Source organism: Bidens hawaiensis, unplaced genomic scaffold (genome assembly GCF_021521415.1).
Source record: "Bidens hawaiensis isolate Kalapana, Puna unplaced genomic scaffold, B.hawaiensis_p1.1 tig00007409_1, whole genome shotgun sequence".
NCBI classification, from domain to species: domain Eukaryota; kingdom Viridiplantae; phylum Streptophyta; class Magnoliopsida; order Asterales; family Asteraceae; genus Bidens; species Bidens hawaiensis.
In genome coordinates, this window is record NW_027491513.1 from 1,002,124 (window position 1) to 1,074,212 (window position 72,089).

At 37.1% G+C, this 72,089-nt stretch overlaps 1 protein-coding gene and 2 pseudogenes across 2 annotated transcripts; 1 reads left to right on the forward strand and 2 right to left on the reverse strand.

Annotated features, from left to right (window-relative positions):
* Window positions 1-482: 482 nt before the first annotated feature.
* On the reverse strand, window positions 483-2,011 carry LOC143635080 (bet1-like SNARE 1-2; annotated as a pseudogene). The gene is made up of 6 exons (XR_013153990.1): window positions 1,998-2,011; window positions 1,617-1,765; window positions 932-988; window positions 793-852; window positions 639-724; window positions 483-553 (listed from the first exon to the last, which is right to left on the reverse strand). The product of XR_013153990.1 is annotated as a bet1-like SNARE 1-2 (transcript).
* Window positions 2,012-8,693: 6,682 nt separating this feature from the next.
* LOC143635081 (electron transfer flavoprotein subunit beta, mitochondrial) lies at window positions 8,694-10,908 on the forward strand. Its single transcript, XM_077102979.1, has 5 exons — window positions 8,694-8,770; window positions 8,850-9,134; window positions 9,616-9,696; window positions 10,433-10,527; window positions 10,607-10,908. The coding sequence occupies exons 1-5, from the start codon at window positions 8,702-8,704 to the stop codon at window positions 10,830-10,832; spliced, it is 756 nt and encodes a 251-aa protein (XP_076959094.1). The 5' UTR covers window positions 8,694-8,701; the 3' UTR covers window positions 10,833-10,908.
* Window positions 10,909-41,775: 30,867 nt separating this feature from the next.
* Window positions 41,776-55,011, reverse strand: LOC143635077 (aspartate--tRNA ligase 2, cytoplasmic-like; annotated as a pseudogene).
* Between the last annotated feature and the right edge of the window lie 17,078 nt (window positions 55,012-72,089).

A 72,089-nucleotide genomic window follows, 5' to 3' on the forward strand; every position in this document is an offset into this window, starting at 1 on the left:
TATAAAAATAACCCAATATAATTATTTAAGAGAACCTTATTTACATTTATTTCCCAACACTTCTATAACTTGATTTATTTTGGGTATTTTTAATATTTATTTTATTGAATCAGCTAAAAACAACAAATTTAGTGTTTTTTTAAGCATAACAAATAGTTACAAACGTGCAAAATAATTAAAGGTTTAAGTAGTATTAAGTTATTGTCATTATTATAATGAAAGAAAGTTTATAAATAAAAAAAATGGAAGTTATCCAAATTTGTATAACCTTAATAATATATATATATATATATATATATATATGTTATTGTCATTATTATAATGAAAGAAAGTTTATAAATAAAAAAAATGGAAGTTATCCAAATTTGTATAACCTTAATAATATATATATATATATATATATATATATATATATATATATATATTGGTAAAGACAAGTAACAGCAGTTTAAGAATTCAAAAGGTGAACATCAAGCATAATAAACAAGTATCTCTCTTTGATGATCATTAGGTTTTGCTAATTAAAAATCATACCACTGCTGGCAACAGAAACCTGGAAGAAACAAAAGTGGAATTATCACTTGCAAGTTTTATAAAAAAAAACTTTGGAAATAACATACATTAAAACAAATTGTTACCTGAACAAGTAGTATATGATGAAGAATGGCAGGATCAAATACATCACAAGTTTACATGTTCTGCCACTCGATTTTGTTTCAAACACCTGAATTATTAAAAATCAGTAATAATTACATACTAAGTAGTTAATTAGTCAAAAATCTCATATTTTACCATCTTCATCCTATCCATAGTTCCCGACATAACCCCCCTTGCTGAATCCATCCCGTTGCCCTGCTCAAGAAAATAAAAATAAAAAAATTGGCTAGTATTTAAAAAGCAATTATGTATGTGTGGATGCACGCATGTGTACCATTCGGTCCAGCATACGGTTATGACTCTGCACCTCCTCATGTATGTCACCAGTCAACTGCCAAAATCATCAATCATTTTTGTATAAATTTATCATAATTGTTGTGAAAACTACACAAACAAATAAATATTAAGAATAATGATTACACAGAAAACCTAAGACTGTAACATCCAATCTTTTAAACTTGATTCGCAAAGTAGTTAACTGCACTGCTGTACATGCAATAAAGAATCAGTACCAATCGCATAAATTGTTTCCAGTTCATTCATTTATATATATATTTTCGAACAGCAAGCCATGCTCAGGAGTCAGGATAGATTATGCATGTTCAGGATTGTTGATTTTTAGTGGAACAATTATGCAGATTCGGTTTTGGGTCACTTCTAGTGCATTTCTAGTTAATATTAACCAACAGATTGTACCATTTTAATTTTTAATTCCAACAAAACCATACGTTGCGAAGAAACTAAATACAAAACAAAGTCACCAGGTTTAACAGAATAAGTATATCTTTAACAGTAAAATAAAGTTTAATAGGTTAACAATATTTGACAAATAAAGATTTCCTAATTGTCTCAACGACCGTTAATTAACTTCCAATTTCTATCATCTGAGTTCATGCTACTAACACCAACTCACTTCTTTACGAGCCAACAAGCAAACAATTTATAATGAAAGAACTCACTCTTTTCAGAAAGACAACTCTGTCCTGCAAGCTATTTAAAGATTTCTCATTTACTTGTATTGTGAGAATATGAGGAAGAGGCCCTGAGACCGCCCTCCTCAATGCCATCAAGGTTATCAAATAGAGCAGCTCTAGACGCACGATTGTCCCTACAAAAAACATGAACAAGAATTTACACTAAAATCATGAATTGATACAATAATACTGTTACATGAACAGTTCCCACATCATAAAATAGAAAACCTCCTGATCATAGTTTGCTATTATCATATATAATAACCAAACAAGGTGCGTTATAGGATCCCACCATTTAGACCAAAATCACATGAATAGCGATAGCAACTAGCAAATACACTGTAATTAGGTGGTTTCGAGATTAACCTTCGATAGCTCATGCCAGCTTCAGGTGATCAGATTTGGTTCACATCAAATGCCAGCAGCAGCAGCAAGATCTACCGGATTTCCACCCAAACGAACAAGTTTAGGGTTTTTTTTTTCTTTTTTAATTACAAATTCAAATTACAAACTGTCAAAACTTAATAACTAACAATATTTTTACTTGTTAACTCATAATATCTTTATTTATGAATTTATTATTAACTTTTTTCAAAAATTGATATTGTGATTTATGGGGTCCCTCTTCGGTTTTGTCTGTTGACAATTATCGACATTATTTTGTGTTTGTTGATACCCATTCTCGTTTTTGTTGGTTGTATCACTTAATATTAAAGCCTGACTTTTATAGCGTATTGATGGTGTTTGTGAAACTTATTCAAACACAATTCTTATGCAAAATTAAAATTTTCAAAGTGTTTGTAGAACTGATAAAGTTCAGTCTTTGTTTGAAGATAAAGGGACACTTCATAGGTTTTCATGTCCGATACGCCACAACAAACATCGCCACTGTAACTTTTTGGATCTTTCGTATTTGTTTAACCGATTTGGGAATGTAATTCGGATCTTGGTTTATTAATAAAATTATGCATTTATAAGTATTTGAATGTGTAAATTCATTTCATACCCTCTATGTTACTTAAACTTGTCATTTATTCTCTAAAACGACAAAAAAAGGACATTCCGGGAACTTTAGGGACCAAAACTGACCAAAATAAAACGTGCAGACACACCCCCACGCCGCATCATGTGGGGAGGGTGGCCTCGCCTGGCCGCGTAGCGCGACTAGGAGGGTCTGCAGGTCCGATGTTGGTCGACTATGGGTTTAATGCAAAATCGCTTATTTTTACCCAAATCCCGTGTTTTTAGCCCTAAGAAAACCCCTGGTACATGTCCACATTCGTTTGCCCCTTCATCAAGAACGAATATTGTGAGAAGCCGTATGATCCTTATTCAATACGATTATGAGATAGGATCTAGTCCTTGGATATGATTTAGTGACTGGAATGGTGATTACGTTAACTATGTGTGATCTGAGTGTATTTTGGCAGAGTAACAACACACTGAAGGTAATAATTAACAATTCTTAATAATGAAATACTTTACAGCGTTTATATAGACGAAGGGGCTCATTCGTTAAACAGACTTAACGAATGAGATCATATTCGCTATCAATACATTAAGTCATTCGCTAAAGCTTAACGAATGAACACATGCGTCCACTCATTCGTTATAAGTTTATAAGGAATGAGGATTACATTAACGAAATGTTACATTCGTTATTAGCTACTCTAACGAATGTGAAATACAATTAACGAATGTGTCATACGAATGGCATACATGTACCAAAAATACCCCTATACATTATTTCTAGTATTATAATACTTTAAGCAAAGACCGAGATGCAAAACCGAGCACTAACATATTGGTTTTATTTCGTCATAAACAAGATTTCTTGCTTAATCGGACACTTTGTCCAAACTTAGTGTTTATTTTACGTTTGCTATATAAACGAAGCCATCAAGACCTTCACTTTTCTTCTACAAACCCTTTACACGCTATAATCATCGGCCATCTTGTGTTTTTGCCGGATTTTCTCAAGTTCTAGCAAGATTGTTTACCGGTTGACTTTTCAAGACTTATCATTCATCTTTGACCACTCGATTTCTTATCCTTACATTCATCTCTGTGGTAAGTTGTCTTCTGTGTTTTCATAGGTTTTTATCACATAAACAAAAGCCCTCAATCAATTTCATAGATTGAGGGAGTCTCGGTGGTCAATTTGATCCCGACCCGTTTAAAGGCATAATAGTAAAAATATTTGACTATTTGATTTTTCTATCTTCTAGTCGGAATTAACTTTCAGGCCATAAGACTTTTTGTTCACCACAAAATTTTGAGTGTACTGGTCAGAACCTGACTCGGAGTTTGGATTCTAAATAGTACTAGCTCATTTAAAACTTAAAAACCTCATAACTTGAGTTTTACAGATCCATTTAATCTGATTCCAATTGCAATATACTCTGTTTTAATCTAGTTTATTGTCTCCAAGTATCTATCTGGTTGGGGTGTGACAATGTGAGAGACATGCGCCAAAAGGTGAAAAGACGCACTGACATGGTAGACACCGCTTACATCAGAAAAGTCAGCTCCACTTGTCAATGATCCTATCCATATCAAAAGATTTAGTTAGAATCGAGTTAGAATATGATTTACAAAAACTCACAAATTCTAACAATGGTTCTTCTGCATTAAAAAGGGCATAAAACAAAATATGCGGAAAAACCTAAGAAAACAACGGTAATAGCCCAAATCCAAGACAGCTCCCGCATAAACGGAGTAGATAGAACTAAGAAGAATACCATCAGAATCATGAACCGACCGTTAGCATAATCATCTGAGGAACAACAACGTTTGGTTGGAATGAAGCCTAGTCTGGGACCATCGCCAATTACAAGACTTACACCCAAAAGACAGGCAGTGATTTCGGTCCAGACGACATCCTACTCAAACAATCCATTGTAAAGATAGAAGTGGAAAAGAGGATGGTCAAAAGAAAATAAGAAAAAAGAGATCAGATGCCAAGAAAAAATGAAAGAAGCAAAGAGAATCGGTCTCTATTTATACCCACGAAATTAAATACGGTAGATAACAGCGGGATACAACACAAAGAAAGCATCAATAAGAAGAAGGCACGCGAAACATAAGCAAAGAAATTAATACACCGTCATGCAGAAGCTTTTATAAACACACATGGAGTAAATAAAGCCAGCGCCATACGTGCGATGACATCACCACAACCTAATTGTCTGACAAATAGTCAACAACTACCTTAACAAATGACCCTCATACGTAGCGGAACAAAAACTATAGCCAAAACCAAACAAGTATAAAATTCCATCCACGGTGAACCAGCACGGAAGAAACAATGGACTGGGGGAATTGTGGAGGTAAGGTACTAAATCGTTCGCATAACACTACAAGGCAAAGCTAGCCATCCACGGAACGAAAGGCCATCAGCGCAAAAGATATAACTTCTACGGAACGCATACCTTACACTTATTAACTTAAAGAGTTCGGCGGAAAATATGTTGTGCTTAAAAGGAAGGACCATGTGTGACAACGAAAGGAAAGACCAATAACAAGTCGAGATTCCTACAAAACTCACGATTGCACAATGGACCAATCATAGAAGACCAGCGCTATACTTGCCTGCAACAAATATCTCCGTATGCAAGCTGTACAGCCAATCATGAATCATTATCATGCTCAGCCATAAGATTAGAAGGTTCCATTGAGTGGGACAACTGGCCTAATCCTTCTGCTACCCTTCGGCTATAAATACTCAAAGAGGATCAAAGGTAAAGGGATCGGCAACCCTATTCACTCAAGAAATACTCTCACCTTTTACCATACTGATTCTCACGTTGGAGGGTGGTTATGAGAAAAACCCCCATTCCCATTCTTGTAACGAGCTCATGGTGTTCTGTTTTGTAGGTGGAAGCTTTCGAAACTCATAACGATCCGGTCATAATCCATCACCGGTCGAGATATTAAGCTAACCCCTCGGGATTAGTTTAGTATTTGTTCGGTTTCCATCTGCACAATTACACCCGCACGAAAACATGATTAGTACACTATTATACCAATATAAACATTACTACAAACCATGAGGACTTTTCTAAAAGACAAAATGTTGTATTATAGTGTCACTTATAAACATTTTATGTATTAACGAACATTTTCCTAGAAACCGGAAGATATCACCAACGAGTTGTCAAGTCTCACTAGTTGGGTGAACATTTGCATAAACGAACCTACACCTTTGATATGTCACATTAGACCTCAAAATTTCAACTAATTTTAGGACAAATAGTTCAACATGCGAACACGATATTCAACTTGCTAGCATACCATTCCATGCATAACATGTGAGTTTCACAGAGGGCCAGCCCATGGGCTAGCGAAACAAAGGATGAGCCTTAGGTCATGAGTTTTAAGGCCTTCAAATCCAGAAGAAAAAAAACATTAATTATTGCTACATAATAATAGGCAGGGTAAACTCAAAAGTTATGTGTTGGTCTGGGGTAAACATGTCGGTTGTAGGCCATGAGTTTGAGACTTGTTCTAAACGTTTTTTTTTATAATTTTTTTATTTACAATTGTCATTAAAAATATCATTTCAATTTAGGCCTCCAAAATCATTGAGACCGCCCTGGTTTAACATCCCTTTTGCTCGTTTTACTATTTTAAAAACTAGGGGAAAATATACACAAATTTCATTGAGCTACAGTAACTATATTCTGTTTATTGTTATTACAATCATCGTTGATTTTTTTCATAGTTTTTTATATATAAAGACCCATATTTTAGTACCATAGTTGTTAAAAGTGACCACCTACTGTGCATGTGCGCTATTTTTAGGTGAAGCGATGATTTAGCACTTCTAAATAGAAAAGGCGCAATTCTAGGAGCAAATTCCTTTTTTTTATACTTTTTATGATTTATTTTGATTTTTCAATAACATAGTTTTCTAAAAACAATCAAATTTACTTAACTTAATCCAATCTCCTAATATGATCATCGACCATTCTTTTTTTTTTAAACAGATTATGCTTATGTGTTTTTGTTATTGTTTAATAATTACAGTTGCTAGATTGCTAAAAAGTAAATATGCTTATGTTTCTTTTAGTTTAGTTTGCTTTGCTAAATTCCCATTTATGATTTAAGCTTCCTGTAAAATATGATTTAAGCTTTAAAACTAAAATTTAAAGGTGGACGTTTTAATCTATAATATTATTATTTGTTTTAAATTTTGCGGAGGATAATTAGTAATCCGATTTAATCTAAATTTTGTAGAGCTTACTTCAATTAGTTGGTGACTTCACATTTATTGTTTGATGTTGATGATAGTAAACTTTAGCTTTTGGTATTGGTTATGTTTGGGGTTTTGAACTTTTGATACCGGATAATTTTTGGCATTAGAACTATATGATTCAAGTTTTTAAACACATAAATATATTTTTAATTTATTTTTTCTCAGACCCTCGCTCTTTTTGCATCTTGCGTTTAGGCCTCAGGCCTATGCGCCTTGAGTACGCCTAGCGCATTTGATAAGTATGTTTAGTACCAGCACTATAGAGACGGGACCAAGTCTTCAAACTTTCGTTTGTTGAAAGGATTTAGAATAGTCAATTTTAATTAACAAAACATATATGAGAATAATATAATAATATACATATGTATTTTTTAATGGTGATAAAAATGAACCATATCACTCCAATATGGGTAGAGTTGACACGTTAGTGTATTATCAATCAAACTTCATTTTATTATAAATAAATAAATCGAAAAAAAAACTCGAATGTTTAGGCACAGAAGACCTGATATGTCAACATCACCACACAACAAATTACGTTTGTTTGGTTTAATTAGTTTGCTAGTATTTGGTACAATTACGGGTGCTAACGAACCTAGCCGCTCGTGACCACTTAAGATCAGCTTACTAAAGGCTCAAATCGGCCCGAGTTTAAACGAGTTCGAGCATAAAATAAGCATGTTTAATTAATGAGCTCAAACTCGAGCTTCACTTGTTGAGCTTGAACCAGCTCCACGCCAAGACGAGCTTAGAATTATATAATTTATAATATATTAATGTATGGTTTTAATAATTATTATACATAAAGTTATAATAAAATATATTATGTTATATAAAAAATATATATAATTAAAAAAAGTTAAGCATACATATAGATAAAATATTTAAGAAATAATAAACGAGTCAAGCACGAGCATAGCTTTAAAAGCTTTTTAGTCGATCTCGAGCTTTTAAAATAGAGATTGAAACTAACCAAGCTCAAACTCGAGTTGGAAAACTACTTACGAGTTGAGTTCGGTGGCTCAATTATAGCACTAGGGTTGTGCAAACGGGTCAAACCTGACCTTGTCCTAGACCCGTTTAGAGGTGTTCTTAGTGCCCGGGTCCCAACCCTATTGTAAATAATTGAATTTGGTCGGTTCGGGTCTCATTGGTGTTACCTGTTTATGTAAAGAGAAAATAGTTACATCCATGAGACCCGAGAAATGACCCAATTATAAATATCCTAGTCTGATCAAGACTGGGTCTTGCGAGTCTGACGAGTGCGGCATATCTTACCGGTTTATGCTTGCTAGGGGTGTGCATAGGTCGGTTTGGGGCATTTTTGGCCTAAAACCATAATCATAACCATGATACGGTTAATGAACAATCATAATCACAACCGACCCGATATGACGGTTTAGTTACGTCGTTTTGAAGATCTACTTCCAATTTTAAACCCCTATTTGTAGATTCACAGTTAAATAAATGAGGCAGTTCGATTATGATGGTTTTGGAATCATTTTTAACAAAAGCCGACCCGTATTTGGTGGTTTTTGAAAAGTCATTAAACCGACCCATCATTTTTATTGGTTATCGGTTAAAATCGATTCGCTTATATCGGTTATGATTCGGTTTTGCTCACCCGTTAAAAGGATCGAACCAAATCAGGAGAAAATAGTCACTACCCACAAAACCCGAAAACCGACCCAATTATATATATATCCAGATTTTATCCAGATCGGGTCTGATGGAATTTTACCCATAAATATCCAATACTTGGGGATCATCGGATACTGTTACAGTTGATTTCCAGGTTTAATATAACAAGAAGATGAAGATCATGGTGGCCATCAAGCGAGTAGTTGACTACGCCGTCAAAATCCGCATCAAATCCGACAAGGTAACCAAATTGGGTAAACAGCATTTCATAACATTAAACTAATCTCTGTCTGTCTGTCTGTCTTGTCTGTCATGTGTAGACTGGAGTGGAGACAACAAATATAAAGATGTCAATGAACCCGTTTTGCGAAATAGCCCTTGAAGAAGCCCTTAAGATTAAAGAGTCTGGGTTAGCATCAGAGGTGGTTGCTGTCAGTTTGGGTCCGGGTCAGTGCGTCGACACGCTCCGCACCGGTCTGGCGATGGGTGCGGACCGGGCGATTCATGTCGATGCGCCGGGTGCGTTGTACCCGCTTACGGTTGCTAAGGTTCTCAAGGCCCTTGTGGAGGTTGAGAAGCCCGGGCTTTTGATTCTTGGCAAACAGGTTGTTATTATGTTTCGCATTATAGTGTTTGTTTACGTTTGTTTATGCTTGTTCATTAAAGGTTTTGAGTACTTTTTTGTGACTTTTTAGTTACTTTTCTACTCTTATTATATGGATTTAAGTAAAATCATTAACTAATAAACAATAATATGAATGTTAAGGAAACACCAACACCAACTTGGCAGCCGGGTCGAACTGTTTTCATGGATCATTTTTGCTTAGACAAATAAACTAAAATATTGTTTTGTCCATTTGTGTTCGTTTGCTTGGAACAAGTTCATTTTCGTAATGAACGGACATGAACAAGACATGTCGTTCGGTTGATCATGAACCGCTTGCTTGTCTGATAAATGCTTAAACGGATAAACATGAACAAGGGCGTGTTTTGTTCGGTTTGTTTATATGTATCTAATAGTATTATTGATTGGTACAGTTTGTATTTGTAGTTTTGGTGACTTATTTTTGGTTGAAAAATTTGTAGGCAATTGATGATGATTGCAATCAAACAGGACAGATGGTGGCAGGGCTTCTAAACTGGCCTCAAGGGACCTTTGCATCCAAGGTTAGTAGTCTCATATTCACCAAACATTGATTAGGTACTCTACCGATGCACTTACATGTAATCGGACCTAAAAATCGGTAGGCAGTCAAAATTGGTACTCTGGTTTTAACCCATTAACCAGAGTTTTAAGCATGGATATTGACCCATTCAAGTTTTAAGCAACAAAAGATGATCAAACGAGGGTTTGAATTGCTGAGGTTTGTAAAAAAAAAAAACGAAAAATGATCAAGCGATTGTTCAATGTGTGTGTGCATATATATATATATATATATTCCAAATCGGTCCTTTGGTTTAAACCCATATAAAAATTTCAATTCGTTTAAAACCTAGTAATCGCTTGTCTGTACCCCATCGCCCGACTAACGCCTAGCGACTTTTTCAACATCATTCATGTTTCAAGATCAATGTGACAATACATTTGATTAGGTTGTAGGTTCATGGTTCACACACATCCTCACCTCGGCTTTCAAGAAATTAATCAGAAACCTTACAATAAAACACAGTACACATTAACAACACACTCACGCGGTAAGTACAACATTATCAAGTATAACACACTCACACGGTAAGTACAACATTATCAAGTATTCTTTTATGTATTCCCAAAGAAAAACTTTAGAAAATATAAATTTCCAAGAAACTAATCTATGTATGTCTGTAGTTAGGAACAACCTTTTCTCTGTTTGTTACAGTATTATGAACAAATCTTTGTCTGTGTTGGATTTGTTTCGTGAAGGTTGTTCTGGACAAAGAGAAGAAATCAGCAACAGTGGACCGAGAGGTGGACGGTGGGCTTGAAACGTTATGTTTAGACTTGCCTGCAGTCATCACGTAATATTATTTATACTACTCGACTATGGCTCGTTGATAAACAACTTATAAAAGTAATTACTTTTTGATGTGAATGCAGCACGGACCTAAGGCTGAACCAACCGAGGTATGCAACACTTCCCAACATAATGAAGGCGAAATCAAAACCGATCAAGAAAATGAGCCTAGAAGAGCTAAAGGTGGAAGTGAGATCTGATTTGGAGGTGGTTCAAGTGACTGCACCGCCTGTGAGAAAGGCAGGGGTTATACTTTCTTCTGTGGATGAATTAGTAGACAAGCTCAAGAATGAAGCACATGTAATTTGAATAATATTCACTTCATTTCTCAAACTCATGCTCTAAAGATGAAATAAAAAAAAAAAAGATGACTTTGTTGTGACTTAAGTTTTTTTTAGTAAAGGTGGTCTCTTTGTTTGTGGAAATTGTTATTTAAAATATGAATTGAACTGATTTATTAATAACGAAACAATACTCAAGAAGATGAGAGAATGAACAAACTCTCGTGACAGGGAGTGGTGTTTCACCAGTCCTTGATGTAAGAAGGAAGCTTTTGCCGGTTGACACTTAACACTTGTGAAAATTGGCAGTAAATTGTTTAAAAGTTAGAAGATAAGAGCTGAAAAATGCGAGTATCCACCCACACTTTTGCGCCTTTTAGAACCGCACGGTGGTGGCAGAATCTGGTGATGGAAAAAGGGCATTATGGTCATTATGGAAACATAGAAGAAATGAAGTTTGGTCAAAAGTAACAGTTCTGTCAAGTTTGATACTTACCGGATCAATTTGACTTCTGGTTGAATTGGGATAGTCAACGGATGGTTTGTATCGTTAAGGGTATTTTGGTCAATGTGAAATGCGTTTCTGCGGAAATTTTTTTGGGAAAACTGCTAGGGTCAAATGAAATATAGGAAACATGACAGTCAAAACTGGTCCAGTCAGAATAATGATTTTAACAGTCAAAATGCATCAAATGGTTCAAATTAACGTCAACTCAATGGACAATTTATCCATCAAGAAAGATAAGCGGGAGGTCCCGAAATAATGTGAGAAATATGAAATTTCATGCATCTACTAGCCTTTATTGAATGTAACTGTTTCCTAAATTTATAGTTTTTTACCGAGAAGAAAAAAAATATATATCGAAGATGCGATTTGGTTGAGACTTTAGGCCTTCAAATAAAAAAAATCCAACTCCTCCCTTCATGTTACCAAGAGTATTGTCACAACGGAAATCCTAATTATTCAGACTTTACAGTTCACTTGCTTTAGATTATTTTCGAGTGGTGCGCGGTGTTTTGTTTCGGTTCTCTCTGTTTTGGCTCCCCTACTCAAGAAGCCTGTGTTCGTATCTAGGACTGCTACTAACCATGTTTTTTACTCATATGTGATGTGGGTTACTGCTCCCACCACCACATACATAGTTTGTAGTGGGGCTGGTGCTGTGATACAAAGCTGCTTATATTAAAGTTGAGTCAAGGATCTAAAATTCGATGGTTTACTATTTTATGATAATCCATAGCAGATTACACCATGATTTCAACCATTCACCTCTATCCGCTTATATGATGTTGCTGGGTCTTGGTTATCGACACCATTAAACTATGGTAGCTTCGAGAATCGTTAAAAATTCCGGGCTGAAGGTGAAAACAATTTTGGGCTTAGTTAAAAAGGTTTTTGGTTGGGCTTAAACAATTAAATTTTTAAATAGATTTATTTGGTTATAATTTGGGCTGTACAAATTTTTTTTTCAGAAAATAAACTTAAATGAGTTGAGTTTTTAGGTTTAAACGTTAAAAATACATACACACAGATATATATACTAGGTTTTAGCCCCCCTGTGTTACGGGGGTTTTATTTAGGTTTTGGTTTTTAATCGTTTTGTTATTTTTATATTTGTAATGATTTGTTTTATTTTTTAACGTAGCTTTGTTTTAATTTAGAGTAATGTGTTAAAATCGTCGTTAAGGTTTGATTAATAGGGAAAAGTTAAAATACAAAGGGAGACAAAAATGAGAAGTGTGAGAAGAATTTGTGGCCAGACAAAAAACCCCTAAAAAAATTCCAAAAAATTAAAAAAAAAATTGTAACTCAAAATATAAATAAAAAAAAAATGTTTCCCTCGTGATTCTCGTTCCAAAAAAAAAAAAAAACAAAAAAACCCCGAAAAGACACAATGCAGAGACAAAAGACACAAGGGCGAAAATGAACAACAAACACACTAAAAATAAACACACTAAGTACAACAATACCAGAGCATAAACAAGCTAAAAACTATAAAACTATACAAAATATACATTTAAACGCCACTTATTACACACTACACCACCATACCTACAAAAAAATATTTGCTGGTCAACCGACCACCTATATATGTTTTAATCCATTACCCAACCCATATTATCTTGTGCACTTTATTAGATCACTTCCAAACTTTGATACACATTTTTATTTTCTAAAGCAATACATTCTAATTTGAACATAATTTGATCTGATCTGATCCGACCTGTTTTTCTGACATGAACCAGTTCCAACCGCTTTGCCAGACTTAAAGTTTACATAACAAGTTGTTAAACCAGGTCGATTTTTTTATAAAATTGTGGAGTAACAAAAAATATAGCCTACGGGGCTATTTCAATAGCAGCTTCCAAAATGAAGATACAAACCTCAATTCATCATCTCGGGATAAAAACTAAATAGGTCTTAATGATAGTTGGTTCAGGTTTCTTTTTTTCAACAAATAATATTTCTTTTTTTTCTTCAAACTGTATATTGTAAAAAACAGTTAAAAAATGATATGATTCAACCTCATACCCTTTTGAATGTAGCAGAAAACAGCAGGGTTCGAGAATTGTTGTGTATTCAAACATAGGAGCTAGCAATTACAGATATGCTCATATTGGTGACGTTATTGTTTGTTGTGATTAAAGCATAGTTCCAAACATGCCTGTAGAAAGATAAGAAATGGTCAGGGTTGTGTGTCCGTACTTCTAAAGAACTTCAACCTGACAACGGTACGATAATACGATATAATGACAATGCTACAGTTGTGATTGATCAAGAAGGAAATCCAAAAGGAACTCAAGTTTTTGGTGCGATTGCTCGAGAATTGAGATAATTCAATTTTATTAAAATAGTTTCATTAGCTCCCAAGGTATTATAAAATGAGACACGATATGGTTATAGGTTATAGTAGGGTATTTAAAAGAAATAAATTAAGATTAATTTAGTAGATTTCAAAATTCATGTTAATATTCATAAAAAATATGTAAAAAAAATATAATTTCCTTCAATTTAAAGACTTAAATAATGTACATAGAAATAAATTAATGTTCAAGGAGAAAAAGATAAAAAACTGGAGTAATTTTTGGATGAAAGTGTAATTTTTGACAAAGAAACAATTAATTAATTAAATTAAAGTTTTTTTTTTTTTTTGACATAATTATCTATTAAAGAATTTAGCTTGCATGAATCGTTATTGGATTGATACCAATAATGGGAGGCGCGATGAGATTATCTATATACAATTTTTATTGTTGGTTTTAAACATTTAAAAAATAAAATCTATATTCTATTCTATATCTGTAATAAATAAAAACGGATTTTGGCACTTGACATCTTGTTAGCAATTTGGACACGTCTCATCTTCTCAGCATTACACCCCAATTAAGAAACATAAATTTTTAGATATATATAAACTAGGTTATAAACCCGTGTAATACACGGGATTGGGCCAGAAAAGCTGAACCTAACATCATTATTATTGATGGCACCAGGATCTTTGATCCTCGAAGATCCATTATCATTGGAAGCTGTTACCAGGACTTAGGATCCTCAGTGGTTTAAGGATCCTTAACAGTCGACTTCAGTTATATTTTTATCTACTTGTGCAGGTATAACACGTGCTTATTGGAATCCTTATTCTTGCGGACGAGATATTTTACCTGGTCTTCCCTTCTCGTCCAAGCTCTTAAATGGTCAAGTTGAAGAAGTAAAACGAACGTGGCGGAGTTTATAGCTTAGTTAATTACTAGCCATTATTTTTACTTGTATATATACATCGAACTATAGCTGATCACAACACACAATACTCGAGCACTTAGAACTCTTAGCAGAAACACTTGAACTCACGATCAGCTATAATCCCACCATTTGTAGTCTTTTCAAGTTCAATATAATCGGTAGTGATAGTTTTCACTGCCCGAGGTTTTTATGCCGGCGAGATACTAGTTTCCAAGGGCTTTTCCTCGTATAAATCTCCGTGTTCATTGTCTATAATTGTTACTTTGATCATATTTGTTCATACAAGCACCAATCCTCACATACGAATTTGGTTCATTGATCCTTAAATTGATTTTTAACCAAAACAATTTAGCGCTTACCGTGGGGTCTTTGGTGCTTTAATAAAAAAAAATCCTTACATTTATTCAATCCCTATTATCACTCACTCAATGGCCTCTCAAGGAAAAGCTGTTCCCACAACTGCTGCTTCAAGTGTCTCGGCTCAAATGACTTTACCACCACTACCTAGTTCTACGAAGCCATAAAAGCCCATAAATGTTGCTCAGAAGATGGAGACTGCTGTTTTCTCTGGACCAAAATCCACTACTGTCTCCCAAACGGTAACTGCTAACAATGATGTTTCTATTTTGTGTTCGCAGATGAAGAGCTATTTGAAGCAGAAGAACAAGACCAACCAGAGGATCCTCCATGAGATCGAGGAAATCAAGAGAACTAAGAAGACTGCTGAAGACGCAAGCCCCATCATGCCGAAAATGCTTGAGTTTGGCACTCCGGATTTCCTGGGTCAGAGGTGCCCAACATCCTCTTACCCCCAGCAGAGATCCTCGGACCTCTTCCAGAAGAGATACTCTGACCAGCGCGCGCAAGGATCATCTATCCTTCAACAAGGATCATCAGGTCAACCCTTAGGATCCTCCAGTCACCATTCGCAAGGATCCTCGGCCTTCCAATTTGGACCCTTAGGATTCTGTCAAGGATCCTCCACCCACCAATTTCAAGGATCCTCAGTCTTTCAACCAGGATCCTCGGGTTTCCAAACAGAATCCATCATCCATTAGCATCCAGAATCCTACCATCCTTATGGGAAGAAACCTCTGAAAGAACCACGGTCCAGGCCACTGGAGGTCCATGAAGGCGACTTCATACCCATGCAAACCTGATCGATGTCGAAAGGTCAATCAAAAATATTTATAAAATACCTTTACTAGCAAGGGCTAAGGTGTCGAATCCACAAGGAATTAGTGGAAAGTGCCAATCGAGTTTAATGTTTAATAATAATTATACTAAACGGACAGACGATGTCAAGCGGTTTTAAAGATTTTGATTTGTAAACAATTATTAAAAAGTAACCAATCTCCAAGTTTCAGGTCTTGAAGTAAATTAGATTGATGATTAAACCTATTGAATTTATAACCTTTGTTTGAAGCAATAAACCAAGAGACTAGATGTGTGGCTATGTTGATCGTTAGAACTTAATCCAATTGATTGACACGGATAAAAAATAATCTACTTGATTGTTAATCTTAAACAATGATGAATCACTCAGTATTATGGTTAAGGATACTAGGTCAATGACACTAAGAACTCAATCCTAATTGTTGATGACCAAAACCAATAACTAATAAACTGCAAATATCATTGATTACCCAAAAGTATGTTCAAGCACACAAACAAAATCCAAAAATAAGGTTTAAAGTACCAACAATCCAATGAACAACTCAACCCTAAACTCGGAGATGGTCACGAGGAGATTAGCCTAGCATATGCATCTTCAATGACTTCCTTGATTCTTGAATAGATGATACCATGGATGATTCGGGTGATTAGGATCTGTTAGAATCGTGCCAAGATGCTCCAAAAACGTTCAAGTATGTTGTGATATCCTAGATGGGCGGCCTAGGGTTGATCCGGCCTTAAATAGCTCCAAAAACCTAAAAAAAATCGACTTTTTCCGTCCAAACGACCGTAGGCTACGGTCTACCCACCGTAGGCTAAGGTGGGGACCGTAGCTTACAGTGAACCCTTACTGCCTTACGGTGGCAGCCCTCACCGTAGGCTACGGTGGGGTATCGTAGGCTACGGTGGCCTGTCACCCACCATAGTATTTCGCCTGTAACTTCTTCGTTTGGACTCCGATTTATGCCTCGTTTTCGGCCATGTGTTTCATCTTCACTTGCTCTATCACTCCATGCAATAAAATCCTCCTTTTCTTTCCATCTCATATGCTCCCATTTAGCTCCTTTAAGCTCCGCACACCTGTAATCGTAAACGCACACAAAGTAATCGTGTTTCCGGCATATAATAACACAAAACATGTGATATGACTCATTTAGCGCACGATATTTCACCCACACATCACATTCCCACACTTATCCTTTTTCGTCCAGAAAAAGATATACAATGAAATCAGAACCGAAAACTGTTTTTATTAAATAATCAACCTATTTTAAGTATCAACAAATAACACAAAAATCGCAATTGCCGATATTGCTATCCACTTAGAGCCATGCCCTAATACTTACCTGGACAACTAAGGCGTGACAATTTCATTAGTTTATATGATTAAATGGGACCCACACATCAAAGCCCTGAAGCCGCCTTACCATGCTTCATTATGGTTTTACCAAGCCAGACCACCCCAACTTGACTTAAACCTTGGAGTTAGATGATCAAAACTATGCACAACCATGTGTACCATTTTAAGCCCATATGTAATAGCTAAAACAATCATGGATATTTTATCGACCCAAACCTAACCTTAAGCATCAATGTCTACCAGAATGGCCATTAGATACGATTAAGGTACAATTATGTTACTAACTAGCAAATAGCCCCCACTACGTGGTATACCCCCGTTATCAAGCAACACCCCAAAGTCCATCTCCAGGGGTGAGTATGCACGAATTCATCTGTAGGCTTACATGTGACGTGTCCCGTGTGGTCCGTTTCTTAATGTAATGAGACGCGAGCACAGGGACCCCACATGACTAACAGCGTGGATGATCAAGTCATTAGTGTAATTCTACTTTAAAAGCACGTAATGATCATGTTTACTGACTTATAGTTGGCAGATAAACTACGGGTTTGCTCTTTGAGCTCTTTTAATATTCATAAATCCACTTAGGAGATGTGAATACCTAGGCGATATACTGCATAAAGACCCCTGGTGTGCGAACCCTAGAGCATCCCATTAATACAGGATTTAAGGTTATAAAACCATACACCTATGAAGCGTTAACCACTTAAACTAAAAGTATATATTTTCGTTATGTTTATATCACAAGCCAGCTAGAGTATCTTTTACATAAGACACAACCTGACAAAAAATCTTTTACACTAAAAGGTCTTATAAAGTTTCGCAAACTTCAGTACTTACTAAATGTTTCTTTGCAAATTATTATTATTATTATTATTATTATTATTATTATTATTATTATTATTTTTCTTGAGTTAAAAAAAATCATGTTTTTACAATTGTTTTTCATAAATTTAAACGAAGCTCAACAATCGCTTCTTTTCCTCTTACTTTTCAACGCCAACGAGTTTCAAGTTAATAAGTCATACCATCGCCCTCATAATAATTTTCATACCGCAATCCATCTTCGAGAAGACAAGCGTCGCAAGCTAACTTTCGTGTTCCTTTCTTTCCTCTTTATATACATATATTATTATATATATTTTATGTTCGGACAGTATCGAAATAATTTTAGATATCGATTTCTTTCAAAGGTTGTTTACAAAGTTGATATTGAGTTTGGTTATTCGTTAATTAGTGTACTACTTTCATTCGTGGTTGCATTTTTGAATCAGGTTACTCTGTTATTTCTCGCGGTCTATAAACGATTTCCCATAAACGTAATTGTTTAGTGGAAGCTGGAGACTATGAGCATTTTTACACACAAGTTGAGTTTATTTTGGTTACATGAATTGTTTGGTCATTTCCGTTCAATGTTTTGTTTGAATCATTTGATTTTTTTTTAATCCCAATGTTTGCCAAAATTGAGACCAATATCATAATTCGATCTTGAAGTTTTGATTATTTTGTCCTCAATGTTTTATCAATTTGAATCAATGTTTTACTCTGACCTTGAAGTTGCAATTATTGTGTTGATATTTTCTTTATTGAAAGTTTTCATTTGTTTATCGAGTCATTATTGACTCCAAGAACTTACTTGATTCTTTTATTAAAAGTTCTACTATTCTCGAACCCAATGCTTATCGACTTATGTGTTTACATTTTATAGCTCAATGCTACGTTTACTTACCATGTTATTCTCAACTTTATTATTTCGTGTTCATGATTTCAATTGATGTCATCCGTTATTCTAATTATTTCATACCACTTAAGAATTTCGCGCATTTTGTTTGGTAAACATTGTTTGTATCTTTAAAACTTCAATAATTTCATATCCTCGTTTATCCTTGACCTTAAGGATTGGTTTCTATATTTTGATAAATTTTGATTTGTATAGTTCATTGTTCTTGAATTCTAAGGTTTCACATAACGACTTATTATATTTTCAAACCCACAAAATGGGACGGATTATGTGGACCATCCAACGATAAAGGTAATTATGGGTCAACATGTAATTATCCAAGTCCTCGCATGGAAGACATGATAAGTATGTTGCGTGCAATAACTCGAAACCTGGAATGATTTTGAAGGACGGGACAAATGAAATATGGTAAGGGCATGGTGGATACGCCGCTGGTACATCCGATATATAAGTGTCCTTGCCATATTCCTATTTGTGGCGTCTTTCGGATCATTCAAAGATCAACGTTAGTTTTTATTTAATTATGTATATAAAAATTGTTAAAACTTATAACAACTCATTGTATTAGTTGTTTTCTTTTAAAATTTTACTTTTACTTTAATTTCGGGACGAAATTTCTAAAAGTTGTGAATCCTGTAACATCCGTTACTTTTCAAACCCGAAAACCCGATTCATTTTAAATTTTCTGTTTTGATTATTAATATATATATATATATATAGATAATAGTATTTTTCATTTCATGTATTTATTTGTCATTTCTTACGTATGTGAATTCGTTAAACCGACTAATTAGGTCGTTTAGATGTATTATTATTTAGTAGTTATCATTAATAAAGAATTTCCGACGTTTGAGGTTCATTGTTCATCCGTTCGTTTATTATGTATTTTGTCCAATCATCGAACCCAAGATTTCAAACGTTTATGCCAATCATTAATCTTTCGGGTTTGTTTTGTAAATATCCAAAGTATAATCCACCAAATCCTTAATATTAATAATTCCAAAGTCCAAGGGTAATAGTTGTAAATGAAACTTTAAATCAGTTTTAAAAGAGAACTAAACATGAGGGACTGGTTGTGTCATTTGATTAAAGATATTATAATTAAAAAAATCCCAACCCCTTCATCCCCACACCAGCCCCATTTTTCCGGGCCGGTGGCCGCCGGCGACGCCGGATTTTCCAGCCAAACAGTAAACAACCATCATTCTCACGTTTTTGACCAAACTAAACATGGTAACGACTTTAGACTCCAATATCGCGCATCAGTAATCAATTATAATGATTTATAACGTACTAATTCGAGCATATTAATCCCGTGACCACCGTAATCGTCGCCGGACTTTTCGGCCAAATCAATCAATCACCATTAACGTGTAAACGCCCCAATTGTTTGTATAAATAGGACACTATCGTTCATCTAAATTCATCTACAACATCAATTTACACTGATAAACTCTCTAAGTCCCATAATCAATCATTCAAGTTCGTCTTCTTCCGGCGACTATAGTTAACCGTTAAATGGAAACATTACGAGCTAATTTTATATGGTTTATAATAGTTTTTAACCAATAATCAAAACCCCCAACTTAGTTTTAACAAACATGGACCGGTTTAATGGATTGAGAATTTAGGGTTTGTATAAGGAAGAAGATGAGTTTGTAGTATAATATATATATATTTTAAGTTCCACCATTCAAACAACATATATACCAGCCTAGTTGGTAATTTCTCTTGACTGTTAATGGAAGGACCCGTGTTCAAACCCGGGTCAGGCCATTTTTTTTGTTTTATATTTCTTTAAAAACCTTTTTCTTATATATATTAATCATTAAAAATTATTAAAAATCTTTTTAAATCAAATAAAATTATTTTAAATTAAATAAAACTATTTATAAATTTAATTTTATCATTTTCCTTCGAAAACAAACTTTTTAATATTTCGTTAAGTCCCATAGAACCCGATAATATTATATTATTCGTTTTGTTAAACCGTTAATAATATAATATTTTATCACTACTTTTCGTTAACTTGATAAACCGCTAAAATAATGATTTTCGTGATAAATTTTATACCATTAAAATTTGTATCGCATAATTACTAAAGTTCTCTTAATAATAAACTATTAATTTAATAAAACTTAAATAATATATTTCGTTATATAGTTAAAATTAGTTTACAATTCCGTTACTATTAAGCTTTTAATTCGTTAAATGTTAAACTTTAAGTCATTAACTTTGGTTCAACAACATAAGTATTTTTTTAGAGATGACCCGTAAACACCGTAACTTTCGTACTAGTATTTAGCTAGAATGTTAACAAATCGTTAAGTTTCGTTAAAATCTAAAACTAATATTATATAAAATGCCATCAAATGTTAATAAATATATTAAGATAATGCAATATCCCGTTAACCAATTATATATAACTTTTTCAATCCCAATAGTTAGATTTTGTTTTTCTATTTTAATTATTGTTCGAGAAGTTCAATGTTTCGAATTCCTTAACGCACTTTCGGTTTCTTTGGTTTCGTTATCATGTTTTCGGTTTTTCATTGCAAGGTTTATCTTAAATTTCAAGGTGAGTTTTCTCACACCCCCTTTTTTTAAACGCTTTTATTTTTTTGGGTGTCATATGTATCCTATTTAATTAATGATTTATCGAGTCATATACAAACTACAATTCATTACATGGACTTGTGTGTTTACTTGATTACTTACTCAGAATTACTTGCTCAGTGGTTGCCTCAATAAGTATGATCATACGCCCCCCTTTGCACTCAGGTCCATTTATATCGAGTGGAAAAGGGACCTCATATCCGAGTACGTTGGTAGCCCCAACTGGAAAGGACCTTCGTTTGTTCTTTATACTCAGGTCCATTGCATCGAGTGTAAAGAACCCTTATGTGCTCATTTCATAAGTTTCATGGAATTGTATGATTTTTATGTATTATATCAAACTGTGGGAATCTCACCAGCTATGTTCATAGCTGACTTTATTTTATACATATGTTACAGGTGTAAATATGAGGATGAAAGTTAGAAGACACATAACATGCCTATAGGATATTCAAAGAATAACTTATCATTTATTTATTTATTGTTTCAACTTGTATTATTTGATAAACTTGTGTTACATGATGATTTAAATGAAATAATGTTATTATGGTCACCTAATAGTGTCACGTGTGTTTGAGCAATTTGTACGTCACACTCAGGCGTTTCCGCTTTAGCCGGGGTGTTACATGTGGATCAACCCACCGTGAGTGGTGAACCTGCGGTGGTGGATACTAGACACTACCATCATAAGAACCCAAAGTAGTGTAATCGATCATAGGCGGGTTTGCCACCACCAACTCCCCGTGATGCCATGCCTCATGCATCCTGTTGTGGAGATGGTCCATGTGCCTGTCATTAATCTTCTGCTGAAAATTATATGCATGGGTTTGGTTCCATAGCTCCATCCTGTCATACAATCGCTGAGTTTCCTGACGCTGTAATTCTGCGTTTCGATTCTGTTGGTCGTACATGTACTGTGTACTGAAACTCGTTACTCCAACCCCCATAAACATCAGGCCTCGAATTTTGAAGCCATTCGGTCATTCGCGCATCATCTCGAAACATCACATGCGGTTCCTGAACTGGAATAAAAGGTGGCTGCACAAACGTATCACCCGCTTGACTACTCTCAACACCACCTTGTGATGCTGCCCCACTACTGACCACGCCAACCATCGGCTCATAAACTTCTTCCAGAACATCATCACCATCACTATTCTTCAATGCTTTCAACAATGTCTTGGTATCCCAATGCTTCAAAATCAAATACTCTGCTGTTATCTCAGTCTCCTATCCCCCCTTCTCCATTTGGTCCATCAAAAAAGGAGTATGGATTTTTCCAAACCTTGGTGCATCCTCCCCGATGGCACCTTTCATTTTCGTCAAAGCCGTTATCAGCTGACAATGTGGGATAATCAGTTTCTTCTTCGACTGACGAGCCTCCCAAATATTCATCATAACCAAGTACCGGAATGAAATTTTCGGCGTCCCTTTCATTAACGCATACAAAATAGGGATTTCCCACTGCCGCACACTTGTTCGATCCCCCCGTCGTGGCATAACATTAGTAATCACCAAACTCAACAGTAATCTCACCTGTCCCCTCAGATTATTCCTTAACAACTGGTGACCCATCCCCAGTTTAAATAATTCCACCGTCATCATTTCATATGTGGGGTGTTTGTCGGGGTGTCGGTAGAGATCAGCTTCCGACGGGTAGATGTATTCCCTTGATGGCCGCGAATCAAACTGAGCGATACGGCGAAGACTGTCCATTGACATCACAACCTTTATATTGTTAGCCATTCTAATCAACCTCATCGTTTTTGGTGGATTATTTCCCCAATCCAATCTCAACGTGGATACCCACTCCTGAATACTCTCCATGTACAAGACCTTAGTTTCACCATCATAGCATTTCAAAGCGGCTTCCCATCCTTCATTCTTAAACATTCTGACAATCCCGAATGGTTTCATGTCACCAACATCGACTTTCTTCTCATAAATAATCCCCAAATTCTTCATCTGCAACTTATTCATCTCATCATTACATAATTCTGCCTGCCATTGTGGATCAATCGCTGACAAAGGACCTCCTTTCCAGATCGGCTTAAGAGGAGGTGTCATGCCTTCATCTTCATACGGTTCCTTCATCGGATCGTGTTCCTCATCATCATCCCTTAAAATTAGCCTCCGTTTCGGTAATGGAGGATCCGGTGCAGCCCGCGCTTGCTTTACCCTTGTTCCGTGGTGGATTCTTACGAGTGTCACCTGTCCTTCCCATCCTACACAAATGTAGCAAACACAATGCATTAACCGAGCTTCTCACTATGACTAATACCAACCCAAAATTTCCTCACACTTGTCGTTGGTCATGCCCATGTGTTAACCCTATCACTAGTTTATTTTCAAAAGTTATTTATTCTAAACATATCCTTCTTGTTTCACAAAATCTTGGTTTTGATTTATCAAATTCCAAACTCACAAACCATTATGACGACCATACCAATCAAAGGCACAAGTGTACTAGCCCCAAACAATAACCAACACCCAAAAGATGTAGAAAATAAGTATAAACCAACCCCCAAAACCATATTCCAAACCAAGTATATCTACCAAAGAACTAGTAACAACATACCTCAACTAATCATCAGTAAAACAATAATCCACATACCTTGAGTGTTGCAACAAGTCTCTAGACACTTCAATTACTAAAATAAACAATAAAACACAAGAAACCCCAACTTTGATTTCTAGAGTTCGTCACCCTCCACCACGAATCCGTCAAAAACGTAGAGATATTGAAGGAAACCGACATCACAATTGGATTCCTCTCGAAAAATTAGTGAGATTAGACCCCGGAATCGGAGGAATTGATGGAGGATTGAAGGAGTTAGGGTTGTTAGAGAGGATGGTTATGGTGGAAGGAGAGAAAGAAGAAGAAGAAGAAAGAAGAATGGATGAGATGATCTTGGTTATGGTAGGTTAGATGTGTGGTTGATGCTATTTCATATATTTTTGGCTTTTTTTTATGCTGCTCGCTGTCGCTGCACATTAACCCACCGTAAGCTACGGTTCATTACCGTAGCCTACGGTAATCGACTTACCGTAATACAGACTCTACAGACCGTAGCCTACGGTGCCATCGTAAGCTACGGTCGGGCCACCGTAGGCTACGGTGGCTTCGGCTCAATTTTTTTTAAATAATCAACAAAGAAAATGTACAAACCAAACTCGGGTTGCCTCCCGGGACGCGCTGCATTTAATGTCTACAGCCCAACGTTACCTGGCTCTTAGCTTTCGGCTGAATATGTCGATTCACTCGCTATAAAGCTCACCACCGACTCATGTATGCTCTTATTTAAATCCGCGTCTTCCAAGTACAGTTTTAATCGATGCCCGTTCACCACCTGCCTTAAATGATCGTCGAAATCTTCAATTTCAACCTCACCGAACTTACCGACACACATAACCTGGTATGGTCCCAACCATTTGCTCTTCAACTTACCTGGAAATAGCTTTGCTCTTGAATTGTATAACCAGACCCTTTGACCTTCTTCAAATTCCTTCCGCTTAATCTTCGCATCGTGTACTCACTTCATCCTATCTTTATATGCTGAAGCACACTCATACCCTTCATCTCTAAGCTCCTCTAGTTCGCAGATATTCAACTTGCGCTCCTTACCTTCACACTCATAATCCAAATTAACATTCTTCACAGCCCATAATACCCGATGAGCAAGCTCTACGGGTAAATGGCAACCCTTTCCATAAACCAACCGATAGGCGTTTTGAAAGCTGTTCGGTAGGCCCATTAAGCATCATTTAACTTTGTAGACCAATCTTTTCGATCGGGCCTCACCGTCTTTTGTAAAATTTCTTTAATCTGCCTATTGGACACCTCCACCTGACCACTCGTTTGCGGGTGATATGGTGTGGCTATTCGGTGGTTTACGCCATACCGTTTAAGTATTTTTCCAAAATTAAAGTTATTGAAATGTGATCCCCCATCACTGATTATAATGCGGGGGACACCAAATCTAGAAAATATGTTCGCTTGGACAAACTTACAAACAACGGCATGGTCATTTGTTTTGGTGGTGATTGCTTCTACTCATTTTGAAACATAATCAACCGCCACCAAAATGTAATAATTCCCGAAGGAATTTGGAAACGGGCCTATTAAATCAATCCCCCAAACATCAAAGATGTCGACTACGAGGATTGGTTGCATGGGCATCTCGTTTCTCTTGGAAATGCTACCCAACTGTTGACATCTCACACAGTTTTTAGCATATTCCGTCGAGTCTTTGAAAATAGTGGGCCAGTAAAAACCACATGCTAAAATCTTATGACCAGTTTTCTGCCCACTAAAATGGCCACCACATGCAAGTGAATACGCATGCGACAAAACACTACGGATCTCCTCATCTGGAATACATCTTCGAAACACTTGATCCGCCCTGATCTTAAACAAGTCTGCGTCCTCCCATACATACTGTTTCACCTTAGCCATGAATTGGTGCTTCATTTTCTTTAGCCAAAAATCTGGAATGGTACATGCAACAAGAAAATTAAGGATGTCAGCATACCATGGCAAGGTTGACACGGAGAACAGTTGTTCATCCGGAAATGACTCATTTATCTCTCGGGCATCTTCCTTCTCTTCTCTTTCTACCAATCTGGAAAGATGGTCCACAACAACATTCTCACTCCACTTCTTATCGCGAATCTCCACATCAAATTCTTGAGGAGCAAAATCCACCTTATCAAGCGTGGCTTTGCATCTTTCTTCTCCATCAAGTATTTCACTGTGCTATGATCTGAAAACACAACAACTTTGCTTCCCCACAGATAGGATCTAAATTTATCCAATGCATATACTACCGCAAGCAACTCCTTTTCTATAGTGGTATAATTAATTTGAGCATCGGAAAGGGTTTTGCTTGCATAGTATATTGTAACGGTCTTTTTGTCCACCCGTTGACCAAGAACAGCCCCGACAACACAGTCGCTCGCGTCACACATAATCTCAAATGGAAGTGATCAATCGGGCAACAGTAGGATTGGGGCTTCAACCAATTTGTTTTTAAGCACATTAAAAGCATTTAAACAATCTTCATAAAAAACAAATGGTACACCTTTCAATAACAAGTTACATAACGGTTTGGTTATGACACTGAAATTCTTAATTAACAGTTTGTAAAATCCGGCATGTTCCAAAAATGACCGAATTCTCTTCACATTTTTAGGAGGTGGTAAATTAGCTATGACATTGACTTTCGCCCGGTCAAGCTCAATCCCCCTACTTGAGATAACATGACCCAAACAGTTCCCTCTTGAACCATGAAATGGCTCTTTTCCCAACTTAAGACCAGATTCGTTTCCACACATATTTTCAAAAGTTTCGTTACTTCATTTAAGCATAATTCAAAAGATGAGCCAAAATTGAAAAATCGTCCATAAAAATTTCTAGTGAATCCCCGACCATATTTGAGAAGATATTCATCATGCACCTTTGAAAGGCGTCCGGGGCATTACACAAGTCAAAAGGCATTCGCCTAAATGCGAATGTGCCGCATGGAAACATAAGTGTGGTCTTATGTTGGTCATCGGGGTGAATGGCAATTTGATTGTACCCCGAATAACCGTCTAGAAAACAGTAAAACTTCTGACCTGATAATTTCTCGATGATTTGGTCAATGAATGGTAAAGGGAAATGATCCTTGGAGGTCGACGCGTTCAACTTCGGATAATCAACACAAATCCGCCACCCGGTTACCGGTCGGGTAGTAATTTCCTCACCTTTCTCATCACGGGTTATCTGAATACCCGCCTTCTTCGGGACCGTTTGTGTCGGGCTCACCCAAGTACTATCCAAGATCGGGAAAATGATTGCCGCATCCAACCACTTCAACACCTCTTTCTTCACAACCTCCCGCATATTCGGATTCAACCATCGTTGTGCATCGTGTGCGGGCTTTACCTCGAGGTCTGTGATAATCTTGTGCATCACAACATACGGAATAATACCCCTTAAGTCCGCGATCATCCATATAGTCGCCGCTTTATAATGCTTCAAAACTTCCATCAATGCCCTTTCTTGCTCGTCTGTTAAATTTGAGGCAATGATAGCCGGTAACGTCTCTCCCTCTCCCAAAAATACATACTTGAGATGTTTTGGGAGTTCCTTTAACTCCACTACTGGTGGACTCTCAAGTGAAGGTTTTAACTTGGAGTCAATAGTGTCCGATAGTCTCTCCACCTGTTGAGACCAAGGTGGCTTCCCAATACTCACAACGAACACCTCAACTGCCCTTTCCTCCTCTTTCAACTGCAACACATGCTCAACAGATTCCCTGCAACAAATAACGCACTCCTCTGTGGCATCTTCCTTACTTTTGTGAGGATTCAACCCATCAATGACTTCAGCCGCGTATACATTTGAAAACACATTGAGCCGAAGATTTTTATTACCAAAGGCCATGTCGACCACCCCGGTTCTACAGTTTATTAAAGCATTTGCAGTTGCCAAAAAGGGCCGACCGAGAATCACATTCGGTTGCCGTTTCGGGTCAACTATTACGTAGTCTAGAACCAGAAAGTCAACCAGGTAATAAAAATCTTCAATCATGACAATTACATCAGTCACTATTCCCCTTGGAAGCTTAAGTGTTAAATCGGCCAACACCACTATGGTATCGACTTTTGTAAGGGGACCAAAATCATATTGGCCGTACAAGCTTCCCGGGAGAATGCTCACCCCGGCTCCAAGATCTAGTGACGCCCTTGTCATTTTGAAATCGCCCACTTGAATGGGTATTATTGGCGTTCCCGGATCTTGAAGTTTGGGTGGGTGGATTCCCGTCAAAACCGAACTCGCATTAGCAGTTAAGTCAACTTGTTTAGGCATTTTATGAGTTCGTTTTTGAGTGCACAAGTCCTTCAAATACTTAGCATACACGGGGACTTGTTTTATAGCATCAATGAGAGGTAGATTAATTTTTACTTGTTTTAAAATTTCCCACATTTTCTCCTGTTGTAGGCCCCTCTTTCTAATTGACGATGATGTTTCAAGATTCACCAAAGCCTGAGGAAACGAAACGGTTTTACTCGTTGAATACGCCTCCTTGGTAATCGGTGCTCCCTTTTTAATTACCGATTCATTTAAATTTTTATTAATTGATTTTCTCAGTTGATTTCTAGGTTTGATTTCCACATCATCATCACTTTTACCATCTTCCCCCAAATCTTCCACCACACCCTCAATGAAGGCACTACAAAAAAAGTTAACATTAGAGACTAAATTATGAGAGACTGATATATTAGTCTCGAATACGTTATATCCAGGACTGACTTATCAGTTTCTAATATAATTTGGGACTGATTTTTATGTGACTGATGTCGGTGACTGAAAATCAGTTGCTAATTCTACGGCGTTTTATTTGAGACTAAATTTTAGTCACAAATATGCGTAGCCATTACAATGTTTTGGTTGGAAATTTATTGGTGACTGAATTTCAGTCTCGAATATGTGATGAACGACGACACAAAGGTATGGAGACTGATCTTCAGTTTCAAACATGGACTTCATGTATTAGAAACTGAAAAACAGTCCTTAAAATTTCCAAAACCGATTGAATTTGGTACTAATATCCAGTATTTGACGCATTTTGTTTATGGAAAGTGTAAGTACTAATTTTTAGTTTATACTAATTGACGCAAATTCTATCATTATAATAAAACTATTGGAGGCTGAAAATCAGCCTTAAAAAATCATGTAATATACTTTATTTGGAGGCTGAAAATCAACCTTAAAAATCATGTAATATACCTTATTTGGGGTTGAGATTTACATGACATTAGTTTACACATTGTTAATATATGTCAAAACAGAATAATACATAGTTAACGTGAACATATATGCACATTTTAACTCTAAATTTGAAATACTTGCAAACTCATATATATGACAAAAATATGAATTTTAATACATTTTATGTAGAAAAGAAATTTCGACATATAATTTATAAGTATTTTTAAAAATTAAAGTTCATATTTCAGTTACTATATGTGTATGTAGGCTAAGTTTAATTTCTTATTTCTTTTAGAAAGATGATTTTTTTTATGTTTAAGATACCACACTTTTTAAATTTGGAGAGCCCCGTTGTCCTTTATTCTGGCCAGACTATGCTGTATTAACTGGGTCTACGCTGGATTTGGAGTTTTGCTTGGACATTCCCCTGGAAACCATACCGTTGACTGGCACTTGACAGTCGTTGTGCCGCCACAAGAGCAGAATTATGTGGCGTATTACACGGTAGGACTAAAAGTCGGGGCTCGGTATTCGAACTGACAACCTTGTACATGGCCTATCTTCTTGTGTCACTTTAGATGGATCCTTCATTGTTATAATCCATCAAAAGTGACACAACTAATGATCAAACTTTGGTCTCTACTGGAGAACACGAGCCTCCTACTACTAGGCCACAATTACTGGATTGCTTAATTCTTTATTTAGTATTGTAATTTAAAATATGCATACCAAATTTTAACGTGTTTTTTTTTAATATTTTTTTTGAATGTTCAACAAAAAGAGAATTGCCTAAGTACTCCGTACTGGGTAATCCAATGGCAAAATGCTACCGCCTGTGTTTTTTTCAATAATTAGTTTTTTTTACTCAAAATTGATTAAAATTTTGAAGCCTTCCCACCATTTATTTGATTTTCATTTTGATTCATATTGCCGCTCATCTAACCCTAACCTGATTAAACTTCATATTACCCTCCTCAAAACCGATTCATACTCATCCATATTGCCCCCTTTAATTTTCTCTGCTTCTCCTTTGTTATTAGTATTATCACATTGAAACGTCTATTCGAAGGTGCATTGTGGTCGTGACGGCGATTACTGTAACCCATGGATGGCTGGTAGATCACTTTTATTTTCACATTGATTAGAGTAGAGGTGTGCATTTACTTATCATAATCCTTTTATAGTTTCCTTTTGACCGGTACCACAAACTAAACAAGAAGGTAATTAAGCTTATTGTCAACATATGCTTCAACATTTATTTATGCCTTACTTGAAACAAGTTAGTATTGTTTTTAGTTCGCAATATTTATCAAAATTGATTAGTTCAAAAGTTTTATTATGATGTGAAGTATATTAGACTATAACCATGTTAATATGTTTAACTTATATCTTCTCTTTTTGTAAATTTTGCATTAGCCTGTTAATGAGATAGACCTGTTTCACCACACCTGTTTACAGGTACTTACGGGGTTTTTTTTTTTATTTCACATTTAATATTGTTAATTTGATAACCTCAGTCAATTTTTCCATCTATGATTTTTTGCATTATGATATAACCTAGAACTAATACACAAGCAAAAAAAATGTAAATATTGCTGCACAAATAGAATTTGACTCTTCCTGTAACAAAATATAGTTTTATTCATTTGTATCAGTTGTTAGTTTTTATCAACTTGGATTGAGTTTTTTTTCTAGTCAAATATATTGTGATTATTTTGATATTTTAAGACTTATTTGTTTGACGAACAAAAAAAAGTTATTAGTATTTCATTAGGTTAAATTGTATGTAGTTTTAAATAGTTTTTAACCGTTCATTTTTTTAACTTATGAGTTGATTACTTAGAGCTTGTCTGTGGCAGGGTGATGGTATTTTGTGGGCTCAATGTTCATGTTGGCTGAGTCAAGGGATCCGTGTAGCTCTAGCACAAGGGGGTCTCTTGGTAAGACATTATGTTGTATTAATAGTTTACATTTATTGTAGTCTTAATTTGTAATTTGTAATACAAAGGTTTGGAAATTGTTTATTTTTGTTGCCCCTTTCTTATGTGGACCCCTTAGCATAACTGCGATGACATGTCTTGCTCCGTCTCTCTAATTTTTGCCATAACCGTAGCCGAGCGAGGAATTCTGGATCTTCTTAAGTGTGTTCGAGAGAAATGAGTTATTAACATCTCGAGCAATACACACATATTTTTCTTTAAATGGTCACGGGTTACGTAATGGCTGTGCTTGACCCAACATGGTTGAAGTTGGAGTAGTTGGTGATGAAGTGTGATGAACCAAGTATTGTTTTTGTTTGATCAATTATTGTTTTTAAAATTTGTAATTGAAGTGTACGATAATTTGGGTTTGATATATTGAGAATGATACTTTGTGTCAAATATATACTTGTTTTAGTGATAAATTGAAGTGTATTAGATACAAGCGTGTATTTGGCGTCAACTAAATTTGACAACGAAAACTGGTTTCAGTCTTTAAAAGAAATATATTAGGGACTAAAATATCATTCTAATAAACATATTAGAGACTAAAACACTGTTATCATAGACTGATTATCTGACTCTAAAAGCACATATTATGGACTACAATAACATACCATCTAAGAACAATTTTCAGTCTTTAAAAGAGACATTCACAAATGAAATTGATTAGTACCAATGACTAATTTTCAGTCTTTAAAGCATATCAGGGACAATATAATGTTGTTTAGAGGACCGATTGTCAGTCTCTAAGGCTGTACAGTAGGAACTGAAATATCATACTATTCGTGACTGATTTGCAGTCATTAAATAAATGTTTTAGGGACTAAAATAACATGGTATAGGGGGACAAATTAAGGACTAATTTTTTTAGTATCGAAGATTGATCGTTAGTCTCTGTTGGTGGTGTACAATGGAGACTGATTTTTAGTTACAAAAACTATCATCTAGGACTAGGCATCTGTTACTGGCTGGGGACTGGCAGATTAGTCCCGAATAACCGTTATGTACTGATTAGGTAGTATCAGAGACTAATTTTTCAGTCTCGGATACCAATCTTTTTTGTAGTGAGGGTGGTGGATTTACCCTGTTATCATAAGTTTTACCATTCCTAAGGGTACTTACCTGGTTGATGTGAGTGTTCTTCCCACTCGATGAACTGCTACTCTGATGGCTCGGGTTCTTCAAGGTATCACTTGGTAATTTGGATGGATTTATCTTCAAACTAGCCACTTCTTCAGCAAGCTGGCTCACCTGTTTAGTCCTTGAAGCATTAGCTTTCTCTTGGAGCTCTAATATTTGATTCATGCTTTTATTCTGAGCCACCTGATCCGTCTTCATCTGCTTCAGAAAATCCATCGCATCCTTAATCGACTCTTCTTTATTACCCGAAGAACTCCATTGCCCTTGTTGATCACCCTTTTGATATCCTTTGTTGTATCCCCCAAACTCCCTCTGATTGTATCCACTCTGCGCATTACTTGAATCGTTCCCATATTGTCTCTGATTTGATTGATAACCGGTTCTCTGGGTATTGCCTTGGAAATTTGGATTCTGCTGAGTCTTTGGGTTTCCATAGCTGAAGTTGTGATGGTTTCTGAGGCCCGGGTGGTAAAGTGTTAGAGTTCACATTACCATTATTGTTGTACCTTTTTTCTCCTTGCACAAAATTCACCTCTTCTTCCTCTTCATCTTCCAATTCTTCCACAACCCCACAACTCGCCACATCATGCCCCAACTCCCCACATTGTTCACAAACTGGATATGTCTTTCCCGATTTCCCTTTTTCCTTCGTACTAGCAACCATTAACTGATCCAGCTTCTTTTCTAGCCTCGCCATCCGATCATCTGAACCCCCACTGTCTACTGCTTTTACCACCGATCTCTTTATCATCCTATTCGACTGGGATTGTCTCTTCGAATTCATAGCATGTCTTTCGAGGTGTCCCCAATCCACATTTTCATCATTTGTTAGAAAAGATCCATTAGTTGTAGATTGGAGGTCTCGCACATCATCAGTCGCCAAACCATCATGGAAAGCTTTAATTAATTCCCACAAAGCCATTCCGTGATGCGGACATGTTCTCAACAACAACTTAAATCTCATGAAATGATTCGTCCATTCATTGCTGATAGTTTCTGATAGTAGTGCGTGCTTTTGAAGTTCTTTGTGGCGTATAATATTCATCTAGAAATTGCTGAGCCAAATCTTGCCACATGTAGATGCTAGCGGAAGGCAACGATAAAAACCACTGTTTCGCTGCATCCTTCAAACTATACTGGAACACCACCAATTTTACGTCATCTACATTAAACCCTTGGCTTGAAATGGTAGCACAGATCGAGTTAAACTCACTCAAATGCAGATATGGTTCCTCTGTAGCTGTTCCGTAAAACACAGGCATCCCAGTCAAACTGCTCTGCCTCACTGAAAAAGTTCTCCCCTCTCTGACCGGAATAATAGTAGGCAATGGGTTCTTGGCCACTTGTGGGATGAAATGGCTTTCAACTCCCCGAACTGGTGGTGGAACAAATGCTCTCGGGACCCCATCATCAAACTCATAGTCAGGAACCTGTGGTTCTTGCACAATTGGTCTTCGTCGTCGCCTACAGTTTCTTGGTTGCTGTCCTGGTTCAGGTGTTTAGTTACGTGGTGGTTGTTGTGGTTGTTCTCTCTGATATACATCTTCAAATTCCTCCTCATCCTCAAATTCCTCAAAATCATTAAATACCCTTCTTCTATTGTTCTCTCTCTCAAAATCAACCGCACCCTGAAAATATGGTGGTTTAGACCTGATTGACCGATCTCATATGATATGGTCTTTGAGCTCTACGTGTCGGTTTAATGGTGGTAAGTCATTTAGTGGGGGATTTTGTGGAATGTTTTGTGCTTCTTGAATAGGAGGTGGGCCTTGGTTTTCGGGTTGTAACACTGGTGGGATTGGGTAGTCCCTCTGATGGTTCTTTGGGTTTTGAAGTTTCACCCCGTTTTTTAGTTGCCCTGTTTCTTTTTGCTGTCTTCTCTATTCCTGGATTAAACTGTATCGGCTCTTTCTCTTGAGAATACCGTGTATACATTAACCTGAAAGCTTACTGCGCACACATAAACACACAAACCCCACGTAAAATCAACGAAGAAAAAGAAATAAAAATTGAAAGTAACTAAACTTAACTACACTAACTAAACTAGCACTTTCACGTTGACTCCCCGGCAACGGTGCCATTATGATCGATGTCGAAAGGTAAATCAAAAATATTTATAAAATACCTTTACTAGCAAGGGCAAGTAAGGTGTCGAATCCACAGGGAATCAGTGGAAAGTGCCAATCGAGTTTAATGTTTAATAATAATTATACTAAACGGACAGACGATGTCAAGCGGTTTTAAAGATTTTGATTTGTAAACGATTATTAAAAGGTAACCAATCTCCAGGTTTCAGGTCTTGAAGTAAATTAGATTGATGATTAAACCTATTGAATTTTTAACCTTTGTTTGAAGCAATAAACCAAGAGACTAGATGTGTGGCTATGTTGATCGTTAGAACTTAATCCAATTGATTGACACGGCAAAAAAATAATCTACTTGATTGTTAATCTTAAGCAATGATGAATCACTCAGTATTATGGTAAAGGATACTAGGTCAATGACACTAAGAACTCAATCCTAATTGTTGATGACCAAAATCAATAACTAATAAACTACAAATATCATTGATTACTCAAAAGTATGCTCAAGCACACAAACAAAATCCAAAAATAAGGTTTAGAGTACCAACAATCCAATGAATAACTCAACCCTACACCCGGAGATGGTCACGAGGAGATTTGCCTAGCATATGCATCTTCAATGACTTCTTTGATTCTTGAATAGATGATACCATGGATGATTCGGGTGATTAGGATCTGTTAGAATCGTGCCAAGATGCTCCAAAAACATCCAAGTATGTTGTGATATCCCAGATGGGCGGCCTAGGGTTGATCCAGCCTTAAATAGCTCCAAAAACCTAAAAAAATCCACTTTTTCCGTCCATACGACCATAGGCTACGGTCAACCCACCGTAGGTTACTGTGGGGACCGTAGTTTATGGTGAACCCTTATTGCATTACGGTGGCAGCCCCCACCGAAGGCTACGGTGGGGTACTGTAGGCTACGGTGGCTTGTCACCCACCATGGTATTTCGTCTGCAACTTCTTCGTTTGGGCTCCGATTTATGCCCCGTTTTTGGCCATGTCTTCGTCTTCACTTGCTCTATCACTCCATGCAATAAAATCCTCTTTTTATTTCCATAATGCTCCCATTTAGCTCCTTTAAGCTCCGCACACCTGTAATCATAAACGCACACAAAGTAATCGTGTTTCCAGCATATAATAAAACAAAACATGTGATATGACTCATTTAACGCACGATATTTCACCCACACATCAAAACCACTACTCCTGCTGGACCAACTGTTGTTGCTGAAACAGTGTACCCTGGACGCAGCTATGGAGCGAGATCTTTTGGTCACACAAGAGGTAACATTTATGATAATCTATCTTTTGGCACTAATCATGGTGGTATGCAGGATACCGGGATCAACCAAACCATAGTCCGTGAGCTAAAAAAGCTCAAGGATATGATATCAAGTGTACCTGGAGTCATCAAACCTATTCCCCAATTACTAGCAGGAAGCCATAACATGTCTAGGTTTGCTCCACCAATTTGTGATGCTGAGATACCAAAGCGCTTCACTGCCCCTAGTATGAAGTTATATGATGGATCCACGGATCCTGAGGAGCATGTGGCCTTATACCGTGAGAGAATGGAAATTAATCCAATCCCAGATAGATTGAAAGAAGCTTGCTTGTGTAAAGGCTTTGGCTCAACCCTCACTGGATCCACCCTTAAATGGCTGCTAAGTCTTCCTCCTTATTGTATTACTTCCTTTTCTCATTGATCAATCTGTTTAATAGTCAATTTTTATGCAATAGATCATTTGAAAAATTAACTAGTGATTTATATAGAGCTGTCCAACATCGTGGGGAACCTCTTAGGCAGTTCCTTACAAGTTTTGGAAGAGAGGCCTTGGAAATTCCAAATTTGGATGTCCCGACAGCTGTTGAGGCATTCAAAATGGGGTTACAAAAGGACTCTCCATTTTATCAAGATCTTGTGATGACCCCTTGCAGGAATTTAGATGAAGTCCGAAACAGAGCTTTAAGATTCATCAGACTGGAGGAGGATCAAAGAATACAAGATCAACTGAACACTCCAGCAAAAAATGAATCTCAAGACAAGAAGCAGGGACCCTACTTCAGAAACAACAACTCCAAACCATACAACAAACCAAATGGCCAGAAGATCAATGCTGTAGAGGAGGAGGAGGACGATGAAGATTGTCCAAGAATATCCGATTACTGCTTCTCCGTAGATAAGGGAGGAATGATGCTTGCTGTTAGGAACTTGGGTGACAAAGCAAGATGGCCAAGGAAAAATGAGAAGGCACCACCCCCCAAAGACAAATCGAAATGGTGTGCATTTCACGAAGACTTTGGCCATATGACAGAGGATTGCATAGCCTTGAGAAAGGAGATAAGCTACCTCCTCAGCAAGGGTTACCTTAAGGAGCTGTATGGAAGAAAAAAGTCCAGGACCCATGATCTTGAACTAGTCCCGGAAAAGGCTTCTCCACCTCCCCCAGATGCTCAAGTTGTCAACATGATCTTTGGAGGATCTGATATATGCGGAACCTCATATTCAGCTGCGAAGAAGTACGCCAAAGAATGCAAACTGGAGAATGATGAAAGGCCGATCAGGACTTCTACAATGACAGAGCAAAGAATTATCTCCTTCGATGAGGATGTTCGAGTCAATGTACAGGATCCTCATCATGACGGTTTAGTCATTACTTTATTTATTTCTAACCATTATGTTTGCAGGATACTCATTGATGGAGGAAGTTCAGTTAACATCATCAAATTGGAAGTACTCAGAAGGATGAATATCCTAGAATCGGAAATTGTTCCACGATCCTTAGTTCTTGTAGGATTCAGTGGGGAAACGAAGAATACATTGGGGGACATCTAACTACCCATATGTATAGAGGGAGTAAATTATATTTAAAAATTTTGTGTTATCGATTCCTTGTCTTGTTGCAATGTTATTCTTGGCAGGTCATGGATACACGAAATGAAGGCAGTCCCCTCCACTTACCATCAATTCGTAAAGCTACCTACCCCATGGGGAATAGCGAAGATTAAAAGTGATCAGCAAGACGCTAAGGATTTCTACACTTCTTCACTGAAGCCTACAAAAAAAATGAGGGAAGCATAACAATTACAGAAAACGAGAAGAAATGTCGTGGAGACTAGGGAACAAGACTCTAAGGAAGTAGTCTTGCACCCAGAGGATCCTGACAACAAAGTCCTAATAGGTGTTGAAATACAAGAGTCCATTGAGAAGGATCTAGTATCCTTGTTACAACGAAGAAAGTCAACCTTTGCGTGGAAGCACGAAGATATGACAGGTATTTCTAAAGATATAATAACCCATAAACTTGGAATTGATCCCTCTTTCAGGCCTATTCGCCAAAAGAGAAGGAAATTTGCTCCGAAAAGAAACGCGATCATCCAAGAAGAGGTACAGAAACTACTAACGGCAGGTATGATTAGGGAAGTAAAATATTCAAAATGGTTAGCCAATGTGGTTGTAGTTGAAAAGAAAAACGGAAAGTGGAGAGTATGTGTCGATTTTACTGACTTAAATAAGGCATGTACCAAGGATCCTTTCCCTCTTACCCACATTGACTCCATGGTGGATGCTACCGCAGGGCATAAAATGTTGACCTTTATGGATGCTTCCTCAGGATTTCAACAAATCCAAATGGAACCATCTGATCAAGAGGACACAACATTTATAGCCCCTACGGGCATATATTGTTATATTGCTATGCCTTTTGGTCTTAGAAATGCAGGTGCTACATATCAAAGACTAGTCAATATGATGTTCAAGGAACAGTTGGGAGATACCATGGAAGTCTACATCGATGACATGGTGGTAAAATCAAAGATGGTAGAGGATCACCTCAAGGATTTGGAAGTAGCATTTAACATCCTTGACAAATACAACATGAAGCTAAATCCTGCTAAATGTGTATTTGGTGTCAAAGCCGGAAAATTCCTTGGGTATTTGGTAACCAAAAGGTGGATAGAGGCGAGTCCAGAGCAAATCCAAGCCATCTTAAATCTCAAGTAACCAACAAACGTCAAAGAGGTACAAAGATTAACAGGAAGGGTGGCAGCACTTAACAGGTTCATATCGAAATCCTTGGAAAAATGTAAAGATTTCTATGACATCCTGAGGAAAAACAAGAAATTCGAGTGGACAGAGAAACATGAAGCTGCTCTCACCGCTCTAAAGGACTACTTATCGTCGGCCCCCGCTTTGATGAAGCCTGTAGATGGAGAACCATTGATCCTCTATCTAGCCGTCTCCCTCACTGCTTTGAGTGTAGTCTTGGTGAAGAATCACGACGGTAATCAACATCCTATTTACTATGTAAGTAAAAGTCTCCTCGATGCCGAGTCCAGGTACTCTAACCTAGAAAAACTTATTCTTGCTCTAATCATGGCTTCAACTAAGTTAAGACATTATTTTGAAACTCACACTATTGTTGTAAAAACTAATTATCCCATAAAGAATGTCCTTAGAAAACTAGAAATGTCGGGTAGAATGGCCAAGTGGCTGTAAAGCTAAGTGCGTATGATATTAAATATGAGCCTAGAAATGCGATTAAGTCACATGCACTAGCAGACTTTGTGGCTGATTTCAGTAGTGACATAGAAGAACAAGCCAATCTTGAAGTTCAGCAGCTTGAAGAGACCAAGGATCCTTGGACACTCTTCACTGACGGAGCCTCAAATGTCAAAGGAACAGGATTAGGAATACTACTAAAATCGCCACAGGGGGACATACTACCCCATTTGATAGCTTGTGAATTCCAAGCCACTAACAACGAGGCAGAATATGAGGCACTCATCGCAGGTATACAACTAGCCAAAGGTATGAGAATCAGGTATCTTCAAATTTTTGTAGATTCATTATTAATCGCTAATTACTTTAATGGCTCATATGCAGTCAAATGTGAGAAATTAATTAAATATTTAGATATAGTAACGGATCTTGCAGGATCCTTCGATTATTTTAACATTACGCAGGTACCAAAAGAAGAAAATGCTGGGGCCGATGCCTTAGCAAACCTAGCTTCAGCTTTGAAGCTCTCAGAGAACATAAAAATTCCTATCATCCACGTTCTATCCCCTGCAATTGAGGAATGCCAAGAAATGGAAATAGATGAGAATCTAAACACGGATCCTAAGGATCATCCTCTTGATCATTCATCTTGGATCCTTCTGATAATGAAGTATATTCAAGATGGAGAAATCCTAAAAGAAGATAACCCCAAAGCTTTTAAGGCCAATGTATCACAATATACTATTGTACATAATGTTCTATATAAGAAATCCCTTGCAGGTCCATATTTAAGGTGCATCGAAGGATCCAAGATCCAAGAAGTGCTGAAGGATTTCCATGAAGGAGATTGTGGCAACCATATAGCGGGCAGAGAATTATTCTCCAGGATTCTAAGAACCGGATACTTCTGGCCTACTATGAAGAAGGATGCTATGGAGTACTCCAGGAAGTGCGATGCTTGTCAGAGGCATGGCAACATTCTACATCAATCGGCAGAACCCTTATATCCCATCATCTCTTCGTGGCCATTCATAAAATGGGGAATGGATATAGTAGGCAAGCTTCCTACAACTCTAGGGGGAAAAGTCTTCATGTTAGCAATGACAAACTATTTCTCTAAATGGGTCGAAGCTGAGGCTTTCCCTTAAGTTAGTGAAAAGGAAGTTATATCCTTTATTAAACGTAACATTATTACTAGATTTGGAATCCCTTCTGAAATTATTTGTGATAATGGTTCCCAATTTATTGGGAAAAGAACTACTAACTTTTGTGACAGTTGGGGAATCAAGATGATCACTTCAACACCAGTCCATCCACAAGCAAATGGCCAAGCGGAATCAAGCAACAAAATCATCATCAACAACCTGAAGAAGAAGCTTGGAATGAACAAATGGGTTGAAGAACTACCCTATGTGCTTTGGGCAGATAGGACAACTCCAATGAATGCCACAGGACATACGCCGTTCTCATTAGTCTTTGGAGCTGAGGCAGTGATCCCCACCGAAATGGTGTATCCAACAGCCAGAACAAGCATCCGTGATCCTCAAACAAATGAAGAAACTCTTGCTCAAGATTTAGATACTGTGGAAGAACTCAGAGATCAAGCAAGGTTCAGAATGTCATCCTACCAACAAAAGATGGCTGGTGCATACAACAAGAATATCAGAATTAGAAGATTTGAAGTGGGAGATTTAGTTCTTCGAAAGGCGTTCCAAAATACAACTAATCCCGCTGACGGGAAGTTGGAACCCAAATGGGAAGGTCCTTATTTGATTGAAGCCAAAGCTTTAAAGGGGGCATATCGTTTGATGAATATGGAAGGTGACATGCTCCCAAGGGCTTGGAATGCGATTCATCTAAAAAAGTATTTTTGTTGATCAGGATCCTGGATCCTAGTCAATTACTTCAGTCAATTGCTTGGTAAAATTTTACTTTACGTCTATATTTATATACATTATGTTAGATTCTTGTTTTGTCAAGTATGTCAAGTTGCAGAAATTCCAAGCAATAGGGCCCTCAAGTGGAAAAAACGGGTTGGCCAACTCTCTCCTAAGTTTAATCGGCCTTGTCGCCAGGTTTATAAGGTTTTCACCTTATCTCCCGAATTAGGGTTTCCACACCCTCGCCTGGAGCGCACGATTATCCGGGTATGATTGGAGGTTGTGGGACCAGTGCACTATACATGGCTGACAATTTCATGGCTAAAAATCATATCTTGGATCCTACGGATTAAATGGTAGACGTACCATATACACAAGTTAAGGTCAACGCCGGGTTAGGCTCGTCATTGCGTACAATTGAGCCAACGCCAAGGATCGGCTCGTCCCTCGTATTTATTGGGCTTGTCCCCACGTTTTATTGGGCTTGTTCCCACGTTTTATTGGGCTTGTCCCCAAGACAGTTGGGTTTAAATCCAACTTTTCTAACTATTATATTATCTTTTGATGGTTTATTCTAACAGGTGAATATCTTAAAGGGAAGAATTCTAAGGATTGAAAATCCTCTATCCTAGTGACACAAATTATAAAGCAGAAATCTAAAGAGTTATATTATTATAAGCAAAAGTTGATCCGGGCTTCACCAGCAAAACGTGGACCATCCACCCGGATTAGGCTACGTCAAAGTTATCACATGTTCATGCAGAAATTTAAAAGTTAAAGGCGGTTAAGGCTTCATCCCCATAAGGCTAAGGATCTCTCCACCATAACCACCTTTGATAATTGTCTTAAGGATCATCGATCCTGAGGATTACAACTACTATTGTTCACATAAAAATCACCAACAAAAACCCTTAAAACTTAATACAAAATGGGCTCCGGCCTTGTCTCTAATATCCTTCATCGCCCATTGTCGTCACCTACTCCTTCGCTTCACCTCCGTTGCATCACCAGCACCCTTGACCTCCAGAGCATCATCTTTTGTCCCACTCGTCCCAGCATCCTCATATCCCTTGTCGTCTCCAGCATCCTCACCTCGTCACCAAACCCGATCAATGTCTTCCTCCACAAAGCTACATTCCAATTGGACCTGTCAAAGGCAGTGTATTCGGCCTCCTCAGCAATCTTGATCCTGGTCGTTAACACCGCCTTACTAGCCCACACCTTGGCCTGCTCGGTGACCTCAACCACTTGCTCCTGAGCTCAGATGTCAGCAAGAGCCAACTTATTCTCCAAGGCACCCTTCTCAGTCTGAAGTTCCATGATCAGCTTGTCCTTCAAGGATATCCCGGCACGATACTTGGCTAGCTCCCTCTCTGTGTTTGAGCCACGTTTTCATCATATAAAGCCTTGAAATTGGCCACAGCCTGCAAAAAGTTTACAAGTTAAAGATACAACCAAAATATTTATGACCGTGGATAAAGGATCATTACTTCTGAAAGTTAATCATACACGTGTTGGGCACTGTGGACCTCCACGTCAGGATCTCTTTTTCTCTTCATGCTGGCCTTGGAACGAGTAGTCATGGTCTTTGGCGGTGCGAGGCTAGAGCTTTTCATAGGTTTATTCTCAGAGGAACGAGATGAGATAAGGCTGTCGACATCTTCTAGTTGGACTTGACCTAGCAAACTCCTGGAAGGCTTGGATGATGACTTCTGTGCACCTGCCCGAAAAAAGATAAGCTCTTTATAATCTATTGTTTTTCCTTATTTACTAAATTTATGATTGAGGAATAAATTCTAACTTACTGGACTTCGTTTCTGAGGAACTTGCAGTCTTCTCGTCTGAATCACTTACCTCTTCAGCAACAGTCTTGAAGGTCCTATCAAAAGGATCCAGAGACAGGAACACCTTTGCCTTCTCAACACCGTCTGGGTCAGCGGCAAGATCTGAAAAGTTGGACACTGCACAAGAAACAACAAACCTACAGTCAGCCAATCAATAATATCAGGATCATCTTTCCTCTGGATCCACTGTCCTACCCTTAAGGATCCATCTGGTTAGTAGCTGATTTCCGTTTGGGATGGAGTCTCTCAAAACGAAGAAGAATTGGTTTTTCCAGCTTTGGTCATTGTGTGTGGTTTTGGTGATCGGGAGAGGTTGAAAGGGGGTTTACTCTTAAACAAGAATATGCTAGAGCCATGGGTGACTAAAGTATACAAGTAAGATAGGGCTGAAATGTTGAAATCGAGGTTCCTTTCTTCAATCAATCTCTCGACAGTATGCAGGGTTCTCCACATCATCGGCATGGCCTGAATGTAACTCATGCCGGTAAACGAAAACAGGGTTTCCGTCAAGATGGGGAAAGGATAAGAGAAGCCGAGTAAGAAAGGAAGTGCTGGAAAACAAACCCATTTACTAGAGATATGGTCACTTCTAACCTGAGGGTCATAAGGCCTGAAAATGGTTCCCTCGGGAAAGCAAGTGGAAATACTCTCGACCTCCTCATTAGTGAATTTACAAATTTCAGATGCAGGTTCTTTAAGAAGATCTTGAGATCTAAGTTCAGAAACAACTTCCCTAGGGTTAGAACAATAGATGGCTTTCAAGTTTTTCTTCAGCACAATCGAAGATTTCAGAAAGATGAAAAATAATGAAGGAAAAACTTGAGTGAAGAAAGTGGAATGCCTGGAGATTATGGTCGCCGGAATGTAAATTTGAGTATGATAAACAAGAAGTTATAAGGGTTGTAGACCTATTTATTAGGATAATGATTTCGTGGCAGGCGACGGTCACATCACATTTTTAGGAACGGTTCGATTAAAAAAAAAACGCCTCGGGATAAACATGACAGCTGTTCCCCATTCACACCTATCATGTTTGGGGGCAATTGTTGGGACCAGGATCTTTGATCCTCGAAGATCAATTATCATTGGAAGCTGTTACCAGGACTTAGGATCCTTAGTGGTTTAAGGATCCTTAACAGTCGACTTCAGTTATATTTTTATCTACTTGTGCAGGTATAACACGTGCTTATTGGAATCCTTATTCTTGCGGACGAGATATTTTACATGGTCTTCCTTTCTCGTCCAAGCTCTTAAACGGTCAAGTTGAAGAGGTAAAACGAACGTGGCCGAGTTTATAGCTTAGTTAGTTACTAGCCGTTATTTTTACTTGTATATATACATCGAATTATAGCTGATCACAACACACAATACTCGAGCACTTAGAACTCTTAGCAGAAACACTTGTACTCACGATCAGCTATAATCCCACCATTTGTAGTCTTTTCAAGTTCAATATAATTGGTAGTGATAGTTTTCACTGCCCGAGATTTTTATGCCGGTGGGATACTAGTTACCAAGGGCTTTTCCTCGTATAAATCTCTGTGTTCATTGTCTATAATTGTTACTTTGATCAAATTTGTTCATACAAGCACCAATTCTCACATACGAATTTGGTTCATTGATCCTTAAATTGATTTTTAACCAAAACAATTATATTTAACATGCATTGATAAAAGTAAATCATCAAATAACATGATCGAACAATACGTAAATAAAAGTTATGATACATTAATAAAAATAGTAAGATAGAGTAGGCCAAAAGATTATCTTAGTCCAATTCACCACATGCGATTAATTCTCTTTATAACATCCCAAAATGTAACAGAAATGTAATCATTGAAGCAGTGATAATCTTGAAAATTAATCAATGCATATAGACCATATGGTATATCACAAGCTTAAAAACCAATTTAGTAATGATCCATAGAATAATACAACTTGGTTCAAAACATAAGCAAACAAAGGTTTAGCAATATGAATTTTGAATCTTGCTACACTAATAAAAGAAAATGTTGAAGCTTAGGTGTCAAGCCTACATTCATCCTAATTCCTAATCTCTCATCTCATTCATTCTAGCTATCCATGGATCATGGGTCAAAACCATTTTGTCAATTGGGATATTACATAGTGTGAATTTTATTCAATATTCAGTTAAATACCATTTTTAAATTTAAGGTTTGATCAACTACACAACTTTAGTACCTCCATACGTATTTTGAGAATCACAATTAAAATAACAGACCTTATTTATTTTATCATTTGACAAATCCAGTGTAATACACGAGTTCAATAGCTAGTATATTAATAAGTGGAAGTTATTATTACAAAAAAGATTACAATATTAATAATTATCCAAATACCTAAAAAATAATTTAAGATTTGGGGAACTTTCAAACTATTTTAGTCAGTCACCAAAATCAAGCATTATTCAGGGATCCACAACAATAATTGTCTCATCGGTTTGTGGAGGAATTTGTTTTGTTTCAGTTTCAATCTCCTACTCTATCCTATATCTGTGCGCAAAAAAAAAAAAAAAAAAAAAACATTGTCATAAGTAGTAAATATTTAATATTTCTGAATCATTTAGCTTGAATTTTATGACAGCATCTTCTCTTATGCCTTGAAAAGATCCCCTTAACTACCAAGATTGTAATCTGATATATTACAACTTAAGCTATCATGTATTTAGCAGATTAAAAAACTTGAATCTTGGAGCATCCAAGAACCATCAAGAACATGAGTTTTGTAATTATAATTAAAAATTGCTTTCAGCTGCATCATTTTTATAAATTTCTGATGAAACCCAATAAGAGATGGTGTTTTCTAAAACCGGTTTGCAAAACTTTTAAGAATTTGACCTAATTTTCACAGCAAGCGAGCACAACACCGAGAAATCTGACCTACTATTCAAATCAGTTTAAGATTCAAAGAAAAATAAACATACCAGAATGTACAAAACCGCAGATTTGAATGTAATAACGACAAAACCAACAATTTCATAAACCAAACAACTGGGTGTTATTATATCAGCAGAATGCTGTACAAAACCATATTAAAACCATATACATACCTGTACATCTCAAAATTTCCCTCATCTGGAAAACCTCGTCTGAAACCAATGCTATTAAATCGTCATCAGTGATAATCTTTTTAGTTGAAAAACAGTTTAAAACCACCAAAAAAAGATCATTAAGTACTTCCTGTCAATGCCATAACCGAGCTGAACAAAAAAAACATAAATAAGTTTATCAAACGGTAACATTTAAAAAATCAATGAGTAAGATTGCATATTAGTAAATTTAGTATATTACACTCAACATCGAGAAGTTTAGCTTTAAAAGCGTGGCGTCGATTGTATAAAAACATTTGATAATCATTAGACTTATGTGTATTCATAAACCAAATGCAAATAACTATAATTCGTTACATCTATAAAGTCCAATATCTTTTGGAGACATGATTACATATGTACTTTTGTTCTTCAACATTCCATCTTGATAAATTCTACTTTCATGAGCAAATGTCTCGAACCATTATTCACACCCTAAGATTGACATAATGTGCATCTACACTCAAATGTAACAACACGAAAAAAAATATAAAAAAAATTTAACCTAAATAACCCGAACCGACCATGCGCTTCCCTGTTTTGTTTCAGTCTTGATATATGAAGAAATTCGGTCTTGGGTAGGGTACATACCCGATGGAATTCTCATCAAAACCGAATCCCAATATTAGTAAAATAAAAAAGCGTTGTTGTGCCACGACCTAAAAATTACGGTGGCAACTGCTGTTTATTCAAATATTAACCTATATATTATCTAATATAATACAATATCAATTAGAAAGTTGAGTCATTACTCTCATTCTCTGAACCATTGATTTTGGTTCTTCATTCTAATCGATCAACAATTCTGCTTCATCATGTATTTGTAAAATCTTCTTCATTGGGACTTTTTATCAAACAATTGGTGGGCACACTAAATCAAGCAATAAATTAAGCCTATACTGATTAATTAAGGGCCAAAATTTGAGAAATCATATTGTACTAATCAAGTAAAAAGGAAGAATCATGGACCAAATTCTGCATATACTTAATTTTTTTTTTTAAAAAGGATAATCTAGCATGAAGATAACGGAATAAAATTTACCTACTGAAGACACGATTGTATGTGTAATCAACTACCATCGATGCCAAAAATCATGATTACAATATAGAATCTGCTTACCTAATTAGGTATATCAACCCAAAGTGATTGATTGATTTTAGAGGATGAACTAATAAAGGGGAATGGGAGTTAAGCATCAAGACAAGTAGTGGGAGTGAAAATAACTACCGGGTAAAGATCCATTTATTTATTATATTGATTATCTATATACAGTTCGTGTAACACACGAGCCATAACCTAGTATAAAATAAAAGTAAAGTTTTAGTTGAAAGTTTAAACAAAAGCATTATTATTTATAATTTAATATCCGGTCTTTTAAAAAACTGATTTTTATTTAAAAATTTCTTAAAATTAATTTTGCTTGAAAAATAGTTAAAATAAACTGAAAGAACACTAATTCATGTTAAATCCACTATGTATTTTTTTTAATTTGCAAGGACACTAAAATGTAATGTAAATGAAAACCTAGGTATTAGAAAAAAAGTTGTCGGATTTTAAACCTGGTACTCTTCCATACCTACCTATAAAATTTGATGATTCTTTTTTGATCATCTACTTATTGATACCCTGAACCTTCAATTGCGCCTTGTTAAATCAATTTTTTTGATGCTATAAATCTAATAAAATTCCAGCACTATAAAAAAAACCTACTTCCTGACAACCTTCTTCCAAAAACACAATTTTAAATAGTAAGATGATCAAATAAATAAAGAAGATTCTGTTACACATAAATATAAAATTACGATAAATATAAAATTTGAGCCGGCTAATGATATACCATAAGAAAGAACCATACAACACAAAAGAGCATCACAACACGTTCCAATCCAGCTCCAAATCCACCATGTGGTCGCGCACCATACCTGCAAAAATAACATAACGAGATCTAGGATCAAGAAATGAGTTGATTTGGGTAACATTTTTGATTGGTAAATGGGTTGCTCAAATTTTTGTTGGGTCAACCCGATCAAGCTTGGTAACTTAAATAAAGCTAGCTAGCATGGCAGGCCATTTTTGCTAGGATTAAGGCTAGCATAATAAGCATAGTTGTTAATAGCGAATAGCGGAAATAGCGATGACTCACCTATACGCTACATATCGAATAGCGGTAAATAGCGACCGCTATTTGATTTGTAACGATAAGGTAGTAGAAACTTTTTTATAAGTTTTGTATACAAGTAGTCAACCAAAATAGAAAATATAATCAATAAATACCAACAAAACGGGAATTATAATCAATATATATCACAAAAATAGGAATTATAATCAATAAGTACCACCAAAACAGTTTTAAAAAAAAAAATAAATAAAAAAGTAAAAAATAAAAATAAATCGCTATTGTTGCTATTTATCGCTTTGCGTTGACCGCTATGGTCGCTATTGACAACTCTGATAACAAGCTAAGTAAACAGAATAGCACATACCTAAAGGAATCAATATATGTTGATATGGCTTGGACATCGATTCCACATTCTTTTGCATGTGACTCCAGAAGTTCAGGTATGTGCACACGTTGGGCTCCTGAAATGATCTCCTCTCCTGAACAGAATGCAACAAATGAAGCTTTTAAATATCCAATAGGCAAATGTGACATGCTTGCTATTAAAACTTTAAATAAAATGTAGCTTGCCTCTAATGAAAACATCAAATGAGTTGCTATAAGCTTCGTTGTCAGCACACGGCATTGTGTAGAATGGCCTAACGGCCAGAGGGTATCGGTGTAGCATATAAAATTCAGTGTCATACCTACAATCCATCAATCAATGTATTATTAGTAGTAGTATAAAAATAACAAGATCAAACTAGGGGAGAAAATAAAAAAGAATGAAAATAATAAGGCAAGTCAAAGCCGCAGAATTTCACATACTTTTCCAACACGAGTTTTCCTAATGTTCTTTCTGATTCGGTGTTAAGGTCTCCAAGTGGATCTACCTCCACGCCAGCTTCCTATACAATCATTTATCAGAAATGTAACAGGAGAAATTTTATCAAACATGTAACAGGCCAAAATGCTGTTCAAAATACCCGAAACATTATTGGTGCCAAACATGAGTAGGAAGTAGGACCACGATAATATCACATAAAAAGATCTAAAAGGTTGTATGAACTAAAAAAATACAACTTTCGGCAAATGTTCACCTTTTTTTTAACCAAGGATTTTACGTTCGCCAATACAAAGTGTTAACAGCCCATTATGAAAACAGCATCTGGCAACAACCGCATGTTGGATAAATAAATGGTGTCATAGTGTTAGTTACTAACCTTTAGCATTTGAATCCCTTCTTCAAAGGTGAGTTTTAAGGTTTCCCGTAAGTACTGCATGTTTTAATAACATCAACACCAGCATGTAATATGTAATTAACATAAAAAAATAATTAGATTACCTTCAAAGGTTTGAAGGGATACTGCTCCCCAATAGCTTTTAGCTCACCCTTGCATATTTCATTCAATTTATCAAAGATTTCAACGAAAAGGCAGCCACTAAATCCATCACCTATACAAATCCAAGCATAAGAATTTTTTATTTTTTTTTGTAATCTAGAAATTTGTAATAGCATGCTATAAGTTACCTACCTCAGAATAGTGTTTGTTAATCTCCATTTCAACATCAAGACCTGTGAATTCACACAAATGCCTGTGTGTATAAGAGTCCTCGGCTCTGAAAACAGGACCCACGACAAACACACGCCCAAAATCAGCAAATACTGCCATCTGTTTGTGAAACTGGGGCGACTGTGCAAGACAAGCAGGCCGATTTTTGTAGTCCAGTTTAAAAACAGCAGCACCACCTTCACTCGCGCCTGCAAGTAAACATGGAGTGTGAATCTCGACAAAATCTTGAAGCAACAAAAACTGCCTAAGCAACTGCAGAAAAACAATTTCAAAAGTTAGGAGGACCGCCTATAAAGTTAAAAAAAAAAATGATTTCATACATTTGAAACTTGGGACTTGAGACGAAAAATCCCTCGACTTGCTGGCGTTCGCAAGTCCAAAACCCTGTAGTTGAGACGGGTGTCCTGATTTACACGTACAATTTGTTCTCCAGCCTGCTGAGCCTTGTCAAGTTCAACATCACTCCTGGCTGCATCCTCAACATTTATGGGAAGTGGAGAAGCAGCCCTGTCTACACAGTGAATCTTCCTCACTTCCACTTCAACCTGCTGCTGCGATGCACCTTTAATGGGAACACGTATCAATATCCACAACGGATTCTTTGCTAATAGCGGTAGCATACTTAACCATGGGAGCACTAACACATTCAGAAGCCTCCAGCACGCACTGCACTGTATACCCGTGGTCTCTCACCTTTAACAAAGCCATTTTCTTCCCCAACGAACGAATCGCCTGAATCCGACCTCGGAGTAACACCGTGTGGTCCTCAAGAACTTACGGCGGTCCATACACGACCGGAAACCGCCTTTGACTGAAGATCTTTTATAGGAACGTCACCGTAGTTAGCAGCATAACGATCAACGGTGTTTTCAGCCAATGCTTCCTCGTAAGTTACACGCAACGCCCCTATTCATTAGAAGAAATTACTAGTTTGGACCTAAATTAAATACCTACGGTTGCTTCTTCAAAGTACGTTTTTATCCTGGATGGATTGTAATCAAGCTAAAGATCTTACTTGTCCTGAGCTTCCTACAAAGTTTAAATGAAAATCCTTTACTTTACTAGAGATGCTTATTATTGAAGAGTACGTCCTGCTAAACAAAATGAAAGCTAGGTCCAAGATCATTTGAAGATTCGCTATGGAGTTCAGATTACTACATTTAGAAATGCATGTTCAGGATATATTGGGGCTATTGAAGAAGCAAGTGAATCGGGTTTTGGTTATTACTTACGCACTGTAGGTCCCGAAATCGGATCCGACAACGAACGACTTTGTTCTTGATAAACGCTCGAGACGGTTGCGGTGAAATCAAACGACCGAACATAAATAATGTAACATAATATAAAGTATAGGAACGATCTCGTTATCGGTAAAACGATTGAAATATATTAAACGTTGGGTGGGTGATTTACACCTTACAAAACACACACATAAATGAAGACATCAGGTCACATTTATAGCTAAAAACAACAAATTCTATCTAGAAGCTTTCTCCCGTTGAAGTTAAACGCGTGTCCCGAAGCTTTCGTTTCGTGTCCGGTTGTGCTCGCCGACGTTAAATATTATCTTGACTATAAATCTATAACTGGTTTTGTACTTTGATATCGCAAGTCACATTTTGGCCTTACACGCACTTTGTTTGCATGTCAAAATTGGAGTTCGTGTGGAAAAATACGCTGCAGTATTAATCTGTAGACGTTATTTACAAAAAACTCATTTTTTAAAGCTACAAGTATAATTTATTTTGTTATTTTCATATTCAAGACAGTAAATGTACTTTTTTTAGTTTCATTATTAACTTTAATATACGTTAAATGTGTGTAGGTTGTTTAATTAACGATGAATAAATAATGAATCTAACTCTGATTGAGATCGAAAAGTTTATGATCTGAAATAGTTCAAGCCTTATAAGGTATCTACTATGTATTATCTTGACCAGAAATTAACATCTAAATCCAACAATCGCTTGATCAGTTAATAACTAACTTATGACAGAATGACCTAGATAATTTTGTTGCTTCACTAATTTATAATTTGTATTGTAGCTCAAACGCATTCAAGTCACTAACTTATCGTATTTAGATATCATAAGACTCTTTTTTTCTTGATTGTTGATGTTGTATATCATTATATTAGTGAGTTCCATTTAATTTGTTTATATATAATAATTATCTTTTTCTAATTGCTGACGTTAATTATAAATAAATATTTAATTTTATAAGTGTTTGCTATAATCTTTATTCTATATAATCCAAACATCGTTTAATATTAACTTTTTTTATTTCAAAGTAATTTATTGATTTAGTTTTTAACTCAATTTCACGTATCACGCGGGTACTAACCTAAATACTTGTATTTGGCAATGTAAATTATCATCTAATTACTAAATTAGCATGTTGTTCTAAAAAATTTACTAATTAGCATAATTTGGGTAGCAAAATTTTACGTAAATATGAAAAATCAATCATATTTTAATTGGTTTGACTTTAAATGGTCCAATCTATCTAAAATGTTATTATTTCATAACCGTAAAGGTTAAGTCTTTGATGATTGTTTGTTGATACCTTCACCGGTAATCTTCCATTTATGATGCCATTGATTTCACATATCTATGAATTTAGTGGGGGTGTATATAAGATGGTATTTAGTTTGGATTTCATTTTTCATTATTTATAGATTTTAGAATGCTATCATTTTTATAATTCAACCTCGCATATTACGCGAGATCTAACCTAGTTATACATATATACACAAAAGCAATCCTTATAGCACATTTGAACATTCTCGGATGTTTACCCGTCTGTAACCCACGCTCTCGGATCCTTTTAATTCTTATAACCCTTATTCAATTTCAAACCATGACAATTATCGTTCTTCGCTTTTTCCCCAGTCCCCTCTGCGTCTCTCTCTAAATTCATAATCGCTGCCTATATTCTACCATCCCCATCAAAGGTACATCATGAAATCCCAATTAATGATTCAAGACCCTAAATGTACAATAACTAATTTTTAGTTGCATGTGAAGTACCGGGAATAACTAATTTGTTCTTTTGAAGAACGTTTTTCCATACGTCAAAAAGTTTAGATATTTTTTTTTTCAAGAATTTGAATTTGGTCATGTTCATTAACAAATTTATTTACTGATTCATGGCTGTTAAATCACACCATTTTTTCAAATGTTTGGATTTCTTCGTCATGCTGGATTATTGGGTATATTCAACACTAGAGTACCCGTGTTATACACGGCTGAATATAGAAAAAAATCTTATAAAAACTAATGTTAATTTGTGTCGCTAATTTACATAAAATTGTAATGTTGGTTAATAATACAAACAATTGGTATATGGTTAATTTACATAAAAACCGTAATGTTCGTTAATGATACAAACAATTGCTATGGTAGTGAAAAATGAGGTGGATACTTTTACAATGGTATTATTATTTATAAAAAATCCAATTAAACAATTGCCATAGATTTTGATGACGACGACTTCAAGAAGCCCTTCCGCTCACAAAGAAGCTGCTTTTTTATGAATTGTAATACGAATTGATTTATTGACCGCCTAAATTGAAGAACTGTAATGTTGGTTAGTGAGACAAACAAAAGCCTTATTGATTTAGGATTGATTAATAGGTTAATTAAGACAATTGTGAATATTTATTCTTCAATTGATTCGACCTCAAATAGAAGAAAATAAAAACATTAACATAGCGTTTGGTATGCAGGAATGGAAGGCGGAATGGAATGATCCATTGTGAGGCAATGGAGAAAAGTGTGTTTGGTTTACCAAAGGAATGGAATGACCCATTACCTAGTCTATTTCATTCCCTCTAAAATACTCTAATTTCATTCCATCCATACCCCATATTTTTTTTTCATTCCATTCCCTCTTTTACCCTACATCACTTTCAACACCATCACCACCCACCACCACCGCCTCCACCAACCACCACCATTGCCATCCACCTTCGCCCCGGTTCCTCACCACCACCACCCGCCGCCCACCACCCACTGTCACTGCTGCCTACCACCGTCGCCTATCACCGCCTGCCACCTCCACCGTTACCGCCACCACCCACTCCCAACACCACCACTACTACCCACCACCAACCACCATCATCTCCCGTCGCCCACCACCACCCGCCACCACCAACCACCATCACAGCCCACCAATGTCACGACCGCCACCTACCTCCCACCACCACAGCCACTCACTACTACTATTTTAATTTTATTTTTTCTTATTTTTCTACCTACCAAACAATGCAAAGTAATCATTAATTTCATTCCCATGTGGTAACCAAACATCTCATTGGAATGGTAATAACTCATTCCATTCATTTGTTCATTCCATTACCACGTTCATTCCATTTCGCCGTCCATTTCATTACCTCATACCAAACAAACCCTAAAATTATGGAAACGTCAACCATTGAAGAGTAAAGGTAGGAGGCATCAGAAAACGTATTTAGAAAGAGATCATAGGGGGCCTAGAATTATGACACGTCAGCCTTTTGCTGATGTGGATAGCTTATATGGTTGACACATCATCAATAGATTCTTCTTTATTAGGTAAAAATGATTCAATATTCATGTGTTGGGTACTTGGGTTTCATACATCAATGTCATTAAATGTGATAAACCGGAAAGTTGGCTTCTTAATCAGAAAAATATTTTGATCCGATTGATTGTAAATCATAGGTCGGACTGTCATGTTCGGCCTCATTTATTTAGTTCTAAATGATTTTTAGTTAATTATTGGGATTTTTATTAAATTAAATGTTTTCTAAAAGGTATTATTTAAAATACTGATTATCCGGAATAATTTACTTCTTTGGGCCAAAAATATTTTATTTGTCTAAAATATTCTGGATAATAGGCCTATTAAAAATGATTCTGAAAATATTTTTATATAATTTTCCCCCTTTTTAAAACTCAAGTTATGAACTCTTTAGTGAAATCCTTCGGTTCTCGATCGTAGGCTTATCTCGGGGTATATAAAGAAGAAGACGGCAAACCCTAGCCCCATTTCTCCTCCATCTTCACTTTCTAGAGAGAGAAAGTGCTTGGATTCACAAACCGCTTATAGATCCTTGTAGGTCTCGTGTCGTGGTACGTTTTCCATAAAAGAATCGTTGTCCAAATCATCCGTTTGGCCTTCAAATCGTGCAAAAAACTCCATTTTTGAACCGAAAACCTAATTTGAAAAAAACTACACTTTTAACCGTCAAAATCTCTTGTTTGGGGTCTGTAATCATAGGAGTTTCATAGATCTACGTTCGCATATAAAAAACTGTGCACTGAAAACCGTCAAATTTTTTGGTAGCCTATAGGTTTGGACGAATCAACCCATTCGTGCGAATGAAGAGTCCCATTCGCACCTTGTGTCCTTTCGCACACCTAACCCCAATCGCCTACCTAGCCCATTTCGCACAATAGCCCACTTCGCACATATACCCGATTCGCACAATTAGTCCATTCTCCCAACAGTACGTTCGCATAGCTGCCCCATTCGCTTAGAACCTCCATTTGCATAAACCTTTCATTTCGCATGAAGCTGTCCATTCGCATGAGATAACCATTCGCACTAGCTCCCATTCGCATAAACAGTCCAATTGTCTAAATCTCCATTCGTATGGCAAAATCCGTTTTTATCCTAAGTGTTGGCCAAACCAAACTCGTTTTAAACCAAAGTTTTCGCCCGTAGACCCGTGTACTTTCTTACTTAGTGTCATTTACTTTTGTTAATCGTAAATCATTATTGTAGGTTGATTTTGGAAGCGTTTAGCATCTTTACTTTGGGAAAACAGTTATATCTTTGAAAATACATTCATACTTAAACATTAAACATTCTTTCATTAAACATTCATACTTTTTATAATCGGTAAATCATTCATACATTATCTTTATACATCATCGAGCGGGGTGATGTATCGGTTTCCATCATGCGTAAGTAAACCACCGAAAGGAGGATCAGGAGACGCCAATGGTTCCTTCAGGAACTAAGACGCAGTGAACCTCGACGGGGCATTACCTAAGTCGTACTCATCCATTCATTTGGATGCGACATTCATTCTTGGCGCCGCTAGGATGTCATTCATTCATATTTAGCTCGTATAGCTCATTCATGTTTGTGTGACTCATTTGATGTTGTTGTTATATCATTAGTGGGGTTACTCATTCTTTGTTAGTTCTTATAACTCGTAATGCTTAGTGGTGTTGACTTCATATATTCCTTGTGATTGTTTATCTTATCTCTTTGTTATTTATCTGTTGTATGTATTTAACTGTTTATTTGTCTTAAACCCTATCTTGTAGATCATTCTTATAGCGATGATAGGATAGAGATTTTGTAGTAGATTGTATATTAAAACCCTATTGGATTGATCGTTTGTATAGCGGTCGACTTGATAGTTTTTATGCAAATATTTTACTTAAACCTTTTGCTTAAAATTTTGGAGCTAACAAAACCTTTTCTAAACCTATTAATTCACTCGTCTACTTTGTAGTTGACTTTTGCGATGCTTTCAGGTAACCAAGCTAAGGAAGCTAAGCTAAGGACTTCCGCTTAGAAGGACTTAGCTAGTTTTACTTGTTTGCATGTTAACCAATATTTAACGTTTTGGGATTGTAATATTTGGTACTTGCTACATATTTCACCCTGATGCATTATGTTATCTACTGCTTTTATCGCATTTAGTTATTTTAAACCTTGTGCTTCTCGATTATTCGATTTCATCACGTCTCCGATGATTCCGCCTCCGGCTGGGGTGTGACAGATTAGTATCCGAGCCTTGGTTATAGAGAATTAGGCTTTCGACCTAGACTATAACTTAGAGCCACTCTATAGGACAATCATGCATCACTGTCACATCTTGCACTTTTTTTATTAACTGCTTATGTGATTATTTATATTATTATCTGATAATTGTGTTATCATTCCTCGTATGTTCATTCATCGTATGATCATTTCTCGTATGTTCTCTTTTGGTGATGATCCTTGTTTATGATCCTTACATCGTACCCTGTTGCACTATTCCTCTATTGCTCTATACTCTAAGGGGGTGTTTAGATTGACTTATTTAGCCTCATTTTGACTTATTAACTTTTATAAAAGGAGAAGTAATTGAAAAGGTGTTTGGGTAATGAGTTGAAAATGAGTTTTTAGTGAGTTGAAAAGGAGAAAAGGAGAAGTTAAAAGGAGAAAAGGAGATGTTTGCCAAACATGCCCTAACTCTCATTCTTTGTAGACGCCTCCTCGTCGTGAAGCCTACGTTGATGCTCAAGAGCTTATGTCTACCATGGCTCGTGAAATGGCTGTTATGTATGCTCAACTCCGTCAAGACGCCGCTACCTCTAGTGGCACTGTTCCTCCTCCTCCACCTCCCGTGCCCATTGTTGACCAAATCTACAAGGCTTTCATTACCAACACCAAGCCCACTAACTTTAAAGGCACATAAGGCGCCGCTGGCCTTTATTAATGGTTCAAAAAGATGGAGCTCTGCTTCAGAATGTGTAACTGTCCACCTGACCAGCAACTCAAGTTTGCTTCCAGTATGTTCTTGAACCAAGCCCTCACCTGGTGGGGAAATGAGACGAGAAACCGTGGGTTGGATGCTACTCTGGCGTTATCTTGGGCCGAGTTCAAAGAGATCGTCACCAAGGAGTACGTACCCAAGGGTGATTTGGAAAAGTTGGAAGCTGAGTTTTAGATGCTCAAAGTCAAGGGTGTTGATCGAGTGAGTTATGTCGCTCGTTTCCACGAGCTGTCTCTTCTGGTGCCCTACTTGGTGACACCTATTCAGAAAGCAATCGATCGTTTCATCAAAGGTCTACCTGATTTCGTTCGTGGGCATGTCATGGGTTCTAAACCCCAAACCCTTCATGAGGTAATTGAACTGAAAGCCCGCATCATGGACAATCAGATGGAGTCCGCTACACTCTCTTGCTACTCTGGAAAGGCCAAAGACGACAAACCGAAGAAGGGAAACAACAAGAAACGTAAGGCCAGTTCGTATGCTGCCATCGCTACTCCTGTCCCATTAAACTCTGCTCCTGCTGCTCCTACACCACGTCCTGCTCCTAAGGGCTATACGGGTCCTCATCCTCTCTGCAACACTTGTCGTCGCCACCATCCTCTCACTGCCAGTGTCGTTTGTGCACAAAGTGTGGCTTGTATGGCCATATGGTGGATACTTTCAGAGTCACCCAACCTAATAATCAGGTCGCTATTGCCAATCCTCTTGTTGCTCAACCTGGTAAGGCGCAAGCCTATTTCCAGTGTGGAAGCGTGGAGCACTTCAAGAACCGTTGCCCCCAACTTGCTAACACCATCAGGATGGAGAAACCCTCTCACTGAAGCCCTCAAAGATCCCACTAAGTTACCAGCAAACTGTTCTGTTCCTGATCACTCTATTCCATCAAGAATTCAACGGGATCACCCCATTGACAGTATCATTGGTCCCCTTGAAGCTGGCGTCTTAACCAGAAGTCAGACTGGAACAATCAACAACTGCTTGTACTCTTGCTTCATTTCACAAATCGAGCTCAAGATGGTTGACATGGCTCTACAAGAACCAAGCTGGGTTGACGCCATGCATGAGGAACTCAATCAGTTTGAAAAACTCAAGGTTTGGAGGTTGGTCGAGGGGTAGAAGTCGCTGGATACAAGATGGGTTTTTCGCAACAAGCAGGATGATACTGGGGTCATTGTTAGAAAAAAGGCAAGGCTTGTGGTTCGTGGTTTTCGTCAGGTTGAGGGTTTGGACTATACTGAGGTGTACGCTCCAGTGGCTCGTTTGAGGCCATTCGGATCTTCTTGGCATATGCTTCGTACATGGGATTCACAGTCTATCAGATGGATGTCAAGACAGAGTTCCTATATGGTGAAGTGAAGGAGGAAATTTATGTGGATCAGCCACCTGGTTTTGTGGACTCTAAGTATTCGTCGCATGTCTATAAGTTGGACAAGGCTCTCTACGGCCTTCATCAGGCTCCTCGAGCATGGTATGCGACGTTGATAGATCATCTTTTAGAGCAAGGGTATAAGCGTGGAACTATTGATCAGACACTGTTCATAAAGATTGTTGGAAAGGATCTGATCTTGGTTCAAGTTTATATGGATGACATCATCTTTGGTTCTACCTGCACTGCTCTCTGTTCTGAGTTTGAGGAAGTGATGAAGAAAAGGTTTGAGATGAGCTCGTTGGGGGAGATGACTATGTTTCTGGGTTTGCAAGTTCGTCAAACCTCGACAGGCATTCTGCTACATCAAGGGAAATATGTCGAGGATATGTTGGAAAATTTTGAGTTTCAAGATTCCAAGAGTGCGGCGACTCCTATGGCTGAAAGACCTCTTCTTTCATCAGATCCTGAAGGGAAACCTGTAGATCAAACGTACCATCGGTCGATGATCGGGTCCTTAATGTATCTTACCTCCAGTCACCTTAACATCATGTTCGCAGTCTGTCAATGTGCTCGTTTCCAGGTGTAACATTCGCTACTTTTCAAACCCAAAAACCTGACCCATTTCAAATTTTCGGTTTTTGTTTATAAATATATATATTAGTAATATTCTCAAGTTTCACTTCATGTGACATTCGTCATTTTTTAGTTTGTATTGTATTCGTTAAACCGACCCGGTTTGTCATTTTAATGTACTCTTGTTCATCGTTTATCATACCTTCATTTCTATTCATATTGAATTCCGAAGATTTACGGTTATCATTTGTCACTTTTAATTCATTTTGCGCAATTAACGAAAGTTAACGTTTTAAAGATAAAACAATTTGCAAACTGTGCGGGTAAAATATAAAAAAATATCTAAGTTATATAAATTCTATTTCATATAGATTGCACCTCAAAGTTCAAGGACTAAAGAGTAAATATATTTTGAAAACTAATCCGTTTTATTAGTCAAGGTGATCCATTTAGTTATAAATACAATCATATGTATAATATTTTGTATGTAATAGCTTTTCCTAAAGTTATTTAAATATATTAAACATTACTAATATACATACATATATATATATATATGTATGTATATATATATATGTATATATATATGTACTTTATTCAAATGTCGCTAGATAATATTACTTATGCATAACCAAAGTATATTTTTTTATTATTTAATTATGTCACATTTTTTTTACTTAGTTAATTTTAAAATATGAAGAAAAAGACATTCCTACTACATTTAAATATTGGTCAAAATTCTTTATGATGATAATAAATGTGTTTGAATATAAATTATAGGTTACAATTTCATTTTTATGACCAATTACAAGCTTTAAATGACATTCATGACCCATTAAGTATTTTGACCAATTTAATACAATTGAAACAGCTCTAGCTCACTTCACTTATAAATTGAGCTCTATTCCTTCTCATTTCCTCACAACTCAATTTACAAAAGATTCTTATTATTCTCTCATTTTGGTGATTTTCGCCTACTTTAATTTATGAAGTCAAACCGTGAAGTTCAAGATTTCTTCGTTTATTATTTAAGTTCTTGTTCCGGGTATGTTTTTCAGTTTCTGCTTGTTCGGGTCGTTTAGAACTTAATGTTATATTATTTATTTAACATTAGTGTTAGTTCATCAAAAACGATCTTGACTCGCTTATGTATTTATTCGGTTCGGTTTAGTTATTTTATTTATCCAACATCTAAAACTAATTCTTTTCATCTCACTTTCTAAAATATAATACATTTTACCATGTCGGAAACGAACCAAACCTAAAGTTGAGTCCGGGTCCGACCAGAAATGAACCGAATTCTTTTAAGTCGTCTTTATTATTAAATAAACCAAATAAATTATTAAAAATTATTTTAAATCAAATAAAATCATTTTAACATAAATATATTATTTATAAATTTAAGTTTAACATTTTTCACCTAAAAACTAACGTTCACCTTCATTAAACCCGATAAAATTATTTTATTTTTCCGTTTCGTTAGCTATAGCTCGTTACCTTTTTATAAATTGTAAACATAATCATTTATTCGAGATAAAACTATCGTTAAAATCCGTGATTCGCAAATATCATAATTCTCGTATTAGCGTTAAGTTATTAATAAAATATTAATTTAAATCATTAAAACCCGTTAAAGCTTAAAAAATATTATTATAATATAAAAATGTCATAAAATAATAAAAGCTACATTAAATAATGCTTAACTTAGTTAACAAAATAATTTTAACCTTTTCAATCATGGTAGTTAGACTTTGATTTTGTTTTAATTATAGTTCGAGAAGTTCAATCGTTTCAGATTTCTTTAACGCATGTTCGACCGCTTCGGTTTTGTTATCAAGCTTTCGGTTTTCAGTGCAACGTTTATCTTCAATTTCAAGGTGAGTTTCTCACCACCCCTTTTTAAACGTTTTTATATTTTGTGGTAGCATATGTATCCTACAAAACTTCAAGTATTTATTATTGCGATTACAAACTACAATTCACTATATGCACTTGTGTGTTACTTGATTATTTGCTCGAATTTACTTGCACGTGGTAGCCTCAATAAGTATGATCATACGCCCCCCTTTGCACTTAGGTCCATTAGTTGATACCAACTGGAAAGGACTTTACTTGCTCGTTTATCACTTGTCAATGAATTGTATGATTTTTACGTATTATATCAAATTGTGGGAATCTCACCAGCTATGTTCATAGCTGACTTTATTTTATACATATGTTACAGGTGTAAAGATATGAGGATGAAAGTTAGAAGAAACATAGCATGCCTATAGGATATTCAAAGAACAAATTATCATTTGTTTATTTATTTGTTACAACTTGTATTATTTGATAAACTTGTGTTACATTAAGATTTAAATGAAATAATGTATTTTGGTCACCTAATAGTGTCACGTGTGTTTGAGCAATCTGTACGTCACACTCAGGCGTTTCCGCTTTAGCTGGGGGTGTTACACCAGGCTAATCCTAAAATCTCTCATTTAATTGCTGTTAAACGTATTTTTAGATATCTGAAAGGGCAACCAAAGCTCGGTCTTTGGTATCCCAAGAATTCAGAATTTGATCTGTATGCTTTTGCTGACAGCAATTATGGAGGTGATGACATTGACAGGAAATTGGCGTCTGTTGGATGTCAATTTTTGGGGGATCGGCTCATCTTGTGGCAATGCAAGAAACAACAAACGGTGTCCACAAGCACTGCTGAGGCTGAATATGTTGCTGCTTCTGCCCGTTGTTCTCAGGTCATATGGATGCAACATCAACTGTGGACTACGGTTTGAAATTTCTTGATACTCCTAATTTCTGTGATAATGATGCTGCAATTACCATTGTTAAAAACCCGGTTCAGCACTCTAAAACCAAGCACATCGATATCAAAATTCATTTTATTCGTGACTGTTACGACCGAAAGCTAATTCATCTTGAACAGTTCCACACTGATAATAATGTGGAGGACCTATTTACGAAACCGGTCGGAACAGCCAGATTCAATGTGCTTGTAGGGTTTCTTAAGATGTTATGTTTTGAAGACCGAGTATTTTTTGAGGTTTAAATTTTGTATATAAATTTTGTTTTTTGCTTGTTATAATTTCTGTACAAATTTAGGGGGAGAAAAAGGAAAAATACAAAAAGTGTGTGTGTGTGTTTTCTAATTAAAAAAAATGAAAAATACAAAAATAGTGTGTGTGTGTTCTAATTAAAAAAAATCTGTTTTGTTCTGTCGCTCAAAATTATGCCGGTTACTCAAGTTCAAGGGACATAATTTCTATGTTTGGTCTCGTTGTTAATCTTTGACGGACGGGATAGTCATTAACCTAAGGACTGAAAGTGACTGGGGCGACTGAATATAAAAAATTATGTATATATTTTTTGGTTTAACAATCTGTTTTTTTAAGTTCTTTCACTGAAAATTATGTCGGCTACCTAAGTTTGAGGGACATATATCATTATGTGTTTGGTCCTATCGTCTACCTGTAGACACATGGGATAGCCATTCACTTGAAAACTGAGAGTGATTCGGGTGATTGAATCTAAAATTGTCTTCTAAGTTATCATCTGGGAAGTGATATTATTATTCAGCTAAAGTTTACTAAAAACTTAAAGTATTTTCAAACGAAATTGATCCAACCTTTGAGAAATGATAGATAAATTGATTATGTGTGCCTAACGTGTGAAGTTATTAGGCTAAAATGGCTCTTGATCAGTCATTGGTATGTATGGTAGCTTCCCATGATAAGTAAAGTTTGAAGTGATATAAACTAAATTTGGTAAACTTATTTTGGAGAGTCATTTTGAAGATGTGTGCATATCCCTAGATACATCTCTCCGAATGATAGGCAGAAAAGTATTTACCCAGTCATACACAAGCCTGTTAGTGTCTTGATCGCCAAAACTACAAGTTTAAAAAAAATGTAAATTATGATTGTTCAAATATATTTTTTCTTAATAAGCTTAAAGGGGCACAAAGGAACTACAGGGGTGGGGCATACAATTAAATCCTAAACACCCTGAATGTAAGGCTTGTAAGTCCGGACGGAATGTAAGTCTAACGTTCAACCTTAAAGCTTTAAAAAATTTATTTTGAATAGAGAAAATTATTTGATCAAGCACTAGGGGGTTGGAGTTAAATTGGGGTGATCTGGGGAAAGCCAAATAAGCTTTGAGAAGAGATAAGGGACGGCATAGGTCCATGAGTGATATCCATATAAGATTTATGCCTAACTGAATCTAATCGTATCACTGGCGCAATGAAAATCATGATAATTACCTGCCATCAACCTTTTCACTATGTCACAATAACGCTGAAAATGGATCATTGTGAAAGTATCTTAATCAATATAATTTCATGTTCGGATCTTTTCTTAAAAAGGGTTGCTTCTTTTTAAAACAGCTGAAATTTGATCCCAATATATGATTAATCTTCTGGAGGCTAGATAGGTAAATTAACTTTGTTTTAGTTTAGTTTTATTTTATTTTATTTTTAATTTTATTTTTACCTCATATTTACTCGTGTCAAAACAAATGTCTTTAAGAAATCATTTTACCATGAATCGGGACTGTTTTTGATCATAAAACTTTGACAATTGCTGGTTTTGATTAGTGGGCCAGTCTGTTTGGCCCATTCGGACACTCGGCCCATATGATTCTATTTCAGAAGTTTAAAAGGTGGTCTCTAGCGGCTATCAGTAACGTTTAAATCTGCAAAAACTCTCAACTATCTTGCTCTCAAATACCCAAACTCCCAAATTGCGTAACCCACATTCACGTCTCGTTTTCGTCAAGTCTCAAAGGTAACCTAACCTAATTTAATCAATGTTTCGAGTTAAGGTTTCGAAACTAGTGGGGTTAACTTAAAACGATTGATGTGTGAGATGTTATTTGTCTAGATGTTCGCATTGAATGATTAGGTTTGATTAATTGGGGTATGAATTTTTCATGAAGTTGCAGGTTGCCTTTCGGCAGTGATTGACGCAACATGGAAGATGAAGAGAATGAATTCTAGGGTTTTCGGTGATGGCTGACCGAACATTCTTGGTCAAACCAGAGATCCTTTGGTTCAAATATGTTTTCGGTCAAACTTTGACCGAGAATCTGTTCGGTTGACCGAAAACCTTGTTTTTCTTAGTGTTATGAAATTTTCGGGACCGAAAATGCAATTTTGAACCGAGGTCCTAGTTTGTGGACGGAAAACACAACATTTGAAATCCAAAATCTACCTGATGTATCACTAATTTAACTCGTTTGTTACAGATATGGCAGATCAGATCCCTTTGAAGTTGATTGGCTCTCACAATGTTGCTGGATGCTTAGTTGATCCTCCTCCAAATCATAGGGAATTCGAATCCATGATCGTTGGCCTGAACACATGCAGGATCTCTCACGCCTTACGAGACAATCCTGTCATATGCAAAAATATGGTGAATGACTTCTGGCAGCATGCGTCTATCAATCCAAGAGGTGCCGGAGGAATAGCTGTAATTGAATTGACCATTCAGAAACGACCTGTCATTGTTTCTGAATCCATCATTCGTTAGGTGCTATTATTCGGGGATCAACCTCACTATCCCACATAGTTCCCTATTGATGATGTTGTTGTGATCGTCAGAAGAGAGAACTATGAAGGAGCTTACCCGCCTGCCATCAAGAAGCTATTTCACCCGTATTAGAGATTCTTATTTCACACGTTCTTTATATGTGTATCAGGACGTAATGGGGGGGGGGGGGGTACAGATGAGATAAGCCTCACTCAGATATCAGTTGTCCACTGCTCTGATCATGGACTGGGATTACAACTACTCCAAGTTTGTGTTCGATGAAATGATGAGCAAACTTCTAGGGAAAAAGAAAGAAATGTTTTTGATGTACCCGAGGTTTCTACAGATGATCTTTGATTCTCACCATCCTAATCTGATCAAATCTGTAGATATGCTTGATATGAAGGCATTGGGACCAAATACTTTCGATTTAATGAAGCAGTCAAGAAAAGGGACGAAAGTTGTTTATCAAGGTGTTCATACGTTGGTTAAATTTTGAAGATTTGCTGAGACCGAGGTGAGTATGGTTGATGTCGGTGCAGTTGTTGCTAAGGAGCACGTAACTCCTCCTCAAAGTCGTGTTGCTGCCTTTGAAGTGTTATCTGATGATGATGATTTTGACAGCTCTCCATCACAACCTATGGAGACAGATACCAGGTGTCACACCCCAACCTATGGCGGAATATGCTGGGGCGCGACATAATTGTATCATAGCTCAAAAGACACTAAAATAAATCCACGTGTCAATATCTAAATTATTAAATTCATATTATTGAAGTACACAAAGGCACAAACATTGTCTCATAGAAATAAACATAACCATTAAATAAAAAGAAATAAATAGTCTTTAATTCATCATGCATCCTAAGGTCCAACTACTTGTTAATCCCTTGATTCTTCATCCACGCCATGCAGGAAAATACATAGTTTGTCAACATAAAGTTGAGCAAGTAATCACGGTTTTTGAATACATATAATATAAAAATGAAAATTCCTTACGATAATATGAAATATTACAACTAGCATAACAATAATATAACAATAAAATAAAAGTTGTCTTTTCACTCGAATCCCATGGATAACGAGCTACTCCGACGGCGTATGATCATACTAATGAGGGTGAGGATGAGATACCAACCACCAAAACATAAAATAAACACATAGTCACATTTACACGTGTAACTAATTGAGCAATATCATATAACGCAAATAGTGGAATTGTAGTGAAAAATGATTTAACGCATAACGCCCCCAAAATATAAAACGGTAAAAAGGGGGATGTGAATTACTTAACTTTAGCGAGTGGATTACTGAGGATGAGATAATAGAAAATAAGGATGAACACGTTCAAGCCTTCGAGATACGTCAACAAAGATGCCCCAATTTGGTGACGAAACAGGGGAGAACGACGAAACAGAGGTCGCGGCTGTTCTTGACTTGGTTAAAGGTATTGACGGCTAAGTTGTTTGCAATTGTGTTAGGGCTTAGTTTCGCAGTGTTATGAGGAATGGGTGAGCGATTTTAATTGAGTTTTTATTGTGTTTATATAGTAGTTTAGTTACCTAGGTCAGCCGCGGTTTCTAATCGCGATTAGTTATGATTTTTGATTCGTTTTCTATTATTAGAGTGTCGGTGTGATGCGTTTGTGATCAAGAAAGGATTTGGTGAGATCAATTTGCCATTACACCCGAGAATTAAGGCTCAAACAATGGGGGGGGAGTATGGTTTTCGGCCGAAAGATGGATTGGGGAGGAAGAAGGAAGGTTGATTATTATAATAGTATCGCACTTAGGTCCAGTGTTTATTGAGTTGGGTACAAAACAGGTTTAAAGTTTAGTTAGGGGTTGTTTTTTCCATTCTTTGATAAATATATAAAAGAAATAATTAAATAAAAGAAATCTTTTATTAATAACTCACCCGAACACGAACCAGGTCGGGTAAGGGTTACAAAAGCATTAAACGGAAACCCGAAATGTTACTGCATTCCCTACTTTTGGAAATTTCGTCCCGAAATTAGAGATTAAGCTGTAACGAAGAGGTCCGGGTATTTGGCTTCTATTTGGACTTCCCGTTCCCAAGTGAACTCGGGGCCATGCTTGGATTCCCAATGAACTTTGAAAAGGGGAATACGGCTACGCTTTGTTTCTTTGTCCATACGATCCAGGATTTCAACGGGTTTCTCGATCGCGCGCATAGATTCATCAACTTGTACTTCGTCGAGGGGTATGTGGAGATTCCCCTCGGCTAAGCACTTTTTAAGATTGTAAACGTGAAAATTCGGATGAACATTGGAGAGCTCTTCGGGAAGATCGAGGCGAGGCAACTCGACCTACCCTTTCAACGATTTCAAGTGGGCCAACAAAGCGAGGAGATAACTTGTTTCTTTTACCAAAACGAACTACTCCCTTCCAAGGAGATACTTTGAGTAGAACTCGATCACCAACATTAAACTCGAGGGGTTTATGACGCTTATCGGCGTAGCTCTTTTGACGGCTACGAGCGACAGAAAGATTTTGACGGATAAGAGCAATCCGGTCGGAAGTTTCTTGAACAAGCTCGGGACCGGTGATTTATGATTCACCAATCTCGTTCCAATAAATCGGGGAATGGAATTTTCGACCATTGAGTGCTTCAAAGGGTGCCATGCCAATACTATTGTGAAAACTATTATTGTAGGAAAACTCTACAAGTGGTAAGTGAGTATCCCAATTTCCACCAACGTCTAGCACACAAGAGCGAAGCATATCTTCAAGCGTTTGGATCGTTCGCTCGGATTAACCATCGGTTTGCAGGTGATAAACAGTGCTTAGATCAATACGCGTACCAAAGGCGGTTTGCAATGAATTCCAAAAATGAGAGGTAAACTGATCATCACGATCGGAGATAATGGTCAACGGTGTTCCATGGCGACAAATGATATTCTTGACATAGAGTCGATCTAGTTGACTCACGGAGAACTTTTCTGGAATGGGTATGAAATGAGCCGGCTTGGTCAACCGATCAATAATTACCCAAATACTATCATTGCGGCTTTGAGTAGTGGGGAGTTTGGTGACAAAATTCATAGCTATGTCCCCCCATTTCCAAACGGGGATCAGTGGTTGCTCGAGCAAGCCAAACATATTTTGATGCTCGGCTTTGACCTTAGAACAAGTGAGGCATTTGGATACATATACCGCAATATCTTTCTTCATTCCCGGCCACCAAAACATGGGACGAAGATCAGCATACATCTTATCAGCACCGGGATGAATCGAGTGTCATGACTTATGAGCTTCATCAAGGATGAACGTGCGAATACCATCATGATCGGGAACTCATTAACGGTTTAAATAATAAATCAAACCATTACGTTTGGTTTCAAGTTGGAGTTCGGCACCACACGACATCTTGTCGTATAAACTTCCTTCGGTGACGGAGACATGTTGAGCGTCGAAGATGCAGTATTGAAGGTCGGATTTCATGGTGACACAATTGAGCAAGACGGATTTAATGTGACTCTCACACCTAAGAGCATCGGCCATGACATTTGCTTTCCCGGGGTGGTAGCGAATCTCGCAATCGTAATCGCTTAACAATTCGGCCCATCATCTTTGTCTCATGTTGAGATCCTTTTGGTCGAATGTGTGTTGCAATATCTTATGATCAGTGAAGACTACACATTTCGTGCCATAAAGATAGTGTCTCCATATTTTCAAGGCAAACACGACCGCACCAAGTTCGAGATCGTGCGTCGTGTTATTTTTCTCGTGAACATTGAGTTGATGCGAAGCGTAAGTAATGACCTTGTCTCGTTACATAAGAACACAACCGAGACCTTGGATAGAAGCGTTGCAAAACACAACAAAATCATCGTTGCCCTTGGGAAGAGCAAGGATAGGAGCATTGCAAAGCATGTCCTTAGGGTTTGAAACGCTTTTTCTTGTTCGGGACCCCATTCATAAACTTTCCCCTTGTGGGTAAGTACGGTAAGGGGTGAAGCAATCTTTGAAAAGTTGCGGATAAAACGACAGTAATATCCCGCTAAACCAAGAAATGAGTGAACCTCCATTGGAGAAGACAGGGTTTTCCAATTTTTAACGTTCTTGATTTTAGTAGGGTCAACGTGAATACCCTTGTCGTTGACGATGTGGCCCAAGAATTGAACTTGCTTTAGCTAAAATTCACATTTGGAGAATTTAGCATAAAGTTGTTCTTTTCCAACAAGTCAAGAATAGCGCGCAAATGATCTTTGTGCTCATCTTTGGATTTAGAATATATCAAGATGTCGTCAATGAACACAATCACGAACTATTCGAGGTAGGGTTTACAAACGCGATTCATAAGATCCATGAAAACGGCAGAGCATTAGTCAACCCAAAAGGCATAACTCGAAATTCAAAATACCCATAACGAGTACGGAATGCGGTCTTGGGTATGTCATCCTCATGGACACGAAGTTGGTGATAAACGAACGGAGATCAATCTTGGAGAAACAAGCGGATCCTTGGAGTTGATCAAAGAGATCATTGATGCGCGGAAGGGGATAGCGGTTCTTGATAGTAAGCTTATTGAGCTCACGGTAATCGATACACATACGAAGAGTACCGTCCTTCTTCTTGACAAACAATACGGGTGCGCCCAATGGACACGAACTTGGGAAAATGAAACCCTTGTCCGTGAGTTCTTGGATTTGATTGGAAAGTTCTTGCATCTCGGAGGGTGCAAGGAAATAAGGTGCTTTGGCTATGGGGTTTGCTCCAGGTATAAGATCAATACGGGACTCCACTTGACTTACGGGAGGGAGTCCGGAAACATCTTCGGGAAAGACTTTAGGAAGTCGCGAGCAATCGGAATGTCAGAAAGTTGCCTCTCTTCGTGGGCCTTTGTGGTGACGTGGGCTAAGAAAGTGACATACTTTTTGCGTATATAACGTTGGGCTTCAAGGCACGACATGAGGTTTAGCTTTGAGAATGGTCTTTCTCCGGCGACGTTTAGAATTATGCCACCTTCGATAGGGATATGAATAATTTTCTCGAAATATAGAATTTCGGCACGGTGAAGAGAGAGCCAATCCATACCAATGATGACGTCGAAGCTACCCATTTGCATCGGGATAAGATCAATCAAGAACTTTTGCCCATTAAGGGTGAGTGTGAAATTACGGACAACGGAGTCAATAAAGATCGAACTACCGTTAGCTATCTCTACCGTTAATGGCTTAAACAACTAACTACGGGGCACATCAAGTATGTACTCAAAATCAAAGGAAATAAAACTCCTATCGGCTCTCGAATCAAATAATACCGATGCATGGTGCTTGTTAACTAGAAACGTACCGTTCACCACATCGTTCGAGTTTCGGGCTTGGTGAGCATTGATGGTGAAGGCTCGCCCTTGTGTTCCTTGAGGTGCTTGTGTTTGAGAAGTTGAAGCTTGAGGGGTTGGAGCTTGGTAGGCTTGTATGAGCATGGGTTGAGCTTGAGGGTTTGGAGGAGGCATGAGTTAGGGTAATTGAGATTGGTAAGTTTGAACTTGGTAGGCTTGAGAGGTGTAGTAGGGTTGTGGGGCAACATAGGCTTGATGGGCTTGAGCGAGTCGAGGATACACGTTGCGGAGGTGGTTTGGATCACCACAGTTATAGCAATCCCTAACGGTGTTAGTGATTGGAGAACGAGGGATGGCTCGGTTGGGTTGGTTTGATGGTACGTACCGCGGTGGAGCGGCTTGCACACGGGGTGCTTCACGCAGTATTGGGTGAGGTGGCCGAATCAGTGGCAATTGGTGCACACTCGGCAAGTGGATTGGGCCGGATGGTGACGTTGGCAAGTGTTGCAATATGGGTGTGGGCCGGTGTAGGGTTTCTTGGTTGGAGGGGCTTGTGGTTGGGCTATGACATAGTTTTGGGAATTGGGCTTTCGTTTGTTATTGGGGTAATGAGAGGAGTTGTGGTTGTGGTTGTGGTTGTGTTTGGAGGATTCGGGCTTTGAGGATTCGGGCCTTGAGGATTCGGGCTTGGACTCTTTAGTGGGCTCGGATGCGGGCTTATCATTGGGCTTTTTAGAACTTTTCCGCGTAAAGGTCTCGGCCTTAACATGGTTTTCAGTGAGGGTACCGGTTAGGGTGATGGCATCACGAAGTTCCTTCGGGTCACGACTAAGGACGGAGTCTTGGATTTGCATTGGCAAGCCCGTGATGTACTTGGATTTGCTCCAAGGGAGTGACCATGTGCGGGATAAGGACGCTCAATTCGTGGAATCGGTTGTTGTAAGCGGTATTATCACCTCCCTCTTGCTTCAAATTCCAGAATTCTTCTTCCAACTTTCGGAGTTCATATTTCGGGCAGAATTGGTCTAACATGAGCTTCTTGAGGTCATCCCATGGCAAGGCCATGGCAACCTCAGCCCCAAGGTCTCTCTTTTTGCTATTCCACCAAGTAAGAGCACTAGATCTGAAGACACTTGATGCATACGTGGTCTTCTTGTCATCCAGACAAGCACAATGGAGGAACTGTAAGTCCTGTGGAGGATCTTTCAATATGATATCAACTGATCTTAATGTTGGTGCGGAAATCCAACACAAGATGATACAAGAGTAATTATAAATAACACAAAGGATTGCTTCAAAACACACGTTATGATTAACGTCGGGTGCTTAAGCGCAATGTTTACAATACTCGTCTAATGTATCTATGATACTAGACAGCCAAAATCACATGTATGTCAACAACCTAAACCCTATACAAGATATCTATAAATAGGGTAGCCAACATACCAGCCCAACAAAAGCCCAAAGCCCACCGAGAACCATAAGGTTCTCGGCTTACATAACACACCTAACCTAAGCCCAAATATACAAGCATAAACCACAAAATATAGCCCAACATTCTCCCCCTTGGTTTATTGCTTGATCAAAACGGCTTCTGCTGTAGACGATCAGCGTATATCTATATCTTCATTTAGGCCTTTCAGTGTATATACTGTGGCTTCTAAATAAACACTTAGAGGTTCAGTGTCTTATTTAGGGCCTTTATTTAAAACCTGGCTAGTAATCCAGCACAGGTCATTCTAGTGTCCGTATATGATAGATAAACATGATGTTCGTCATCACAAATAGCAGCAAATATTAGACTTGATTGACACAGAAAAGTCAAACACGATGTATCTTTAATAGAACCAACAAATCCTCGATCATGGTTTGATCGAGAATTCTTCACAACATCTTTGAGCCGAAGATCTCTTTGATTGATCAGAAGAATCTGATCAGTCCACACCGAAAACTTGAGAACACTATTCATTGTCATCTCCATATTACCAATCACCATTGAAGACCAAACCTGTAACTGTAACATAACAACTAACACAACTTTCAGTAACTTCATGAAGAGAAAAGCGAACCAGCTTACCGAACTCATGAACCGATTGTATCTAATATTCCAATCACAATAAATCTTTCATCCATACTAATTATATAAGCACTCAAGTAAGATATACTGTACCTTGCAATGATGTCGCTCAAAAAAAAAATTTGAAGGAACAAGAAAAGACCTGATGCCGGTGAGTAGATGAGAGAGAACTTGATGGATATGATGTGAGAAGATTTTAGAAGTTATTAAAAGACACACAAATCAGGAGTAATAAATCATAGGTAATGAGTGCCTTTTAAATTCCCAAGACGCCTCCA

Bases quoted from the DNA above. Each gene is read 5' to 3' on its own strand.
- LOC143635081 (XM_077102979.1), top strand. From the start codon at position 8,702: ATGAAGATCATGGTGGCCATCAAGCGAGTAGTTGACTACGCCGTCAAA. The intron at 9,697-10,432 runs GTTAGTAGTCTC...TGTTTCGTGAAG, and splicing joins AAGGGACCTTTGCATCCAAG to GTTGTTCTGGACAAAGAGAA. The intron at 10,528-10,606 runs GTAATATTATTT...ATGTGAATGCAG, and splicing joins GACTTGCCTGCAGTCATCAC to CACGGACCTAAGGCTGAACC.